We start from the raw sequence: 71,547 nt of genomic DNA, 5'->3' as shown, positions 1-71,547 counted from the left end.
AGTTTGCCGACTTCATGGTTAACTTCATGGTTTTGTCTAACAATGAGCTCAACAACAAAACATTTTTCTTAATTTTTTTTGACACATCCTTTTCGAAGCCTGTTTGACCGGCTAAATGAAATGGTTGAATCGTGGGTCAAGAAAGTGTTCAGCTCCTTGTTAGAGAACAGCGAGTTGTGCAAAAAAAAAACCTCAAACATATAATCCACCCGGGAACGTGTGTACCAAAGATGAGAGATGGTCAAATTAAGGTCATCCATCCATTTTCCGAGCCACTTTATCCTCACAAGGGTGGCAGGGGGTGCTGGAGCATATCCCAGCCGTCTTCGGGCAGTAGTCGGGAATGCAAACTCCACACAGGGAGGCCGGCGCTGGAATTGAACCCGGTACCTCTGCACAGTGAGGTCGACACGCTAACCACCGGACCACCCAGCCGCTCTCAAATTAAATGGTAAAATTTATAGTGCATCACAGGTTTATCCTGGAATATCACCCCTAAGCCAAATATCCCGTTTAAAAAAAATATGCAGTGAAAGATAATGCCATACTCATAGCTGCTGTCCCTGGTTATGGCACCCAGAGGCCCCACTGAAATTTCATATGAGGAGGTCATTCTATTCTCATAGATGATTTTATCAGCATCCTCCTGCAAGAGACGTTGTGAGAAGAGAAGAATATAATCATGCCTTGTCTTGTTGTTGTATGTTTTGAAAAATGAAGTAAGGGTCTAACCATAATGACAGAACCGCAGGCAGACACAGGAAACTGGTAAATGGAAAAAGCAGAATTGGAGTCAATCTGTGTGCAGCCAGGACCATCCTCCAACAGTGAAATAGTGTTGATGTCTATATTGGGAAGGGTGGCATCTCTGGCCACCACCAAAATGAACTGAGCATCTTTGGTGCACTGGACAGTCACTAGAAAAACAACAAAAACATTCACCTTTGTGAGACACGTTGTTGTTCAAAAACAATCAAGTCAATATGTTCAAAATGGCAAATGATAAAGTAAACCATGTTCACCATTTGTATTGATTTTTTTTAGCGTTCAGAAGTCAAGTCAAGTCAAGTCAACAATATTTATATAGCACTTTCAAACAGCGATCGCTGCATACAAAGTGCTGTACATGGAGCAATTTAACATTCACAATAAACAGTAAGACGAAATGGTAATAAAGGCGGTAGAAAGCACCAAGCAGTAAAATCATGCTGACTCGAACGCCAATGAATACAAGTGAGTTTTGAGGAGGGCTTTAAAGAAGTACAGCAGGACTTTTTTTTTCACTCAAGCTAGTTGGGAAATACCACAAATAAGTAAACCGTTTTGAACCGGACTGAAACAGAAATAAGTCCTAGAAATATGTACTGATCACAATATTATTGGTGAACAAATAAAAAGTTAGGATGATTACGCACCACTTTTACCAAAGTAGCAATTTCGACCATCGTGGCAGCAGCTAATGGCTTCACATTCAGCGGCAGAAATATCCAGACTTCCACATCGGATCCTTTGGACTCCTGTCACGTCACAGTCCTGTAAATTAGGGTCTTTCACTATGGGATCGTAAGGGACCGGTGTCTGTTTCCCAGGTTGCTGTAACTCAGGATCCCTGAAATAAGCCTGATCAGAATATCCCCGAGGTAATGCGTTTTTTGGTTTTGAATCTTGATATTTCGGGCTCCTATTTATTGGTGGGGATGAAGGCAAACTGGGTCCAGATAATGAAGGTTTCTTCTGCGGCTGCTCGGGTGGAGAATTTTGGTTTGGATTGTGAAGTTTTAAAGGACCACTGGATACATGATAACTTGGGACCACTGGAACTCTTGGCAGTGAAGGATTCGGAAAATACTGCAGGTAATCGTAGTAAAGCAAAGGTCTTCTCATCTGATCGTTTGGTGGTTCGACGTTTGGGGGCTCTGGCACTGGAGGGTTGAATGGTGAATAAACAGGAACTGTTGGATTGTATGCGACGGGGTTAGGAGAATTAAACCAAGGAGGCTGCCCTAATTGGTCTGAAGGCTTCTCTCCAGGGTCTTGGGACGATGACGAATATGCCCATGATGGCGGCTTTGGATTCGGTGGCAGTGGCTCATACGGGGGTTTTAAGAAGATGTACGGGCCTGACCCGAGCGGATTGTGTGGGTCTCCAGAAGGAGGAAGTGTTGGCCTGTATGGGACGGGGTTAGGAGGACTAAACCAAGGAGGTTGCCCTAATTGGTCTGAAGGCTTCTCTCCAGAGTCTTGGGGCGATGAAGAATATGTCCATGATGGCGGCTTTGGATTGGGTGGCAGGGGCTCATATGGGGGTTTTAAGAAGACGTACGCTCCTGACCCGAGCGGATTGTGTGGGTCCCCAGATGTCGGCTTTTGTGGTGCTGGAGGATTTTGCGATGAAGGAAGTGGGAGAAACGGCCATGGATGGACATTTGGTGTCGCAAAAGGAAAATTCGACCCAACAGTTGCGTAAGGTGGAGAGACATGGTCGTGGAGATGAGGTGGTCCGGAGTGAAGAGGCTTGTTGTGTGCAGGTGGTTTGGGAAAAGAAGGCTTCGGATATGGATTTGGATTAGGCGGGTGTTGCGGGTAATACGGGCGAACGTAGGTCGGATCTGGAAGATTTGGTAGAAATCCAGAAGGCGGCGTCCAAGCGTCGACCTTTGTCCCAGTGTAGCACAATAGCAATGCTAGCGCCACAAATGAGGTAGCACTCCAGCGTTTGATCATGGCTTCACTGAAGTTTGATCCGGAGAAATCCCAAGTGCGCCATATACTCTATGTGTACCACCTTATTTATATTTGAACCAGTCAACCAGTCTTTTAAGCACCACCTCTCTTGATTAAAAAAAGAAAAAAAAAGAAAAGCAAAGGCTCTTTTCCCTGCAAAGTCTGTTTAAACTTCTGATTTTCTCTTGGCTGCCTTACAAGGCCAGGAATAGAAATTGTTGTGCATCTCCTGTGGGGAAAGGACAGCTTGACATTTGGGTCACTCAAACTTTTCAAAAAGCCTTTGTGACCTCAAATTGTTTGACACCAAATATTTATTTGGAACACAATACAGAGAGAGCAAATACAGAGTTAAATGTTTATCTTGCGCCAGTCAGCACCAAGCCGTTCAAGGTTTCGATGACACTGACGCAAAACGGTGGAGGGGTGGGGGGTACTTGCGATTTACTTTTACAAATTAGGCACTGTAGATCATATTCATAATTATTCAAGCTGTACTTGTGCTGCATCAACAGTGTGGCCTGTAACCAACGTCGGGCTCACTCTGTATTCAACACCTTGTGAAGAGGAGTTCAATAAAGCAATCTGCTTTATCTCATTCTGTGAAGACACGTATGCCACTTCGGGGAATTCTTTGGCTAAAAAGGACCCCAAAAAACAGCAGTGGCTGGCCCAAAAAACAGCGGTGGCTGGATCTCTCTCGTCGATAGATGTGTGAGTGTGTGTGTGTGTGTGTGTGTGTGTGTGTGTCTTTGTGCCAAGGCAAAACAAGCTCAAGGGAAACAATTTACAGTCATGTTTTGTTTCCTGACTTGATAATAAACACAAGAAGAAAACGCTTTATTTGTCTCACAATGGAGAAATTCAAAACATAGAAGATCATATATAGCTTCGTTTTATGATATTTACAAAAATCTACGGGGACTTAAGTAGGAACTACAAATTTGTACTTGGTTATTTAGCACCGCTGCAGTTTGGTGTGCTGGCTCGCTTGCTCTTTTTATGGAGTCCCTCACCATCTGGGGTTTGTGTTTTTATTGTTTTCCATCTCTGGTATTTTATCGGGGTAACGATTCTCGCCATGGCTCCCGAGATCCCTGAGATTGTCAACATTCATTCAAGTTGATTTTAAGTTAAAGCCGTTGCCGCTTTGTCAGGCAGTGGGCTTCATGCTCTTGTTCAGCGACTTGCACCTTTCGATCAGGTATCTTCACAGTGTGATTCTGGTCAATTATATATAAATTAACTAGAGCTGTCAAACGATTAAAACATTTAATCTAATTAAAAATGCAACTGTCATAATTAACTCAAATGAACTAAAAAATTAATCGTGATTACTCACACATTTTTTATCGTTTCAGAATTTCCTTTTACATTTTTGTCCTATTTTTCCCCCATTTTAATGCTCTCATCAACTTGGAATCATGAATCAGTTTTCTATGTGCCAAATGCAAATATTTACTGAAATAACAATTTCGATTTTCAATTTTACATGAACATTTTTCACTTGGTGCAGTTATTCACACATAATCTCTCACACAATATTACTGTCCATCAATAACGGTGAAAAAATATTTTGTCACACAACAGCTGCTTTAACAGCTTTTTTTATGAAATCAAAACAGAGCAATATAACATTTTAAAGTGCACATATAAGGTACACTAGTACTCAGCCTATAGTGGATTTAAACCATGGTTGCATACTTCGTTTTTCTCAAGTTTGCTTTCAACGCAGCAGTCTGTTTCTGTATGTTTGTTGAAGAATAACGAGACACCGGACACCAGTGTTCATTATGTGACGCTGTATTCTACAAACAAGCACAAGCACTTCCCCCGTGCTGCAGGGGCAAACCATTCTGGAAGGGGGGGGGGGGGGGTTCACTCCCCCTAACACAGTCAGGCTATGTTGATTGTGTGTTGGTCCTTCTTGCGCGGAAGTCTCTCTACGGTTTTGTGTAGACCTCATTTCGAATGACTACACTTGGTTCGATGACAACACTGGAGACGTCTTACTTTCGCTAGGTCGCTACCACTGTCAGACGAACACAGAGAAGCTCCACCCGCTCTATTTATATGGACACAGAACACTGTAACCTTCCACACAAAATAGTTCCAAACAAGTAACAATCGCGTCAGTGGCATACATCGTATACCTGTATGATACACAGAGAGAAGAACAGGTAACTTTTGTCTTGTCAGTGGAGCAATATGGCAAGTATTTAAAAGGAAACTTTCCATTCATAAACTCTAAGTATCCGTTTACGGTGTCTCTCGCTGCCGTGGCTGGCAAAAAAAACATGGGCGCGGACTTCTGCAGCGCGCTTGTTTTGTTTCTGGTGTATTTATAGAGCAACGTCACATCCGTTTGTGACGTGGGCCGCGTTAATCTCGCGAGAAAAAAATTATTCCCGTTAAAATTCATTTTAAATTAATGCCAATAAAAACGCGCTAAACTGACAGCTCTACTTCAGAGACATCTGTGCTATCCATACATATATAGTTTTTATTAGTTGTTTGGGATTTTTTATTCTTTATATTTGCAAAAGAAAAAAAAATTGTGTCTGGAGGTCCCAAACAAGCCCTACTAACAATCCCGACCGGACGTGTTCATGTAAAATGCATTGGTTTGAAGCCTCCTACAAAAAGGCAAACTCATTTGCGATCCTCTGACGCCACCTAAAGTTGCAAAATTGGAATGACCTCAACCCAACAATGTGGCATGCTTACGTCTGTCCAAGCGAAAACAAAGCGATTGACGTAAAAATCGCGTGAAATGCATGTATACACATTGGGTTTACGATGCATTCAAAAATATGAATTATAATGGGTCTCTATGGTGCAAAATATGTAAATTGTGAAGATTACCGAATCAAAACCTTTTTTATTATTGCTGCAATGCCTGAGAATTATCAGCCGGTGACGTCATGAAATTTAGGCCATTTTAGAACCCCCCATACGTTTCAGCTCTCTCGTGTTTTTCCAAATGCCTTTGCCTTTGATTCAAAGACATAATTTTACATTTATCGCAAGCGGTGGACTACGAGGGTTAATAGTGAAGTATTTGAAAAATACGCGGATTTGTTTTAAACTCTGTGTGTCATAATAGCATGTGATATTTTAAAATGTTACGATATAAAATGATTGTGTGAAAATGTGGCAATACAACATCGCCATTTGGAAAAAGATGATCAGCCCGACTTTTATTGCACAACAGAAATTAGAACAATGTACATCATCCTTTTATTCGAGTCGACATTTATGTACAGTGCAGTGGCATGCCGACATGCAGGAGAGATCACGAACATCACAACTAGAAACATCTCTGACATGAGCAAGGCCTGCTTTGAACACTGAAGCAGACTGGCTTTATATTAACAAATGTAGGAAAGTGACAATGTGAAAAATAAAATTGTATTACCATGCTGAATGTGTTCAGAAGTTTCTATAAATGTGCTTTTCAAATTGTACCTTTTGACCAGTTATAAAAAGGAAAGTGTGTTCTATATTACACAGCAACATTTAGTTTAAAAAATAAAATTAAAAAACAAGCACACACAACATTGAGTCAACAACAGCACAGTGATTTTTAAATAACTTAGCTTAGAAGTGTAACCTGCACGCAACCAGCACTGTTGATCATAAAGAGGAATTTGAGCATTCAAAAGGCACCAGATGGAGGGGGAAAAAAGAAACACATAAAAAGTAAAAATAAAACATGAGGAGGCACTAAGAAAGTCACAGTGATGCCATAAAAAAAATCAATTAGAATAATCACAGTTGCATGTTACCCTCCAAAAATAAACTGCCTACTTTTGTCAGACAATTCCAAACTCTTGCATTTTGCTTCAACACAAAAATATGAACAAGATAAAATCGAGTGGAACAGTTTGACACCAAAATGGAGACACCAGTGTTTATCTCTTGAAAATGCAAATCGAACTTGGAGGCCATAAAATCACATACTTGCCCAGATTAAAAAAAATGCTCCAACAGTTGGAACAGATAACTTTATCCCAACACAGATGTATAAAATAAGACACATTTACAAAATGCGAAAGGAAATGGATCAGACTGAAAACCAGAAGGCAATCTTCAGAACCACAGTCAGTCGTTTTGTTGATTTTGTTTTTCTAACGGCGGTTTCTCCTCTGTCCAATCATGGAGCGGGTCCTAGGTCAGAAAACGACTTACTTGAGCCGCTGGATGAGGGTGTGTGGAAGTCCCAGGCTGAGCAGCTGCAATGTGGGCATCTGAGCTAAATGAGGCGCCGTCGTCAGTAATTTTTCCCAGGCCATCTCCAGCAGGCTGGGCACCACCAGCCACACCTTGTACAATGAGGCCGTACGACGATTCCCCGACATGTTCACCACACCGCCATGGACGTACATGCAGCCAGCCTGAGGAAAGATTTTTTTTTTTAAATTTTGAATTTATCGGAAAAAAACCCCCAACAACTTCATCTCATTTTGTTGTTCCCTGAATCTGAAATCAGGTTTAATTGTTTAGATCAGGAAAGTCATCGGTGGGGTCGGGTTGAACCACTTTGTCAGTGTACTGCAGTATGAGGTCCATCTCAGATCATACTCAACGATCAACACAAAGCCCACCTCCTGCATAGTAATGAGCATCTACCAAGCTGCATCCACACATTTGTAAAAGAAAAGAAGAAAACAAGAAACTAGACAGTTTGTGAGTTGCACAGCGCCCTCCTCAGTTCTGGTGTGGAATCACAACTCACATCGATTCTGAAAACCATGAATGAAAAGCGATGATAGCAACCAGCAGAATTAAGACACAGTTCTGGATTAAACAGAGTATGTGACTTAAACATTCTGATTAAAAACAAGGTTACCCACTTAACATGGGGAAAAGTGTAATCAGTTAAAAACATAGCAGCTTCCAGCCAACGCATCGAAAATGCAGGTGGCAACATATCATCTGTGAGGTACCTCTCAAAAGTCCTCCTGGTCACATAAACAAGGTCCTGATCCCACTCATCAGTGGATAAGATGAAAGCCCGACTGGCAACCAGCGCAAAATATAACCACTTTGCCTTATTATTATTTTTTACAATTATGCTGTGTCTATGTGCGTAAAAAACAAAACAAAAAACAAAACAGAGTCGTTGGCAATGTTAAAGAAGCCACAAAGTTACTTAAAACCTCTTGGATGCACTGGTGGGCTGGGAAAAGTGATTCAACAGCCACTATTGCTGTAAATTAGCCTCCTCCGAAGCCTGAGGTAGTTCGCAGCAGAGCTCTTTACTTGCATCACATAATGGAGAACAAGAAGAGGAAGGTACTCGACGACGACGCATATATTAGATCGGTGTCAAGTTTTTGTTCTTATTCTCGAAGTACTAATATGACTCACTGGCGTGACAGCAGCGCAGTGGAAGTAGGCGGGCTCCGGCATGACGGCAGGCAGCTTGGTCCACTGAAAGGTGCCAAGGTGGAGCTTCCAAAGGTCAGCCATGATCAGCTGACCGTCGTAGCCGCCGCATATAAACACCTCTGGAAGGGAGAACAACAAGTTGGTGGTAAAAAAAAAAGCAGAAGATATGTAGATGTAGGTAGAGAAATAACAATGTAAAAGAATAGGATAGGAGGAGGCAGAAAACAGCGATGTGACACTTGAGCCATAGAGGAGAACTCACCATTTTGGACCTGCACACAGCTGTGACAGCGACGGGCAGCGGGATATCCTGTCAGCAACATCAAATTAAGCAATGGCAATCATACGATGACTTTTGGAAAGAAAAAAAATAGATTCAAAGCATGAAGGTACCTACCTAGTTTTTCATGGGGTTTGGTGACTATTTCCTCCCAGTAATTTGTCTCCAGGTTATATGCGTGAATCTAGCAAAAGTTGCAAATTGACATTTCCAAATAGGGATTTTTAGCTCCAGGTTTTAAGATGTAAAAAATATGCTTACTCCCAAGTCAAGGCACCACTTTATATCCTTACCTTGTCCAGGCGATACGATGACCAGGAAGTCCCGCCGCCTAGAATGTATATCCTTCGTCCATCATGAGCTAGCTCATGTCGATACCTGACATCACACAGAATGGTGATGATGTCACATTTTTCAAATCAACTCATAGGTGCGCTCGTCTCACCTCTCCTCCGGTAGATCTGAGGGGACGTTGTTGGGCTTGAGGTGGCTCCACTCTTTGGTTGTCAGGTCCAGCCTGTGCAGGTCAGTGCTGTAAAGGTAGCCCGTCGTCCCTCCAAAAACGTACAGGCAGCCATTAATGATGACCATCGCCTGCAAAGTGGCAATGCTGCTTGTTTGCGGGCCGTCTACTAACCAAAGTCCCGTGATGACACCAGTGCGGTGGAGTTACCTGGCCGTAGATCTTGTTAGGCTTCGTTCCTCTGCAGCCCAGCAGGTTCCATTGTTTATATTTAACGTTGCAAACGTGGACGTCATTTCCATTGTTTTCACCAAACGGAATGCCGGTGCCGCCAAACACCAGCAGGTTGTTCCCATGAAAGACAGCTAAAGCGGGGTACAAACGTAGCGATCAAAATCAGGTCGAGTTTAAGATCCAATTCAACCTAACTACGGGAGCAAAATAATCCATAACACATGACACTTGGGAATTAACCACAACTGGAAGTTCTTTAAGTCGCGGCATCCAGGGAAGATGCATTTTTCGGCTTGTGGGCAAAGCTTGCTAGCGAACTGCACAAGGCAGTTGCCGGAATGGGCATTGTAAAAAGAAAGATAAATGTGCGAAACCGAGGACCCCTTTTACAACTTTTTTGCTTCAGCACGTGTATTATTCAATTGTGCCCAATGCAGTGGAGGAAAATATTTGCCCATCTCGCAATATCTGCCATGCAGTTCACTGCACTCATTCACTCCCAAAGACATATCTATATGTCTTTTCACACTCCACACGTTAAACACCAGATACTTTTTTCCCCCCAATTCTTCCAAGACTTAGGGTAAAAAGAGGGGTCTAGAATTGGCTGGTAACAGCCCTGACCTGACATGGAAGCGAGCTCTGTGGGAATGTAACCCTCAGTTTGAACCCGGTGCCAGGTGGCGGTTGCAAAATGAAACCTCCACAACTCCCTGAAGAGTGGAAAGTCTTCATTTTCTGCGCCACCCGCCTCCTCGAAGTCTGGGTTGTAGCCGCCAAACACATACAGGTGGGTGCTGTCTGCGACGCAGCGGTGTCCGCTACGGGCCGAAGGCACCCAGGGTCCTATGAACATTCATAACGCAAATGAGGATGTGCCTCGCGACTGGAGCGTGCCGACACACTACGACGCTTTACCTTCTCTCAGAAACCTGTTGGGGATGCGCAGGTTGGGAAATGCGGGGGATAAGAGTCGGCGAGCCTGGAGCCAGCGTGCCCGCATCTTGAAGCCTGCGCATTCGAAGACGGCTACTTTATCACAAATTCAGTCAAAAATCTTGCGTGTGAACCACAACGGAGCATCACTCTCTTTGAAATGTGTAGACAGCTCATGTATCCGGATGTCATTAAATGCAGTGCTGTGGTTAGCACATCTACCCCTAAATTCTGAGGTTCCGGGTTCTAATCTCATCTATGACCTTCCTGTGTGGAGTTTGCATGTTCCATTGTTTATGTGTGCTTTCTCCACATACTCTGGCTTCCAGACCACGTTCCAAACGCATACACATAATGTCAACTGAAGACTCAAAATTGTCCACGGGTGTGAATGTGAGTGTGTATAACGGTTTTTCTAAAGTCTACTCGCGAAAAGTTAAGGTTATTCGGCTTTGGGGTGATATTTCAGGATGACCCTAAAAACACATATGAGATGGGCCAATACACATTTTGAGTTGGTCAATATGTGAATCATCAAATTCGGAGCTAAAATAAAAAGAGATAGAACAGCCGTAGAAATAAAACCACCGTCTTGTGTATTACTGCTCAGGTCAATGTCCTTGTTAGAGAACAGGAAGTAGTGCAAAACTACCGAAATATTGAACAGCTGGACACGTGCATTCAAGTGTTTAGACAAGGTCAAATTAAGTGCACACGTTAAGGTTGTAGTGCATTTAATGTTCGTCCTGGTATTTCACCGGAATCACAATATATCCCGAATTTGTGTTGAGTAGTGTAATGCGTCCCCCGATTGATACACACCGCTTCTCATGTACAAATGAAGCAATATTTTATCGATCAGTTTGGAGATAGCAACAATAGAGCGACTACAGTATTTGGTTAGCTTCACTGTACAAGCAAACGTAACTAGCTTTAGCTTGAGTGCATGTTTCATACACTGAGACGATCATTATGTTACTTCAAACAGGTAATAACAACAACAATAATAATAATAATCATAATAGAAGGCGTGCCAGTTCCCGCTTGGTGCTTTGCGGCAATTGTGTATCGTTAACACACCTGAATCTCGACTTGAGGGCCTCCACGACAGTTTCTCGAACTTATTGATCTGATTGGAGCTTTCATCCCGCACCGGCGTAAACATGTTAATGACGCAGCGGCACCGAGGGGTTTCACTTGCGGATGCGGATAGCGAGCCGCCACAACGTCGCTTTGACGAGGAAAACCATTCAAGAGGAAGCGTATTGAGAAATAATACAGTTTGAGTTTGCACGCCAGCGGCTGCTGTTGTTAGTGGTGCGTTGCAGTCAGGTGATCCGTTCTGACCAATCAGAGGAGACAAGACGCTATGGGTTTATGTTCAAGGGAAGCAAACTCTTGTGTACTGTTAAAAAAAAGACGCGTCATTCCTTTTATTCTACGCACCAGCGTAAAAAGAGGATTTATTTTTAATATTTGTTGTATTATCAAGAAACGGGAAATAAAGCGACTTAAAATTTACACTTTTCATGAGAGATTCTATTTGTCATCATATATTTTGCTGTTTAGTGCAAGTTTATTACAAATATTCAGGGACTGAAAATCATTAATACTTATTTGCTAGCCGTGTTAGCTGCTTTGCAAAATGAAAACAACACTATTGTTTTCATTTTCAATCGGAATAGAGTGTTACAACACTCTATTCCGATTGAAAACATTTAAGAAATATGAAAAAAAGAAGGGATGTCCCTTAGGTTGGCCCAATTAACTCAACAGTGTCGTTTTCACAAATGGGTTGCATCTATGCTGTGAGACACCAGTTTAGAGGCCAATTACTATAAATGTATGTATATAAATGTATAAAATATGTCTGTGATCAAATTTAATGGTTTAACAATGACAAGGAAGATACAAACACAGACTTAAGAAGAGTATTATTTTATCTGTTTTTCTCAACAATTATCACGTCCACGTGCATGCCCACTAGATGGGGTTGTCAAGCCACCCATTCTCAACTGTGGGATTTATATCCACGGGCCTCATTATTAGCACCTGATGAGGCTGCATTTCTCCAAAACGCAAACACAGGCTGCTAGGTGAATATTTAAGAAAGATGGAGGAAACGGAGACCAGCAGAAATCCAAGGTCGCTGTAAAGAAGAAAAAGAGGTCCTATAACTATTTTAAGGTACTGATGAATACACTTTAGAATCGTTGTAAAGAACACAGTTCTGGTTTTGTAAAAAGAAACACATACTGTACACCTATCCATTGTCTAATCTACAGTTGTGTCACAGATCAGCTGGAGTCCATCGAGACCTCAAATCTGCTGATGTTAATTCAACACTTCTATGTGATTGTGTGTATATGATTCCACACCACCCAGTGTTAAAATAAGATTTAACAAAGTTTTAAATAGTGTTGACGGTGCAGTGATAATGACACTTCTGAGTGTTTAGATTAACACTGATGAGTGTCAATGTCAATGCTATTCAGTTTGGGGGGAAATTCCCCAAACCACACTACCTTAAATAAAATACATAACAAGATTTCAATTCAAAACAAATGTCCTGTTGTATTAAATCCATTTCAGACATTTGCGATTGTCAGCCCTGACCCGTTTAAGCCACTATTATCAGGACAAATCTACTCCTAACACTCTTCAATTTAAGAATAGTCTCATAGGACAATTTTATGAGACATAAAAAAATCGGGTGTTTGATATTCTTTGTCGGAAGGGAGGAAAATAGGGGCAAAAATAGCTGTCGTTAGCTATTTCCCAGTAGGTGTTAGCATTAAGCTAGCAGACCCTTAGACAAAGTTTTCTAGATGCAAATACTCAACAATAATGCAAAGAACAATAAACAACTGGATGTTTTTAAAAATAATATTTGATTACTATGCTAAGCTGCTGCATGTTGTGAAGTAAACTCACTGCTACCATACCAGAATCAGAATAGATTTCATTGCCAGTATCAGTGGAAAAGACATTACAAGTAAGATTCTTTTTTTTCCGTCTGATGCTTTAACATGGAACATAAATAGCAATAATAAAAACACCCTGTGTCTCAAATTTGTGCATGTACGTCATATCAAAAAATTGTCTGAACAATGGCTCGTATTTTGAAAAACTCATGAGTCAGGTCACTCGCATCTCGAGGCATCACTGTCCATATAAATAACAAAATCTGAGAAAGTCATCCTTTTCCAGAGGTCTCTTTGTTGTATCCAGAGCTAAATATAATGAAAGCCCTGCGGGCGAACATACCCCAAAAGTCACACTTGATTTAACAGAGCACACACAATGTGAGAGGATCTGTTTGTCGGTTTCAAATAGATTTTTTTTAAATGGAGCTCAAGGTCTCAACAGTTTTCCTCTTCCGGACCTCTTGATTACTGCTCATTTGATCAGTGTAATTGCGATTGTAGATTCAAATCATGTGAACAGAAAGCCACGTTATTGTTAGACAAGAAACACACATTTCTGTCAAAGACTGCGGTAAAAAAAAGGGAGGGAAAAGGGGGTATTAAAGATCACAACCTCAAATATCAACTCTGCACACTGTTGCCAAGTCCTGTTGCTATGGAGATTGCATCCTACTGCAGGTGTGAGTAACGACAGAGGAAGTCAACTGTGCTTCCCTTTCTGGCTCTTAATGCTCGACTGTATGCTACATGGGCTCAGTATGCATGTGGGAGCATGTGGGAGCACATGTGAGCGCGCTTCCGTCGTGGACATGCTCGCAAACAGCCCCGAGGTTGAAACATGGAGCTTCTGTTTGAAGTCTCCCTCCATATATGCCCTCTTTCTCTATTACCCAGATCGCCCTCTCACTAATAGGCGCGTATTGTCTTTACGTGCATCGTATTTTTACATTCTGCTTGGGAGGTCTGTCCGAAGGCGACAACCGAGGACCTTCTGAACTGTGCAAATGTAATTAAGCCTCAGGCAGGGTGTGCAAATAAATATCTGCATGAGTCCAAATCGTGCTAGCAGACATGCAGTGAACTGAGATGGGTTAGTTATTTCAAGGAATCCACTGTAGCAGACTGGCTGGATACAGTATGTTATTCATTGTGAGCAGAAAGGCCTGCCATAATTTGTTGTCTGTATACCTTCGGTGGAGTTCTTAATCTCTCGGGATTTACATTTATGTAAAGACACTGATCATGTTAATGATTTCTCACAATAATTAGGAAATAGATCAATATCGATAGGCAACACTTTTTTCTTCTCTGCCAGTTCATGTTTTCAAATAATGACTTGTACAACGTTTCTGTACATGACCACAATGCCCCATCGGTGGTGAGGTATTTTTGGAACTCAAATGGTCCTTGAGGTCTACTTGGCACCCACGGGAGCCATGGTGGTGGTCTCTGGTCTATTAGTGATGCATATGAATTGCCCTGCGATTGGCTAGTAACAATCAAAAAATAATTTGTCATTTGTTCAATAATTATGGATTAATCATGATCATTGCCACCTGCAATCTGCTATTTTTTTTTCAACAGTTTTCTTCAGTTGTAATTTATTGTGGTGTGCAAGTTGCTTCTTTGCCAAAACTGAATGCAAACTACAACTACAATATTTAGGACATCGCCAAGTCAAGTCAATGTTATTTAAATATCCCTCAAAAGAGTCTCAAAAATCATACCACCCAACTTTATTTAAACCACCGAATTGTCAACATATCAGCAAGTATGTCCGTATTCTTGTCTGCATTTCATGTTTCATGTACATTATTGATTTAGTCTCGAAATTTTCAACAAGCATGATGACGATGTATAAATAACCAGTGATATAATCACGCTATATATCAAAGGTAGAATGCACAGACATCCCGAATGGAAAGGGAGGGGCCCATATTTTTGCACAAGCATTACACCCTCGCATTGACTTGTCCAAGTGGATCAGATTTGGAGCTGTTGTTGCGCACTGCAGGCGGCTGCTACTCGCCCTTTGAGTCTAACCGAGGCAGACTGAGGGAGGCTTATTAAACCGTGGGCTGCAGCCTTATTCTGAGGACCACAAAAGTGCACTGCGCAACACAAATAGCTCGCTATAATCTTCACCATAATCTAAATATACAGTACAAACTGCACATGTTAAGATGTAGCAGGCTCTGTGCACAAGTGTTATTAATAGAGGTTAACATTTTCACAGTTCATGGCTGAATCACTCTTTGCAAGCTTTGGTGAGCCTGCACATTTGTAACATGATGCATAAAAGATCACCCAAGGCTCTGAATGTGCTCATAATTGCATTCAGATAGAAAAGACAAAAGATTACCAACTGCAGCGAAAGTGCAATGGGACTTATTTTTCCCCCCGCCACTTCATTTACTTCATTTTCTGCGGTTTTAAAGCCGGCGAAGCAGAAAGAAAAACAGGAAGGAGGGGGGGGGGGGGGGAACCCCAAGGTTTAAACAGAGCAAATTATTTCAATAATTGTCAAGTTTTGCATCATCCAGTTCCGGTCAAGTACAAGTCCGCCTGAGTGAAGTTTGCATGTTCTCCGAGTGCTTTCTTGAGCCCCCCCGGCCCCTCCTACTTCCTTCCACACTCATAAAAACATGTCTGTTAGGTTCAGGTGACCAGTCCAGGGTTTACCTCACCTGTCATTCAAAGTCAGCTCGCATTGTTTCAGGTTCAACCCCAATAAGGACAACAACTACAGTAAACGCCCCTCCATCACAAGGGTAAAATTCACGTTAATAGAAATATCCTATCTACAATTGTAAATAGCACTGCGATTTATCCATTTTGTATGTATATTGCACTTAATTGAACGGTGTTTGTTTGTTTTTTCTTCTTTCTTCTTTCTAACCACATTCTTGCTGCTGGAGGCTGTAAATTTACTTACTGATAGATGTGCTTGCAGAAAAATAAGCCTTTTTTTCCAAACTGGTAAACTTTACTCATCAATAATCATGCCCAAAGGTGGGTAGATTATAAATAAAAAGTTTTCTGTAGCCATAAAATGCAGGATGATAGAGGATTGAGAAATTCAATCATCTCTAATCTCTTCTGTAAAAGAGGCAAATTTACAGTAAAACAATCTTGTACCGCCACAAATTAAATAACATTGAATTGTAACTGTACAAAAATAATAAGAATCCCAAATAGCAGGCCCGGGAACCTGGAACCGGCGATGGAGGATGCTTTACTATATAGGAAATGCTTGTAGGCATGTCAGTGGCATGCAAAGAACCGTTGTTGCCCAGAGGTGAGCACACACAGCTGATGCCCATTCAAAAACTATCCTTGATGGGGTGTGGGGGTGTAGATGGAATATTTTGCCATTCACTGTTAATACACATCTGTCATCTGATGCACTTAATGCTCATCCGTCCAAGATGAATGCCCCTTCCAACGGTTTTATGTCCCTTGAGAAATGCAAAATGATGTGTGCGGGGTGTCCCTGCCCCTTTCTGTACGCCTGATGTTATATAAAAAAGTCCAAACAGGTAAGTCATTTGGTCAATTTTGCTGACTCCAACAGTGAACGTCAGAAAACGACTGTCATAAAACTGCAGACTGAAAGCTCAAGACAAAAAAAAAAGCCAGGATGATGATTCTGGATATGTTATTGACAGAATGCCGTTTTGTTGAAAGGACCCGCCAATAATGCTACCACCTAACGTGGCCCTGGTGAGTGAAAGCCCTCTGCCAAGGTAGGACGGTCAAGGCTCATTAGTCCCAATTGATGATCTTGATGATTGGGCCTGCCCGAGCAAGAAGAAAGCCCAAAGAAAAGGTCAGCGTATGGATCTTAATCTGACATCACTAACCCGCCTTGTACAGTCGCCACCTGTCATGCTCCCATTTTATCTAGACATTGACTGAGTAGTGGGGGAGCCCTTGTTGGTGATACTTCCTGCAGTGCGTCCCTCCACTCCACTGTTTGATTTCTAATTGAATGCAGTGCACATGGCGCAAGCATCTCACGTTGCTGCCGAACACCATGAACAATAACACCAGGTCGACAGTCACCTTAATTTGGTGGCGATGTACCGGTACTCACTAAAATGATTACTTGCAAACCAATGGCAAGTTTTGTGGGTGAACTTAATTTGATTATAAAACTAGATGGGTGTGCCAAATATTTCGGATGTACGGAGCCCTTCGGATGAAAAAAAAGGGGGAAAAATTCCAGGTCGAAAAGCTGAGTTAAGTTGACAGAAAATGGGAGGGTCCACAAAAAAAGTGATGCTTCCAGTAGGAAGACGGCAGTTATGTAATAGAGGGGGGCTTGTTTACGTGTCCCCTCTGAGTTCATGTTAGCTGATAGAAGACACCCTGCCTTCGCTGCTCTTCTTGGCTTCTGCCACATTGCATTTGTGTCTTGATTCAGAGTGACTGGTAATTGGCCTACTTTCAGGCCAGTGTTTGTCTCCTATGTGCATTGTACAGTAGAGAGAGGACACAAATTTGGAAGTACAACGGTGCTTTTCAAAACCCTGTAAAATAAATTGACAGATTTGCTTCTAAATTATATACTGTATTTTTAAAGGTTGCTGAAAACATTTGCAAAGATGTCAAATTCTGTGAAAAACGACGGAATCATCTAGATGCTGAATATACATAATACCAAAAATCTCCATTATACAAGTAGATTTTTCCAATTTATGTTTTTGGGGGCGGCCAGAACGCTATTGCGTCACATGTGCGGCGCTGTTGCGCGCGCTTTGAAGTCATTGCAGCTCCATTGTGTAAGAATTTGAGATTATCGAATATCATATAATCATAATATCATAGCTAGCTATGTCGAAGTGCATCTTCTCTTGGAATAGTATGCTGTTATGGCCTCATATTTGCAGCGAGGAAAATGCCAGTGGTGTATTCCATCCACCGGATACTTTCAGCAGATCGTTTGTCACGGTTAAAACATGAACAGCAGTTATAGTAGGCATCAGAAAGATGCTAGATGGAGGCACATTTTTCTTGGTCAAATAAGTGGTAATTCCTGGTTAGAGTTGACAATAGATTGGCTTGTGGTTTCAGCGGACACGCTGTTTGAGATCGGAGCGATTTTGAAGCTATTTACTCATACATACTCACCCATTTTTGAGTCATTCAACTATTTATTTTTCCCTTAACAGGGCGCTTTTAGGAGACCTTTTTTGTCCTTCCTGTGCAAAAAAACATAATTCTCATTAAATAATTTGAAACACTGACTCAGGAATTCATTTTCAAAAGAGGAATCATACGTGTGCACCTCTATTACAACACAACAAACTCCACCACTAGTCACACTGCATGCATGGTAACTATTAAGTCCAATAAAATATTTTGTTGTTGGATGTCAAATGCTTGGTCAAATGCTTTTTGGGGGGCAAATGGCAACACAGTACATCTAAACATAGTACAAATGTTCTTCTGTGTATCGTGTATCAGTAACTAACTGTACTGTATGTATCTTTTTATGGAGCGATGATGGCTTTGCATCCACACCCACTGTTGGCCGCATCATTTAAATGAATGGGGCCAACACTAAAACTCTCGCAGATCGAAACTGTAAAGTCAACAGTATGAGGCATTTTACTTTCAAGGTGAAGCTGACCCCAAACTCACAAGTTGAAAAGTTGACAAAGCTCAGCAAAGGACAGCTGGTAATGTTTAATCACAGGAGGAGTTTTCCCTGTGAGGCATGCAGATCTTCCTTTCACTTTGTGACAGTCACAGCCGGCCTGCTCCACCTGGACTCACACAACCCTGAACCTCAGGCCAAAGGCACAACTTTTCACCCTCTAATGAACTATAAATTAATAAGGGGTAGGATAAGATATTGGATGAAGCAAAACGTCTGTTACTGAGATGGAGTGTTGAAGGTGAGATGAGAGATCTAAACATTTAAAACAATAACATACAGGCAGTTAGGTCCGCTGCATGCGCCACATGCATCCACATAGTCGTGCTACGTCCGTGAGAGAAAATAGAACGTTAAAATGCCTTTACATCTTTTGAGATTATATTTGTACATTGTCCCATTTTCAAATATCCTACATATACTAATTTAAGTAGAAAAAAATAACAACCTTGTGCAAAAATGCGCACCCATCGTACAGTGCAGTACATTGAATATTGCATATCAAATACTTATTAAAATGCAAAATAATATCTGATGCATATAGTGATGTGAAAATTTAGTATTGTGATGCTAAATGATAAAACTATGACAAAAGTGGATAGACGAAAGAAAGACATCAAGGTCCAGGAAATTGTTCCATGAAACCCAGCAATCTATTTTACGCATTTCTCTTTGCTCCTGCTACATGTGTATGGATGTCGATGTTTATTTAATTTGTTTGCGTCCCATCAGATTTCAAGCCTCTGTATTGCCATGTCAATCTATCTGTCTAAATATAGACTTACATTTAGGCACTTATTGTGCATAATGGTGGCTTTTCTTTCTGTTGTTCAGCTGCACGCACTCATCCTCAATCATGCACTTGTTCTTTTGTTTCCTTTTTGGAGGCGCCACTGAGTGTTACATTCAATTACAGACCTGCTGTGGCTGCACGAGCTCCAACCTGGCGAGATGGCGATAGCACACATCGCAATGGTTTGGGCCGCAGCCAAGAGCTGGGATCTTGCCACAGCCTGGCTCGGTCCGGCTCGACCTGGATCGGCAGCGCTCCAAGATGGGCCCATCGCAGACACTCTTCCACGTGTCTCTACATTCCCTTGGCACACTCAGGTCAGCAGAAAGGGAATGTAACACACATTGTTGGCCCCGGCGCTCTATTATTCATGTCCTGCTCCCAGAATAGCGTACTCAAACAGTACGCAGTGTTTCATATGACATAGAAAAAAAAAAACATATACAGCGAAAAGCTGAACATTTCCAGACCAAAAAGGTGGCTTTTGTTAACAGCAAAGAAATAGCATTGATTGGAACTTTTATGAGATGATGGATATTCTTTTCAAAATGCCCCACCTGGCAGGTTATGTGCCCCGCTTGTGTGCTATCCTGTGTGCCTGCAGTGTGTGCCTTACTTAAAAAAAGGTGGCAATTCCCTCTTGTTGGTGAATACTCACACATCCAGCAATGAACTCTGCATGTGCACCAAGCCAGACATCCCGCCTGCATGTGACTAAAACTCGGCGGTCTCTGGGGAACATGGAACATCTCGGCACTGTTATACAACCAACACGTGGGTGCATTTGTCTACAACAGGGGTGTCCAAACTTTTTGCCAAGGGGGCCAGATTTTATGTGGTAAAATGTCGGGGGGCCGACCTTAGCTGACATTCTTTACATTGAACAACAATATTGTTCAACAAATTTTAGTAAGCCAGTCTGTTTCACATTTCCATTTTTATTTTAATTTCAACAATCTTAAGAATTTCTTTTGGTTCATTTGAAACAGGTATATCACATGCAACTGCTTATTCACTTGACTTTTTCTTAAACAGAAGTCTCCTGAGTGCAAATTGATTGATTTGAAACATAAAATGTATCACCATGACTTTTCAATAGTCACAAAACCTTTGACTCGAACAACAGGGAAATGAACAAGCAATACACATATCCACAACTGCAAGGATCATTTGAAATATGACATATCAGTCAATATAAACACGGAGTGATGTCTTGTTAACTCGTGAGTGATGCCCTCTAGTGTCTAAATGCTATTACTCATTTAGTGAATGCTATTACTCATTTAGCCACTAGAGGGAAGCAGTACTCTATGAAACATCACTCACCAGTCTACGAGACCTCAGTCAATGCAACACGTGTTCCATTGCGCCCAACCTGCGGGCCAGACGGCACTGATTTTATGACAGGGGCCGAGGGCCGGATGAAATTCGACCGCGGGCCGGATTTGGCCCGCGGGCCGGACTTTGGACATGCCTGGTCTACAATATAATATTGCAGAGATGTGAGTATCGTAGCTCCCTTTACAGTTTGGCTCGACATGCACTTTGGAACAGTAGCTGTACAGGCAGAGAAGTTGCATCGACACGTACTCGTCGGGTATTTGGTTTACGATGGAGGTCCTAGTAGGGGTGACATAACCTGAACTCGAAACCTTCATTTGTACAATACAGTACTGTTGAGTACAATTTTTCATGTGGACAAAACACACACACATATAGAATTTGGATGTTTTTGTTGTTGAAGGGACGGGAATGAATTAATGGCACAATCTGAAGGCAACATTGTATTTTCACGAAAAAAAAAAAATCTATGCCATAAATACAATAAAAAAGGAAAAACAGTCCCAAGTTGGACTGTGGCACCTTTATAATCGTGATTCTGTGACCAAACTGAATTGAACCACAAGCGGGAAAAACTGTCTTACCAATCAAACTAAATTGTTCAGTCAAAATTAAGCATTTTGGATCAGATCGGCGCGGCAGTACAGTCACAGTCCAGTCAGAACATCATGTCTGGTGTGTCCACTACAGCCCCCCCCCCCCAAAAAACGCCCCCCCCCCAAAACCTTGTGAGCTGTGATTGACAGGTGGGCTAAACAGTCTTGACAGCGGAGAATGAGGCCGGGTTGAGAGGGAGCAGCAGTGCGAGCATGTCTGCCTGCCATATCGGAGATGACACGGCAAACCCCTGTTCCTTATTTACAAACTCCAAACTAGTTTGTACTGTAACTCAGACCATCAGCTCCTGCCAGGCTACTCTACCCCCCTTGTGTGATTATTCTGACCACAACACCAAACACTCTTCCCTGCAGTTGCTCTCATTAGTTCAGAATGAATATCCATGAATTTTGTGTCAGCTGCACACTAGAGGAAGACTTAAGGGGCCAGAGAGCCCCCAAGTGCACCGCTGGTTTGTTCAAGTGCCACGCCTTCACATCTCTTGACACATCGGGAGCGTGATTGAAGAATATCCCAGCATGCAACCATCAGATGAAAAAAAATGGCACGAGACAGCTTTACAGGAGACATATAGAGAACCCCCGTTTGTCATGAGGAACACGTTCCTGAATGCTTGGAACACATTTCAAAGACATTTTTCACCTTGGCATGCCCTGTGATTGGTTGGCAACTGATTCAGGGTGTCCCCCGCCTACTGCCCGGAGACAGCTGGGATGGCTCCAGCACCCGCCATGACCCTAGTGAGGATCAAGCGGTTCGGAAGATGAATGAATGAATGAATGTTGTCACTATGATATACAATTAACTTGATCAAATTGACCAATAGGGAAGGGATAATGTATGTAGAGCCCTTGCAATATGGAGAGGTCGTTTAATAATTACACTGTTGCAATTACAAAAAGCCCAACGTAGACATAAGCAATCGCAGGCCGATTGTATAATTAAACGTAGCGACAATGGAGATGCCGGTTAGCCCCACGACATCCATGAGTCATGTGATGTGGATTCAGACAATGACAGAACATTATAGTCACTTCAATGACTTTTTTTTCTGTCTAGGCTTTGATTTTGTCGAGTCGCTGCGTCTGGACGTGAGCCGTGGGCACCGCAGCGCTAGCATGACTCTGCTCATTTTGTTTGTGTTTTCCTGTTCTCGCAGTGAGCAATAAACAGTTGCAAAGAACATTTGCAATGGTATTGAACGGGTTGGGAGTCACAGTTCATGGTATATGTAATAATAATAATAATATATGTAATAATTTTCTTATTTCAATTCGCAAGTTTTCCACGGTTGACTTGTTTAAAAAAATACTTTCGAATTATGGGGGGGATTTTTTATCGTCGTTACATGCAGAAAAATTCTAAGAGTTTTTTTTTACAAAAAAATTCATGTTTGAATACATTTATTTTTCCCACAATGCAATTTAATGGCCATCTATTATACAAAGATTCTTCGCTCTTCGCTATGACCCGTGAATAGCGGGTGCAGACTGTACAGCTATTTTTCAAGAAAGCGATTTGTCTCACGGAGCAAAGATAAAATTGTGGAAAATGAAAGGAACAGCGCATCATGATCCACCAGGTCACGTGTTAATAAACGTAGTAGCAGTCGCAATGTTGCTTATGTAACATCCTCACCGATGTGTAACAATGCAGTTGGTGCTGCTGACAGGAAAAAAAAAAGATGGATCCTTTTCCTGTGACGTCATACACCGCCATGTTGACGCAGCGGGTTAGCGTGTAAAAGCAAAAAACCCTCAATGTGTAGGTTTGTCATGTAGAAAATGTTGTTTCGCTTATTTCTTCAATGACATCACATACTGCCTGGCTACTGTCTTCATTCAACTGCCAAGAGGCCAATGAAACATTGGCAGATGCCAACTTGAATCAAGCACACTTTGATTTTCTTCAACTCTGCTTTTTGTCCCAACTTTACTGCATTGCAGAGCCGCTCCCGACCCAACCCAACCACTCACATACACGCGCACGCACACGCACGCACACACACACACGCACACACACACACACCCACACACCCACACACACACACACGTACGCATGCACATCACTCCATTCCTCTGAAGTAAAACTAATCCAGATTGTTAAACACGGCATCATGCTTTAAAAGGATTTAAGATGCCTGTTTAGGTTTGCTCTTCCACTAGGCTGTGACTGCCACAACTTATTTTGTCTCTACACGACAACGGGCATGATGGAGCCCCGCACATATAAATATAAAACCAAGTCGTGTGGTTCTAAAAAAATGGAAGGAAGGAGTAATTAGTAAATGTCATTTGAGAAGGGTATGGCGAATTAAAAGCGTGCTGGATCATGTAATTAGGACCTCTGCCTTCTCATGGGCGACGATGGGAAGGACACCACAGCAGGCAGCATCCTCTGTGACAGCAGCGGAAAACACCAGATGACACACACGTGCACGCGCACACACACACACTCACACACACATACACAACTGTGACAGAAAGACATTCCCGCTGGCTTATATACACACATGCACACGATCAGGGACAGATCACACGGTGTCCAACAAGACTGACAGTGATGCCTGACTGTTTTGGCGTGCATTTTTTTTCCCCCCTAGCCATGTTCCACGTATCTGACCACATATCTTGAACGTCCCATTTGAAAAGCAGCATGTGGAGCTGAAGCAATGAACAATCTAATTTCTGCATGAAAACAAATTCCCAATAATGTTTTTGTTTGTTTGTTTATTGTTTATTGAACATAAAACATATACAGTAATAATTTGACAGAAAATAAGGTAGATAAAATAGTAAAAAGAAAGAAATCAGTCATCATTCAACACAGTCATTATATTCAAGGGAGTAGGAAGAAGTAAAAAACCTATCTAGTCCTACCCCGTTATGTGTTTATATCTAATAAATCATTTTTATATCAATCAGAGAAGAAAAAAGTAAGAAGAAAGAAGTCTCCATTAAGGCTCATACTTTACCCTTAACCGTGATATTTTTACAACTTTTGGTTTGTATCGGGATTATATACATCCACACCCTGGCACTCTTGTGTCAATTTTCTCTTGTATTCATAATGGATATTTCAATACCTTTCTCTATTTATCAACTTAGTTCTGATTTATAATTATATTTAATGTTTATAATTTATCATTTTAACTCTGATTGATGTAGGTTGTTTGTACTATTTTTTTGAATTTGTTTTTGAACTCAGCAAGCGATTTACTCATTTTCAGGTCCGTTTTGAGATTATTCCACAGATTAACACCTTTGATAGATACACTTCTTTGCTTGATGTTTGCTCTTGTTTTGAGTTGTTTGAATAAGTTGGTACCTCTTAAATCATAGCTGCTTTCTCGAATTTCGAAAAACTTCTGAATGTTTTGGCAGAGCAGGTTATTATGTGCTTTGTACATTAATTGGGCGATTTTAAAGTCAACCAGGTCATAAAATTTAATCATATTTAATTTGATAAATAGTGGATTTGTGGGTTCCGTATATTTTGATCTATTAATAATTCGAATTGCTTTTTTTTGTAGTTTTAGAATAGGGAGTGTGCTTGTTTTGCAGGCATTTCCCCATATTTCCACACAGTAGGTCATTTTTGGTAATAATAATGAAGTGTATGATGTGTACAAAGATCTCTTATTAAGCACTTCCTTGGTTTTGTAGAGGATCCCTACGGTTTTGGCTATTTTTCTTTTTACGTTATCGATATGTGGCTTCCAACATAGCTTTGAGTCTATTACTAATCCGAGAAATTTGGTTTCATACGCTCTTTCTATCTCAATTGAGTTTACCATAATTTTAGCTTGGTGTTTGATTGGTCTTGTGCCAAAAACAATTAACTTCGATTTTTTTCAGGTTAAGTGACAATTTATTTCTGTCGAACCAGTTTTTTAATTTGTTCATTTAGTTTTCTACGGTTGTCAGGAGCGGTTTCACATTTATTCCAGAACAGTAGAAATGTGTATCATCAGCAAATAGGACACATTTAAATAGTTTTGAGACCTTGCAGATATCATTTATATATAAGATGAATAGTTTTGGACCAAGCACTGACACCTGAGGAACTCCGTGAGTGATTTTCAGTTGATTCGTTTTTTTTATTGTTGAGCTGCACGTATTGATATCTGTTTTCTAAATAACTTTTTATCCATTTATAAACTACACCTCTAATGCCATATCTTTCTAGTTTTTGCAATAATATACTGTGATCTATTGTGTCAAAAGCTTTTTTAGATCTAGGAAAACCCCAACAGTAAATTCTTTGTTGTCTATTTTAGTGGCTATTGCTTCCACAAACTCCATAACTGCCATTGAGGTGGTCCGTTTTTCCCTGAAGCCATATTGATTCTCACTTAACAGCGTATGCTTTTGTATAAGCAATGTCAACAAAGATTTCAATTTTCTTCAATTCGGTGTGGATTTTTAAACTTCAACTAATTTCAGCAAACTTTGCAATTAGGAATGGAAAATAGTCAACTATTCGTCATAAAAGAGGCTTCACACTGTTTAATGCCAGTCCCAGTTGAATTTACTCTCAAAGTTAACATAAAATTAAGAGAATTACCTCATATTTCAAAATAAACCACATACTGTGTAGTCTTACCCTAGGAAAGTCGACTTAGCTTAATGCTAATGGAACAATGCATACTAGCCCTGTTAGCGTTAGCATCGATAGTCCCAGTTTCAGACATCTTCAAGGAATGGAAATCTGAAGTTACAGTACTTAGTTTTTATCATATGTGTGTAGTCAATGTACAGTTATTCTCAAGCCTTACGTTTCCACCCTGTCAAAGTAAAATATCAATTCATATAAAAGCCTTTCACTAAATGGATAAAGGATTTATTAGACCGAAAACAGTTAGCATGCTAACTGAATCCTATTACAAAGTCAAGTTATCGTTGTTGTCAGCTTCACTTATTCTCTCCTTGGAAACGACACTCACTTATTCGTAAACTAACACTGAAGACAGTTCAGTCATTTTCTTCACTGATTGCCGGCATCGTCTTGACACGTTTGATTCTAAAGCACAGGGAGCTACTAACTAAATGGAAAAAAAACAGACTTATCAGCAAAGACTCAGCAGAACTTGCAGGGGGCGGAGGAGGGAGGTTGGATTTATGGTGAAATAGATTGGAGACAGAAAGGATAACAATGGGGATGCGGTAATAAATAAATCTCTATAAGAAGTCGCCCAAGGACTGATGGCAGCAGATTAGAGACTGTGCCTTTTAAACAAATTAGATGATCAGGGAGGCAGATCGACTGTTTTGCTTGTTCATGTTTTTTTTAAATCATGAAGCTACTACTCAGCCCAAAAATATTGATATATTTCCCATCCTACGTGATGTCATTGTGCTAACGCGGCACATTCCATCGTTTTTTCAAGTATATCTCGCTCCTAATTATTTTCAGTGTAAAATTTGGGGAAACGATATTTACTATGTATACTGCTTGTTGGATCAAAATTTTGACCGTGCTGGGTCAAATGCTCAACTCAATGCACTGGATATAAATATCCCAGCATCGGTTCGGTCCCTTTTGGACCCGGCACTGGGTTCGCTGTTTCACCCAATTTTGGTTACTTTTATTTGTTCATATTTATAACTTTATGTAATTTTATGCAGTTCAGGTTGCTGCCATTATTTGTAGCTGTGTGTGTGTCTCAATTCACTACGTTTGCACTGTGGTTGAGAGAGGAAAGTCATTTCATCTGTGTTATATGTTGCACATAGGGCATATTTGACAATACAAACTGACTTGACTTAACCCAGCAGTTTTATGAGCGCTCTCTTTAATATTTATGCAAGCGCATAAAGAATTTCAACGTCATCCTTTGATGCTGGCGAAACTGAGCGCTTGTTATCTCGAGCGATGTTACACACGATGATAACCAGATTTTGTGCATATTTTGAGACATATTTTCACATGCACTGGTCAAATTCTGTAATCTGAATGTGAATCGTTGCTCGACAGTAAATGTGCCCTGTAAAAGACTGGCGACCAGTCCAAGGTGTACCCTGCCTCCCACCCACAACCCAAATGAGGACAAATTCTCTTCACACCCCCCTCCCTAAAAAAGACAGAAGGAGTTTCCATCATCACTAATGTATGATTTCTATAGTTCCATTTGGCCTATTGCGTTTCTCTTGATCTACATTTGCAATGGTTCTGAGAAGTATCAGACTGATACAATCAATATTTCCAGATTGATATCCTCAGATACGACAGAGTTAACATCGGATCGCAGTTTGACTTCTTTGATCCCATTCTAACTGCATCTGCTATCGACTGCAGCCTGATTTACACTTTGGACAGTTTTAGCTCCACAATGCAGCAAATGTGGTTTGCCCACCTCAAAAAGAAGCTCTGTTGCTTTTACAGGTTTGATTCTTCTTTAAGTTGACTTCAAATAGTAGAAAACACTGCTTTCTTTCCATTCACATAAGGGGACGAGGGGGGGAGGCAGCTTAACATTTTTAACGGTAATACTTGGAGGTGACCAGTGCATCTCGTTTAATTGGTGTGATGAAGCAACTCTGACAACATGAATCAACGCATGGCTATGTTCCTGCATCTCAAATTTTTGCTCGCAATGAAAAAATAAATAAATAAAATAAATCTGCCGAATGATGGCTCGTATTTGGAAACACTATCAAAGCACACCTGCATAAGCAACATAATGTATTCTTCTGGAGATTTAGTAGCGCAAAAGTGGTTTCCAAAAAGCCATTCCGGTCAAATAATTGCACCGATTGGGTCTAATTCTCTGACAGAAGTACAACAAATGTGTCTTTTGGGGGAGGTTGGGTGGTGGGGTGGGTGAGTGGTGGGAGGACTTGGTGCAGCATGTTGTGGTGTGGTCCCTTTCCGAGGTTCTGAAATCTGCTTCCACAAGCATGCGTCATGTGACCTGAGCCAGCTCTGCCTCGCTCAGCAGCCAGCCAGCCAGCCAGCCAGCCTGCTGCTTTCTGGAGATTTTTTTTTCTCCTCTTTCTTTCTTTCCATGGGGGGAGAGCGCACAACCTCCCGCTTTCATTCCCCCTTCCTCATCATCTTGTCTCTCTGTCACCCGAGGACAATGTGGACCAGCGAGGGGTCCTTTTCACAATGCAGCTCTTGCTTTTTCACTTAAAAGTCTTCTCTTTGCGGCTACCCTCTTTTTCCCTTCGCGGGGCTATTGGAGAGATGATGTAAGGACGGTGTAAGCGCGCACGCTGAAGTCAGCCTCTCCACCAAAAATGCAGAAGGGAATACGGCTGAATGACGGGCATGTCACCTACCTGGGGCTTTTGGCGAAGAAGGACGGAACAAGACGCGGGTGCTTGAGCAAGAAGAGCTCGGACAACACCAAATGGCACACCAAGTGGTTCGCGCTTTTGCAAAACATGCTCTTTTATTTCGAGAATGAGTCCAGCTCTCGTCCCTCGGGATTGTACCTGTTGGAGGGATGCATATGCGACAGAGCGCCTTCGCCCAAACCTTCGCTCTCTGCCAAGGAGTGTTTGGAAAAGCAGGTGTGCGCGCAAACACTGGCACATGCACACACATGCGCGCGCGCGCCACACGCTTGCGTTGTTTTAAAGGCTGATTGGTATCTTTTAAGCATGTGTTTTCCTTTTCATTTAACGCATGCACGTGTTTTTGTCTTGTGAGATACAAGATGACCTCAATATAGCTCGGGGGTGGAGGGGGGGGGGCGGCAGCACGAGGTTGCAGGTTGCTGTCTTGCGCGTTATGTAATCCATGCATAGCATTAATGATGAGGTAACAATATTATCACCTCATGCCAATGCCTGCTGCAGTGTTCAGTTTTTTTTTTATGCGTGCAGCAAAACAGCAGTTAATCTATTAAAAAAATACATATAATATATTGTACAGTGTTTGGTAATACATATGAAAAATGTGTGAATGTGTCGTGTGATGGTTTTTGCATTGTTCGTTCACTTTTTTTTTTCGATTAAAAAAGTGTTATATTTTCGGGATTTAAAAAAAAGTTGTGGTTGAAACAGTGTCATCGTGTGGTGAAAATGTTTATTGGAGACAAAAAAAAAAAGACACAGCAGGGGTTCCACTGATCAGTCAACTCTGATTTAAGAGCCCTGAATAGATTTCCTTTCAATAAAATGGGTCACGAAAACCAACATAAACAAAGAGCAGCACAAAAGCGCCCCAAATGTACAACGATGATGTGATATGATGATATAATGGTGTATGCATTTGTGTTTTAACTAACCCAGCAGGCCAGGCATCACTTAACATTGTGGAGCACACATGCTTTGACTTTACAAATTAACAAGGCCGGGTGGATGCATTGAAGTCATCTCGTTGCAAAATTAGAAAGATAAATATGAAAATGATCCGCCTGGCCTGTGAATAAACGTGTTGCGAACATTGACGTCAACGGCAGGATGAGGCTGAGATCCAAAGTGAGTTCTGGCTCTTGCTGAGAACATCTGTCTGGTGCTGATCCAGCACAATGCAGCACATCTCACGAATATCAATTTTGCAATAAACATTATGAAGACATACAATTTAAACAAGCAAAGTCACCCGCTCTTGTTTTCTTACATTTTTCATCCACTTATCTTCTACTCCATAGTGCCTACATGATTTATTCCAGCGGAATAGGCATTGAAGCCCAGGGTTTCTATGGTGACGCTTATTTTGCATCCTAAAGAACGACACGGCGGGAAGGGCTGCGATCAACTGGAAGGCACAAGTTGACTTGTCACACGTCGGTGCTGTAATCAGTATTTGATTGATGGGTCCAATTCGATAGCCGCACTTCTCAGGCGGCTCACAGAACACAACAGAACTTGATCACACAGCGCAAAGTGATCCAGCTACATTTTTTGGAGGGGTGGGGGGGGGGTAGATGGAGAGCTAGAATAAAATAAAACTTAACTTAATTTGCTGCGGCAAATTGTACACTCGTGCAACAAGAAATAGATGTATAGTACAAAAATATACTTGTTTTTTTTTTTTTGTTAAATGCTTCTGATATTCAGAAATATTTTGTACTCTCAAGTTGAGTGCCATTAAAATGAAAAGCAATATGTTTTGCTGGAGCAGTCATATTTTCTTTGAAGAATAGTACACATCTTATGCCAGGGGCATATATAATCATCCATATGTCAAAGTGAAAATATCATTATGAGTCATAGTATATGTAGTGATAACAATAGGAATGTACATATAATATGAATATTAATGCCGATGCATTGACACGACAATAGATTATGTTTATTGCTTGAGACTGAAGTAGGACTGACTGCAAGAAGACTCACTCGCAGAAGTGGGTAAGGTACTACATTTAGTGTTACATTTACTTGAGCAACCTTTTGGCTAAGATGTGCTTGTTTAACTCATTTTAATGCAACATGAGTGTTTTTGTAAAGAAGAAATGCTACTTTTAGTCTGTTACATTGAGCTGTGCGTCCTATTCGTTATTTGTATTTTTGTGTGATTGATTACGGCTTGCTGAACTTATTTTTTTTAATTACTTTGAGAGATTTTATTCTCCATTTCAGCAATCACAGATCCAGGCAGAATATGCTGAAAAAAGGTGGTGTGTTCAATATACACAATTTTATTTCACCGTGTGAAATAAAATCATCTGAAGCCAGATTTTATTCTTTTAAGTAGACTCTACATTTACTGATATTATGTATGAGTAAATTCAACAACCTTTTTGCAGTGTGGATAGAAACGAAGCGACAGAAATCTATACCTTGCATTCCACACAAAAAAAGAAAAAAAAAACTTGTTGCCATGTGCTGTGGTTTATGCCACCTTAAAAATGTCCACATTTCAGCCCACAAGCACTCCTGTTAAAATCTGAGAAATATACGACAGGCTGTTCCCTATTTATTAGGCCCTTTAGGCCCTCAGAGGGACATCATAAATAAGGCTTAGGCGCCGGTCACCACTGGGATGTTATTGTTGAGAGGCTGTCTCGGTCTGCGTTTGGGAAACATGATTTCTGTGAACTACAACTGTAGAGGAGGTGAGTGGTCCTCTGACCCAATCAGACCCGTTGGAGATCTCTGAGCCTCACTGGAGAAAGGGTTGTGTGCTCTCAAAAGAAGCAGTGGGGAAAAACAATCTGCTCTGTACTTGAATCATTCTTTCATTCAATATTTAGGCCGATTCAAGTAATTATTTGGTGTGCTGCTTTTAACTTTTGGCGGTCGCATATAAAGTAACTGTATTCTTATCTGTGTAAAATTTTTGGCTGCTCTTGCCACCTCTGCTCACTAGACACCTCATTAGGTACGCCTACACAATCTAACGGGAGCTGCCTTCCAAAGATAACAATCGACTGCTTTAGCAGCTATCAATTTCACATTATGTTAATTGCAGTTGAGGTTGTGGTTGTTAGAAACAACTCCCACCACGATGTAGCAGGGTTTTACAGTGAAAACAAATCAAATACCTGTTGAAATGGAGAATTTGTAAAAGCAGAGTTTTGAAGATGATTCTTGTATTGAATATGATCATCCATCCATCCATTTTCCGATCCGTTTTATCCTCACGGGGTGCTGGAGCCTATCCCAGCCGTCTTCGGGCAGTAGGCGGGGGACACCCTGAACTGAGTTCCAGCCAATCACAGGGCACACGGAGACGAACAAGCATCCACGCTCACACTCACACAATTTAGAGTTCCTACTTGACCCTTTTTTCTCCGCCATCAATTCCAGATCATTTCATATTTGTTGCCGAACCCCTTTCAAAATCAAAATGCCAATGATTGTTTACTATGTGTCCATTTCTCTTCGTTTTATGCTATGAAATAAGAGGTACCAACTTATTCAAAAAACTCAAAACAAGAACAAACATCAAGCAAAGAAGTGTATCTGTCAAAGGTGTCAATCTGTGGAATAATTTCGAAACGGACCTGAAAATGAGTAAATCGCTTGCTGAGTTCCAAAACAAATTCAAAAAAAGAGTACAAACAACCTACATCAATCAGAGTTAAGGTGATAAATTATAAACATTAATTAAAGATAATAATAAATCAGAATTAAGTTGATCAATAGAGACTATCAATCAATAGAGAGGTACTGCAATAGAGAAAATTGACACAAGAGTGCCAGGGTGTGTATGTACAAAATCCCGATACAAACCAAAAGTTGTAAAAATATCACAGTTAAGGGTAAAGTATGAGCCTTAATGGAGACTTCTTTCTTCTTACTTTCTTTCTTTTCTGATTGATATAAAAATGATCTATTTATACATAAACACATAACGGGGTAGGACTAGATAGGTTTTTTTACTTCTTCCTACTCCCTTGAACATAATAATTGTGTTGAATGATGACTGATTCTCTTTCTTTTTTACTATTTGACTTTCCTTACTTTCTGTCAAATTATTACTTTATTTGTTTTATGTTCAATAAACAAACGAAACGAATCAAAGTTTTCCATCAATCGGTTGGTCAATAAAATGCAAACACTCCAACGCTAGGGTGGGTATGCCATTATATTATGAGGTGATGACACATTTCTATGGTTTCACAGCTATCACTGGCACTCCGAGGGCAACCATAAACGTAGTGTGGCCCAACCAAAATGACCACTAGCATTCAACTTCAAAATTATCTCCTTTCACACATCCCCGACTCTTGAGGACCTGTAATGATTTTAAAGCCGTATGAACTCAACCATAAATGGGTATCAAGTAGCAGACAGCATGTTTGGCATTGCCTCTCGCCAGACACTTTGGAAGGTGGACCAGCAGTGGGGAGGAAAAATACAGCAACATGCGTGACTCTCTGCCAGAAATAGATTATCTTTGACACTAGGATGGATATCTTAATGAAAGTCAAGATGGAGGAGCAGTCAGCCATAAATAATGATCAGTTGCAGATTGATAGGCGCCTGTTGAACATGTGCGGGCCAAAGGTTAGAATAGATGCCACCTTCACTGTCAGAAACACGGCTAGCGATGGAAAGCTTCGGAAAGTTCTCAAAGAGTAAACAGAGGACGGTCCCTCCAGTTGAAAAAAAAGATGAAGTTGTTTCATGGAGATTGAAGGACGCGTACGTCGAAAACAGCTCAATTGGCAGAATATAACGGTTTCCAATTAGTTGCTGCTGCAGCGCGAGAAAGTCCCGCTCCTCAAAATTCGAGTGACACCACAAAACGCAAAAAACAGCCCGACCGTTCACGTCGAGCCGAGTTGCTAGGAAACAGGTACCGTACGGTTACATAATTGGCCGTGGTTCCAGCCTCCATGTCTTATGGCATTTCCTCCTAGGAACTAAGAAACATCCCAGGAATGGAGCTGGGGGAGGCTTCCCTCCCTGAGCTCTATCCATCCATTACACGGGTGGGCGATGATGAAGAAGATGTGGCTTCCCCGGGCTGCCGTGTTGCTTCTAAATCTGCTCCGTAACGCGTGCGGCAGCCAGAGCACCAAAGCAAATGCGAAGACATAAGCATCTTTATTCAAGCCGGTACTCGGGGAGCTTCAGCTACAGCACAGGCAGCAAACAAAAGGTCTGACGACCAGAACTGAGCCGCCACAACCTTTTTTGTGCCGTACTAAATCAAGTTAAGTTCGTCTGCTTCATGATTCTTGCTAAATCCATTCCCCAGGATGACAGAATTTGACCGGTATTGCATTTTTCTCTGCTTTTTAAAAAAATGCACACAAATTTTTCTAGTATGTTGTCTCGAAGCTGCTAGCAAGATTTGAAAGTAGTCTCATTTCATCCCCGCGCAAATCTATGTCCCAAAAAAATGACCGCAGCTCTATAACGCATATGGTGGATTGCCAAATACGAAATGTCACCAGTTTGATGATGCCATTTTCAGAAGGTACAATCAATGAAAACATGACACAGGTGATCAATTTACCTGATGACCCAACATTGCGCTTATGGTTGGAATGGGCCATACGTAGTCATTTGATGTCAGGCAAGTGGCTCTTGTAAAAAAAAAAAAAAAAAAAAGATGTTTCATGTACAATTCACCGAGGGTAATAGCAAAGAATGTGAATGTGAGGGAAAGCATTTTCAAATGGTACACATGAGCTGGGATCAGCCGAGTGTTACATTATATTGATGGCAGTGAAATCATCATTAATCCTCCTTTTTTACACCTACAGAAAACAGCAGCTGTAGGTTGATTTTAAGTTGATTTTGTTCATTTGGAACAGGATTGATTTATCCATCAGCATATACACATACATTTGGGTTCGAAAACAGCACTGTCAGGCTTTTAACCAGCCAACCCCTCTGTTCTTTTTACTGCAGTATTATTTCACTGTCAGCTTCACTCATGAAAACCAGAAAGCGCTGGAATTACGCACAGAAGATGTGAAGGACTGCGATGAATGGGTGGCTGCCATATCACACGCCAGGTAAAAAAGTAACCAAAAAAAAAGCACATTAGTGAAATGTACAATTAGAAAGTTCTCAGCAGAGGGTAACAAATATTTGACTGATGTGTTCAGTTTCTAGGGGGGTAGCATTGCCATGGTTGCATAGGGAAAGAGAGTTCACCAGAAATCAGTGATTGCTTTGATTTGAGCTGCAACACTCTGGATGTGACAGCCATTGCTAGAGTGACTGTACGTTCCTTCTGCCTGTGTGTGTTTGCGTGCACGTGTGTGTGTGTGTGTGTGTGTGTGTGTGTACGTGCATCTGACAGTTACAGAAACTTGGCCACTGAGCATGAGACCCTCATGCAGAAGTATCTTCATCTGCTTCAAATTGTGGAGACGGAGAAAACGGTTGCTAAGCAACTTCGACAACAGATAGAAGATGGGGAAATCGAGATTGAGAGGCTCAAGTCGGAGGTAAAAGTCAACTCATTTCTTTACTTTTAGGACTGTTTTTTGTGTCGACGGCAAGTCTAGGGCAAAGCGCAGTCTACGTGTGGGCATGAGATTATCTTTTGGTATTTTGCTAGACTATGCACAGGTAGAATTGGGCATAATGAAGCATTTGTGCGCCATCATGGGATGTAAGTAGAATTTCCCGTCTAGTCCTAGTTCCATCCCTTATTTGCATTAAAATTAGGGCAGTCGGAGAGCAGTACAACTGAGTGTGTCATTCTCACATGACGGAAACAGAAATAGACTTGCTGCGGTCACTGCCTGACACCGACAACTAAACTGCAAGATCTCCCCTGGCGGATGATTTGTCAGCTTAACTTCCCATTTTGGGAGAAGTTCTGGCTTTCCTGGTTCTTTCAATTTGAAGCAATCTCACTTGGCCAGTTAAGTAGAGGACGTGTTGGATTACTTCTAAAATGGCATACAATATTACCAATGCTTCATGTAGTGCATTGCTTCTCCTCCCAATTTCTCCCTGCTCTTGCCAGCACATGAAAAATAAATTCAATGATTAATAATCGAGAAAAAAAAAATTACATTGGATTATGCTGATGGTTGAATTTGCCGTCCAGTCTGAGACATACAGGCCGTTGCATGTCGGCCGGGGTGCTGTGCTCAGCTCCTCACTTTGCATGTCCTCTCAACAACAAAACCACCGACCGGGCTGCCTTTCCCATTCTTCGCATCAAATAGTCATTTTGCTTTCATGTGTTAATGTCACGCCTGTGAAATGGAATTAGGAGAAGGGAATATGCATGAACACTGTTTTATATTGCATCTCGTCAATTAAATGCAATGGCAATTAGCTCCCCTTTGCTGGGCTACAAAATAAGTGGAGACACTTAGCATCAAACACTTCACAGCATCTCCAGTCTGTGTTTTTACCACTTGGAACAAAATGCATTTAAATAGAGGTGGCCAAAGTACTCACACTCTGTCCATAGAAATACATACACTTGTGTAAAAGAATCTTGAATAGAATTACTTTTTCAAGGCCTTTACTTAATTAAAAGTAAAAAAAAAAAACAACCAAAAAAAAAACAATCAACTATGAAATGTACTCACACCGGCTAGAAAACATCTACACACAAATCCTTTTTTCAAATTGGGAGGTTTTTGTGACATATAAAATGAAACTGAGATGAATGATTTCAAATTAGAGGTTAGCAGACAACAATAGTAGTGGAGCTGATAACTTGGTTTTCTGCTGTCCTCATAGGCTTTTCTTGATACTTTCACTGTCGGTATAATGTTCATTTTGGTGATGAGCATTGTTGTATTTGTGCCAAACAATATATTTTGCAGGTCTCTGCTGGCCGAGAGACTAAAGTCACGGGTTTGTGAACTTGAGGTGCCATACATAGAATCCATTTCTCCAATGTGTCTTAAGGGCGGCATGGTGAATGACTGGTCGGCACATCCGCCTCACTGTGCCGATCTTCCCATGTGGAATTTGCATGTCCTCCCCATGCCTGCGTGGGTTTTCTCCGGGTACGCGGGTTTCCTCCCACATTCCAAAAACATGCATGGCAGGTTAATGGAACACTTTAAATTGTCCCTAGTTGTAATTGTGAGCGTGAATGGTTGTTCGTCTCTTGTGTACCCTGCGATTGGCCAGCAACCTGTTCAGGGTGCAACCCGCCCACTGCCCAAAGACGGATGGGATAGGCTCCAGCAACCCCCGCGACCCCGCATATTAGAGAATGGATGAACATCTTTTGCAATTATAGCTCAATAACTTTGGTTTGGTGGAACCATAACTCATTTTTCCACATGTTTAGGTGGGTGTGCATTATTTCAGTTGTTTGTTTTTACTTCTCTCAAAACAATGAAAGCAGTTGAGTCGTGCAGGTAATCGGATGCATGAATGGTGAATAACATGAGATAGAGGAGTTGTGTTCTTATTTTCTTTGCACAAAAACCTGGCAGACCAGTATCGATAACTTTGCACAATACCAAGAAACATCTCTTAAATTAACTTTCACAGAGAACATAAAGGAAAAAAGAAATCTAGCTTATAATGGTTCAGGTTTTTGTGCCATCTTAACCCTTGAAAACATAGTCGTAAAGTATTTTCACTTTATTATCTAAGCATTGCATTGAAATGATCATTGTGAATAAAGATGGAAGCCACGCTGCAAGTTGGTTGACCAAAGTTATGGCTCAGTTTCCCGATGTGATGATTATTCCTCCCCATTGTGTTAAACTATCGTAAATAAGAAATATGTAACTTTAAATGATTGGGCTTTGCCCTTGACAGATTGCAGGTCTGCTAAAAGACAACATAAAGATTCACGCCAGTCCTACAGCAGCCCCGACTGAGGATGACTCTGAAATCAAGAAAATCAAAAAGGTAAAGCTCTTTTTTTGCTCCCTCTTGGGTGGGGGGTTGTCATTTAAAAAGAAAAATGACCTTTTTCTGCTGCTGCAGGTCCAGAGCTTCCTGCGCGGCTGGATCTGCAGGAGGAAGTGGAAGACCATCATCCAGGATTACATCCGCTCGCCGCACGCTGAGAGCATGAGGAAGAGGAATCAGGTGGTCTTCAGCATGTTGGACTCGGAGGCCGAATACGTGCAGCAGCTCCACATCCTGGTCAACAACTTCCTGAGGCCGCTGCGCATGGCCGCCAGCTCCAAGAAGCCGCCCATCACCCACGACGACGTCAGCAGTATATTCCTCAACAGGTTGGAACTGCTTAAACAATAATTCAGTGCACCGCTGGTTTTCTTATGCCCTGGATTTTGTATGATTTGGTTTTAGATTTTTTCCCCCCGTTTTTTTCAGTTTACTATATGCAGGCAATAGGGACTGGGCTGACCTGCGAATAGCAAAAATCTATCGAAAAGCAAAATTTATTAATGCTAATGCTAATAATTATTATAATAATAATTATTATTATTATTAATTAAACCCCCCAAATTATATGCCTTTCCTATAAGTAAGTATTCCTAGAAGTAAGTGTTCTTTTTATCCTGAATCCTATCAAATATTTAGCTCTTCCTATCCCTTCAGAAAAACATTGGACACTCATCTTGCACGCTAATCTGCATGCACCCCTCATTGGCCTAATGGAAATCCACCCACACGCTCATCGGAGCACATTGATGCTCACAAGCAGCCCGTCTCAATCAGCTCCGCAGTACAACTTCAAAGGATGTTGGAAAACTGACGAAAATTGCTCGTGTGATGAGAATCTGATTTGATCAAATTTTTCCTGTATCCTTTTTTTTTCCCAGTGAAACTATCATGTTTCTACATCAAATCTTCTACCAGGGGTTAAAAGCCAGAATAGCCAGCTGGCCTACGTTGGTGCTGGGTAAGCAGAAGATTTCATTTTAACATGATGATATCGAGATAATGTGTGACGAGTACTAACCCAAACTACCTGGCCAGCCGACCTGTTCGACATCCTACTGCCTATGCTGAACATCTACCAGGAGTTTGTGAGGAATCACCAGTACAGCCTCCAGATCCTGGCCCATTGTAAGCAGAACCGAGACTTTGACAAGCTGCTGAAGCAGTACGAGGCCAAGCCCGACTGTGAGGAGAGAACTCTGGAGACCTTTCTCACCTACCCCATGTTCCAGGTGAGCACTGAAATGATATTTTTTTCAAATCAGGAATGTCATGTCATTTTTAGATATCATCTAGTTTAGCATAAATATCACCAAAATGTAATTGAAGCATTCATTTAGGCTTAAAGAGGGATTTTAACTTCACATAATCTCCCTGTAGGCCACTACATTAAGCCACTAATGTGATCTGATTGAAAAACAAAAAGTCAATTTTAGTATTGGATTACTCTTACTGTACAATCATGTACAGTACATTCATGTAATCATATACAGTGTGTGTGTGTGTGTGTGTGTGTGTGTGTGTGTATGTATATATATATATATATATATATATATATATATATATATATATATATATATATATATATATATATATATATATATATATACAGTATATATTGATGCATAATTGGGAATTCACTCATCTGGAGAAAAGTGAGAAAAAAACATACTGCTAATTTTAGTCACATGATGAAGGCAAAAGTTTCAATTTATTATCCATCCTTATCATTATTCCATCCATTATAATGATCCATCCATCCATCCATTCATTTTCTAATCCCCTCATCCTCACAAGGGTTTGCGGGTGTGCTGGTGAACTGGTTACCAGCCAATCTCAGGTCATGATCCCAGTGGGGATAAATATAATCCTCACATTATTAGTCAGCGGCAAAGAATCTGAATGAATGGAGGGATATCATTAATGATTTATTTTTGTTGTTATTTTGATTTGTGTTACCCAATCATCCAGACAGATTTAAGACAGGCCGCTTTGTTGTGGCACACATGCTCACCACCCTAAACAGTGGCACAACGTCTGTTTTGGCTCGCGGTGCCCCCGTGGTGTCGTTGGTGCCTATAAAAAGCTGTTGTTTTTGGAGCTCAGGCTTCAATAATAGCTCCTCACGATATGTACTTTCCCGACAGTCCACTCTGCTGGGTTCAGTGCTGCCGGCTGTGCTGCGTTGATAATAAATTTTTGCTGATGAGCGGAGATTGCACTCACCTCTGATCCGCCTCTCATTAGTGTGTGCGCACGTTTGCATCTGTGTGTTCTGCACGTTAGCTGTGATATCTGTGCTTGTTGTTGTGCCCAGATTCCTCGCTACATCCTTACGCTTCATGAACTTCTTGCCCACACGCCCCATGAACACATAGAGAGGAACAGCCTGGACTACGCCAAATCTAAGCTGGAAGAGCTCTCGAGGTAAAATAAAAGAGAAGAATGGTGATACTTTTTAGAGGACACACTTCCTCAATTTAAAAAATGAACTTTTATCGACGCAAATATTGATGAAAATATTTCAACAAGCCTCCTAATTTGGCAGCCCTTTATGGTAATTGGGACCATGCGGTATTTAATTACTTGAGCAGGTGTTGAAAGTTGACCTGGCATGCTTTACAACTACCTCATTTCTCACCGAGACCATTAAAAATATATAAATGAAATACAGATGAATCTCAATTAGTTTGAATATCGTAGAAAAACTCGTTGATTCCAGTCCAGTAAACTTCCTCTATCTGCAGGAGATGTGGATAGAGCCAGTAACAGCAAAACTGTGATCGCAAAACACTTAAATCACATTTCACATCATATAAGATTAGCCTTATAGTAAATGGTTGCCAGAGTATTCCAGAAGAAAAAAAAATCCACCGAAAAGTACCGTTCATTGTTCATGCAGCCAAGACAGCGTAACTTCCGCTAACAACCCAGGCTAAACATAGCTCCTCCTCGACACTTGAGTCAAAATGAAATACTTCAACGTACTTCCTTGATACCAGATATTACTTTCTTATTAACCAGGGCTTTTGTGCCATCTTGTGGCATGTTACAGTGCTATAAAAAATAAGCGTGAATAGAAAAAGGTTAACCGTAGCTCAATTCAAAGAATGAAACATATCTGAAACACATAAATAATGAAGCTCTACCAATCTAATATCCCTAACATTTGGATGTGCTGAATTTGAGGTTTTCGTTAGCTGTAACAAAAAATAATAATAATAATAATGATTGTGTGTAGTGAGTCGCTGTAACATATGAGTAGAGTTTCACCTTTTGAATTGAAGTATGAAAATAAATTAAAAGAGTAACCACAATATTTTGACATATTAAGATAGACGTGTAGGAAGCCCGCTCTATGGTCCAACATCAAACTTTTATTCTGAGTGAATGGACAAAAACTTACCGTAGACACTTTCACCATTTTATAGAATATGATTTGATGCAATACAAGTTGAAAACAAATGTTCTTTTGTTGTTTTGTTTTTTTCCCCAGAATCATGCATGACGAAGTGAGTGAGACAGAGAACATCCGGAAGAACCTGGCCATTGAGCGCATGATCGTGGAGGGCTGCGAGATCCTCCTGGACACCAGCCAGACGTTTGTAAGACAAGGTAACAGTCCCAACAAACTCGTTTCATGAGGTGAAAATAATGTGCACCTCAATGTCGCCGATTTTTAATTAGGTAGGACAACCCAAGTGAACTCATAATGAATCTGTTAAATATCAGATGTCCCAAAAAGGGAAAAAAAATACAAGCACCTCCAAATATGGACAAGCTTACACCACAATCTTTTCGCGCTGCCATGTGGCGAACTCCAAGAAAAGCAAGTGCAGTGCGAAAAGACATGAATGCTTAAGAATTTTAAGCTATTGGCAACTGTGGCTAATGTTATCAAATGCTAATGCTAGCTTGCAGAATTTGTCCACATTGTTCCTTGTACAATCGTTTTATTGTCGTGAAGTTGTTTTTTCACACCTGGGAATATTAAAAGCACACTTAAGAGATGAAAAATCTTAGGCTGTGTCATTAACCGCTGACATTCGCCCTTTGAGGAATGTTTTATTGTTTTAATATATTAATATTGTAGTGACATTTTTTTGTTCATTTTTACACTTGTTAAAACTGTATTAAAATATTTTTTACGATGATGACAAGTATGCATAAAAAATTGAAATCTAATCAAAATGGCGACATTTGTTCGACCTTTTAGCATCGCACTCCATACCACTTCATATTTAAATACATTGTACATTTCCCCAGTATGGGACAAATAAAAGATATCTTAATCTTATACACCATATGCATCTCCTGTTTCTTTTTGCGTCTCTATTGCACTGTCAGGCTCTCTCATCCAGGTGCCATTGAGCGAGAAGGGCAAGATCACCCGTGGGCGCCTGGGCTCTCTGTCTTTAAAGAAGGAAGGGGAGAGGCAGTGCTTTCTCTTCTCCAAGCATCTAATCATCTGTACCAGAGGGTCCGGGGGAAAGCTTCATCTCACTAAGGTGGGCCCGAGCTGCTGACCAAGCTTCTCTCAGTATCTTCAACTGGCCCTTGAGCTTGAATTGAGCGGATTACGGGACATCAGAGGGAAGGGACGAGAGTTGCGCAACGGTGTGGCTTTTATCGGCGCCCGTGACCTCTGGAGAGTCACGAGCGGCTCTGTCACGTGCTCACCGAGGCTCGTTGTTCATGTTTGAAGGCGTAGACGCTTGATAGCACTTTGATTTGGGCAGTGGAGTGGAAATGTCGTATTATTTCACATTGTTCAACATGAAAGAAGATGTTCGATGTTTGTGGGAGTAAAATGAGGCCAAAAAGTTTTTATGATGAATCCCGTAAATTCACACATTCATCAGCCACTTCTTTACATCTGCACAATCTAAGAAAACACAATCTACACGCTGGATCTAAAATTCCATCTTTAGAAACATAATGCTTACTAAGTTTTTACTAACACAATTTGTCTTTTTTCCCCCATTTTACTTACAGCAATTGTATTGGATAACGTTGTGCAAGTCTATGAGGACAGTATCTTTTGTGGCCAATACTGTAAACACTTGGAGCCCAAGCAAAATGTACATCGTACAGTACACAGTGTTTTTTTTTAATGCAGTCAATTATAAAAATGTAATTAAAGAATATATTTCTTCTTGTTGACTTGGATGGGCTCCAGCTCTCTATCTCTCTCTCTCTCTCTCTCTCTCTCTCTCTCTCTCTCTCTCTCTCTCTCTCTCTCTCTCTCTCTCTCTCTCTCTCTCTCTCTCTCCCTTTCCCTCTCTCTTTGTATACTGAAGCTGGTATAAAGAAAGATACTAAATGCGCATCATTGTGTGGTTGCAGAATGGTGTTGTCTCCCTTATAGACTGCACTCTTATGGAAGATCCTGAGGGGACTGATGATGAGTGTGAGTGTATTGTTCACATTGCACCTTGCAGGAATGTCATAATATAGCTGTATATAACCTCATGAAAAATAATTACCTATCTATTCCATCATTTTTTCTTAAATGGCTAAAAAGCAGATTTTTGTTTTATTATGATGATACAACCTAAATTATGTGTTTTTTTTCATCACATAAAATTATGATTCATTCATATTCTATTGCCGAGCAAAATGCAAGGGGGCTTTTTCTGTTGAATGACTTTATAGAGGATTTTCATGTCCCTCACCCCCCCAGCCAAATCAGACAAAGGTGGCCAGGACATGGAGCACTTGGACTTCAAGATTGTGGTGGAGCCAAAGGACAGTCAATCGTTTACAGTCATCTTGGTGGCTTCTTCCAGGCAGGAGAAGTCTGCATGGACAAGTGACATCAGCCAGGCACGTTCCCAGGCATCACTTTGTATCTTTATTCGTATATGAATTAATTTATTTAAGATATACAGCTATTTTTTTCTTGTAATATTCTTGTATGGCCTTGCCTTCTTTGTTGACTGCACCGCCCTGTGTGTCTCACAGTGCATTGACAACATCCGCTGCAATGGCCTCATGATGAACGCTTTTGAGGACAACTCCAAAGTCACCGTCCCACAGATGATCAAGTAAGCCATTCGAATGCCATAAACAAACAGTTTCTATCTCCAATACTGTGTATAGCACAGGTGTGAAACCACCACATCATTTTATGTAACCCCGCCACCCCTGAAAGAAAATCATGTGTGTCAACTTGCATGATCTTTGCTAAAAAAAAAAAGTACAGAAATGTCAAATTGTGATGTGTAATAAATGATTTTTGCAATCATTTTGTTACCCATAACGGCCCTCTGAGGGAAGGCGTAACTCAAAAGTGGCCCGCAGTTGCCAGCCAATCAATTTTATTTAGTTTGATTTTATTTGTGTTTTATTTCATTTGATTGGTTTTGTAAAATGTATAATTTTCCATTAATTTTTAAATTCTGAATTTGTTGTGATGGTCTTTACCAATTAACAAGCATGCAATCCACATGGCATTTTACGCTGTCTACCAATTTTTTTTAATTCACATTTATCAATAATTAAAGATCAAAATGACATTTTAACCCTTACTCCAACCTTAATGCCGACCCCCAAAACCCAGACTGAAATCTCAGTTATTGTTATAAACCCACATACGTAACAATCCGTCAAAGAATATTTAAAATGTAACATTCAGTTGACAATACAGGTTTGTCCCTCTCTCATAGCTTATAACTTTCTAAGTTACGTTTGTGATGCTTTTGTGGGGTTTCATTTCATTTTCTTTCCTTTGCTCCCGGATTTCTGGAGAATAATTATTTTCCTATAAAATCACGTCCATATTGTCTTCTTGGCACGCAGGTCCGACTCAAGTCTGTACTGCGACGACGTGGACATCCGCTTCAGCAAGATGATGAACTCGTGCAAGGTGCTGCAGATACGCTATGCCAGTGTGGAACGCCTGCTGGAGAGGCTGACCGACCTGCGCTTCCTCTCCATCGACTTCCTCAACACGTTCCTGCACTCCTATCGTGTGTTCACCACTGCTGATGTGGTGCTGGATAAACTCATCACCATCTACAAGAAGCCCATCAGCGCGATCCCTGCTCGGTGAGTCACACAACTTAAACTCGTTCGATTACTGAGAGCTCTGTTGAATCGCAAAACGAGTCATATTCATAATGTTTGACATTGTTCTAGATCTAATCAGCAATTGGAGTGGAGTGGGTGTAATGTGCCCCATGGGAGAAATTATTGGACTCTCGGGTAAACGATCATACTTTTTCCAAGAGGAAATATTAGTAATAAAAAAAAAAGAGTCAAGTGTAGAAAAGAAGAAACACGAAGCTTCACCTGACTCTCATGTTAGAATGAAGGATCTTTGCAGGACCCCAAAATGACTGAGAAGCTTTTTTTTCCTCCAAATTGTATGGGAAAGAATCCATCTCTTAATAAAATTCATGAATATTTTAAGCAAATTCTAAAATGTGAGCTATCCCACACATAGCAAGGAAAAAAATAAATTAAAAACAAGAAGTAAAAGAAGAAATGGAAGAAGTGAGACCAAGTTGTCTGCTGATGAAGAACGGGCGACTATTGTACATTGCGGTTGCAAACTCACCTTCTGTTCATTTTTGGTGTGGTGAATGAATTACTTTGGGAACAGAACTAGTTGCGATTTTTTAATTTTTTTGGATGATTCCGAGTCAGATGTTTGCCAGAAAGAATGCCTGATAATTCTGGTCCCTTAACGTTGAAAACAATAAAGACGTATTACAGGCAGACTGTTTTCCACGACCTTACAGGGCTCAACACTATCCTTAAATGATGGCATTTTGCTCCTTTAATTTAAGACCGTGCAAGTAAATTTTCACCCACTTGCACCAGTGTGACCAGGAAATTTGCTTTTTAAAAAAACCAAAAAACTATATTTTCATATTTTTTGTTGCTGAAAAACTTCTGCGCATAATTAATCCCATTTATCAGTAATACAGTGGAAAAAACTGGAGTGAATATGAAATTAAAATTAATATTAAATTTCATCTGGAGCCTTCCTTTAGGAATTGTTTAACTGTACAAGATGTAATGAGATGTTTTTTTTTCATTTGGGGATATTGGAATGTCATTATCTTTGTCTGAGCTCGCAATTTGTTAATTTGAAAACGGAAAACAAATCACAGCTAATACATCCATAGATTCTTTTGAAAAGAGCTCATATCATCTGATTAAATCAGACGGCCAATTTATTAATTGGCCGTCTGATTTATTCATTAATATAAAGGAACAAACGTATGTGCCCATCATTCAAAGGTATAAGGTAAAGTCTATCAAGCAAAACAAACACTCTGAGACGGCAGAGCGTGTGCAAATATGTGCCTGTTTTACGTGGTCAAAGACGGTAATTGGGCCCGCGCTCTCGGATGTCTGGAAGTGCCTCAACTGGTCTCCGTCGCGCTATGGCAACCAAACTCGCTGCTGCAGGACCCCACCCTCTGCTCCCTTCCCATCTCTCCTGATCGCAAAAAGCTCCATGGTGTGAAATATTGATGGAGCGTTGCGATAGGGCTAACTCCACTCTACGCAGGCCACAGGCAGACCACCCTCCACCGCTACGGGTGTCATAGTCAGCTGCAGCTCCCCCTTGCCTACGCCCTGCAGCATCGCCCGCCCCACGGCACTTGTCATGTCACTGTAAGACACCTACACTCAACTGCTTGTGTCAGCGGCGGCCATGCGCGCTATCAGTCGCTGTGCTATTTATGGGAACCCATGAGGTCGCCAGGAGGGTGGCAGAGAGTGGGAGGTTTGTTTTTTTTTCCCCTCCCTGCAACACTGCAGCCTGCACTGTATGTTGCTCTGAATTGACACGGACGCGGACTGGGTTTGCATATAGAATTTAGGTGGGGTGGTGGGTATATGTGTAATTAGCAAAGCTCCTCAGACATGTTCCTCAGTCCTGAATTTCAATGAAATGCATATGTGCGGCTGTCATGCAGGTCCCTGGAGTTGTTCTTTGCAAGCAGTCAGAATAACAAACTCCTGTACGGAGAGCCACCAAGCTCCCCAAGGGCCAGCAGGAAATTCTCCTCCCCTCCTCCCTTGGCCATTGCGAAGAACTCTTCTCCGAACCGACGGCGCAAGCTCTCCCTCAACATCCCCATCATCACCGGGGGCAAAGCTCTCGACTTGGCTGCCCTGAGCTGCTCCTCCAATGGCTATGCAAGCATGTACTCCTCCATGTCCCCATTCAGCAAGACCACCTTGGATATCAACAAACTCTACGTGTCCAGCCCGATTACCAGCAAAATACCCGATGAGGGAGAGGACAAGAAAGACAAGATGGAGGAGACCTCAGTGTGCAAACAAGGTAAGTTGGCCTCCTTTGAGCGGTGGCGGGCGACGAGGGTCGCTACAAACGTTATCATAATCACTGACCGACATTTTCAAACAAAATTCTAATATTTGTTTGTGAACCATATCAATTTATTGCCATTCACCTCATGTTATGGCGTTTCTCTGAATTGTAAAGGTTCCAGTATGACAATGTGGATACTGATTTGTCCAAATCTGGGTTGCCATGTCAATCGAAATCAATCGTGCATGCCAATGTAAGTTAAACTGTATCGCAAATTAGACTTTTTCATCACAATCACATTTTAAATTTGCCTCACAGGGCCACAATCATCCGTCTGATTGGTTGGGCAGAGCAAGCCGAGTTTGACAGGCAAAACACAACTGGAGCAAGATGCACACGTTAATTCCTTTTAATAATCATTGTCTACTGTGAGGAAGAAGATGTATTTTGTTTAAAGATTTGGTGTTTTGGTCGTATTAGATATTGTAAGTATTGATCCTGAACGGCTTCAGACGATGTACAGCGCATAGCACAGTTGTGTGCTGTTAAATGACATTTTTGTATGCATATTAACCAGTGGCGGATTCTGGTCTGTCAAGGAGGGGAAGCTCAATTTCAGCCTACATCATAAAACGTGTCCGTTTATTTTTACATGAATTCTACTCTCCGACTCTCCGTTCCTTTTCAAGAAAATGATCTGTGACCCTGTCATCCAACAAGGCGTCTTTTCCAGGGACTTAACTAGTGTCTTACAACTACAACAATTACAATAAAAACCCACCGGAAATAAAATATTAATTTGTCGCTAGTCATTTTCCACAAAGAGAGTGTCGCTAAGATGATTGGAAGAAGTCTCCAGTTCAACTCAGAACAGAATGAGAATTGGAAGATGCTCCCACAGATGCCGACAACAAAAGATGGGGGATTGGCTCATTTCACTGTCAATCAAAAACAGATTCAGCCTCAGATAGATCATCCAATCATCATGCAGAGAAGCTGAGCATCCGGGCCTGCCGATACACGCCCACTGTCCATAGACTCCCAGAGACGCTGAGCGTCCGGTGGGCGGGACAAAACCAGCATTTAGCCAATGACTCATCTCGTTTCAATGCATTGGGACAACCTACCCTGAACTCGCTCGAAGCCCAGCGTCCACACAGTTTAAAGCACAGTGAAGCTGCGGGAATGAATGAGAAGAGAGTAGCATCGTAACCAGTAAATAAGAAGCTGATTCCGAATAAAAGTTGAGCGCATTGTAGCGCAAATTTAGTCAATGACATGTACACACAATTGTATGTACATGCATCTACAGTATTTGATCACTTCTTTTTTGACATTTTAGGGGAAGCTGAGCTTCCCTTGCAGTCTTAGAGCAATCGCCTCTGATATTGACACTTTTTCCAATTGCAACACGATAGTGGCGATATGACGAGGTGGATTAAGTAAATCCGCATTGAAGTTCCAGGTAGCGAATGCACAGCCAGCAACTGCCTTTGAACCAAACCACCATGAAACTCTCCCTTAACTTCACTTTTTTTTCTCCTGACTTTATCACTCTGTGGCGCAGATCTCTCCGTGCGGGAAGAAAGTGACAATGATCAAAACCAGAGCGATGACGCCGACCCGGAAGCCTCGCCCACAAAGTCGCCAACCACCCCGAAAAACATCAAATGCAAAAACTCCTCAGGTACATTTTGTTCCAAGAGTGCTCTGGCGTCATTATGACAAGCCAGTGTGTTATGCAAACGCATGTACCCCCACCCCAACTCATCCTCAGCAACATCGAGCTTTCGGGATATAAATAGAACCCAAGGAGCCGCATACGGTTTGCTGTTTGGGATGGAGTAGTTTAACCGAATTTGATTAATCGTCTTTGCGCGAAAGCAAGCACAAAGGAGACGCGGCACTGTGTCGAAAGCTTAAGTAACAAGTCGACAGTTAGGAACATGCAGGGGAAGCCAGTGTTGGCTTGAGTAGGTGTCAGGGAAACTTGTGTCATAGCAACTACATCGAGAGCGTGTTTTCCCTTCCCACCCACGGATAATGAGGCTGTTTCACTGCAGCCAAGATTATCTGTGCCTCCTAAATCTCACCACCACATTGCAGGGGGAGGGGAAAAATGCCTTTAAAAGCAAAATCCCTCCCTGGAATCAAGTGCAATGGCGGAAGCGTGTGCCCCTCACGATGAAGGATTTCTCGCCTCTTGTGATGCGTCTATGTTCTCGCGATTGAAATAGCAGAGTGCAGAATCTGTTGATTCCTCTGTTCTGCTGATATTTGGTGGCTATATTTAGCTGTGACCATCTTGAATACCAAAGCCTGCTGTACAGGAGAGGCTGAAGGACGGTTGGGTCGGTCTATGGAGCCCCATAGTGGAGACTTTAGGAAGAACCGGCAGTCCATTCTGCAGCCGGAACATAGATACCTTCCATCCGACAAGTTTCTGTACCGCTTATCTTGTTCAGGGTCACGGGAAGCCACCTTTGAGTGAAATGCAGGATCGAACCCTGGACTGGTCAGCAGACGATCAGAGGGCATGCATAGGGACAGACTGTATCAACCTTTCGCAGTCATATTCACACCGCCGTTGAATCGGAAAGAAACTTTAGTTGTTCCGTTTTTATTTCTTTTTTTGAACTGGGCGTAATGCAGCAATGACTTTTACAATAATATCAAATAGACTGGACCTTTTTGGAATCGAATCTCTGCCTCGTTTTTTATGAACATGTGGACCTGCTTATAACGCCATTTTGAATACGGTGCTGTCAAAGTCTAGCACATACTGTAACTGGAGCATTGACACCTTGACACTGAAGCGTTTTAAATCCCATTTCAGAATTCTCTCTGTTCTCCTACAACAACGGGATGGTGATGTCCTCTTGTCGGGAGTTGGACAGCAACCGAAGTGCGCTGTCTGCTGCCTCCGCCTTTGCCATTGCTACCGCCGGAGCCAACGAAGGCACCCCCACCAAGGAAAAATATCGAAGGATGTCACTGGCCAGCACAGGTGCCCTTTCCCCATCCGTTCCAAGAACATCATATTGTATCTGGTGGTGTTTAAGAGTCAGCTGCTAGATTGGTCGTTTGGCACGATACACAGACCACAGTCGAAATACCCTGAAGAAAGTAAGCTCGCAGATCCTAACATAAAGGAATACCTGTTGCTTGTCTGTTCAAATGTTTCGAACAGGCTTCCCAACAGATCAAAGGAATGGCGACAAAGAGTTTGTGATCAGACGAGCGGCGACCAACAGGGTTCTGAATGTTCTCAGACACTGGGTGTCCAAACACTCGCCGGTAAATACAAGTTTTAAAGCTTCAATACACGAGGTCGAATGGGGCTCACTTTAGAGCCAGAATACAGACCCGGAGAGGTTCGTGTTTTCGAACAGCATCAATCCATTGTACAGCCGCGGTCCTGTTATGCTTGGCTCCAATCTTAACAACAGCAGTCACAATTAGAGGCACCCACTGGTGCATACGTTATAATATAATCATGTAAGTCAGGATTTCCCAAATATTTTCATCTCATGGTTCCAAAATGTTAAAAAAAGAGGATATTCTACGATTACTGGCAAAATATCAACACAATACAAAATAACTCCTGATAACTAACCTAACAAACAACAAAAAAAGCAATTAAAAAGCTCTTCCTTCATTATCAATACATTTTACTCTCACTATTCGCAACTATAGATAAAAACTGACCCAGGACTCTTTTAGGCTGCTGATTCTAATTTTGGGACCGCTGGTCCATGCTGTTATATATACAAAAAAAAAATTAAACATATAAATAATAAAGGTACATCTTAATCCTTTCATTGTGTTTGTTACCATCTTTGTCCTTCCAGGACTTTGAGAGTAACAATGAGTTGAAAACAAAGGTTATCGCCTTCCTAGAGGAAGTGATGCATGATCCTGAGCTCCTCACTCAAGAGAGAAAAGCAGCCGCCAATATCATCAGGTGTGTCATTGCAGTCCCATGCTGAAATTTCCTCTCGAAGCCCCACTCGCCATCGTTGACTATTTTAACTTCTGTCATTTTTTTTTTTCGCCGTCAGAACTCTGACTCAGGATGATCACGGTGACAATCAAATTGCTCTTGAGGATGTGACACAACTGGTGAGTCAGGTTAATAAAACACGCCCCTCCCCCACCCCCACCAAGCGGGATCTTGAGGATTCTTCTCCAATTGCACTTTTCTGTATTTTTGAATGTTATGGGTGTTACTTGATGTCATTCCAGTGATAAATCTCCTTGGCCTTAGCATTTTGTTGGGACAATAGAACACAATGGGCGCCATCTTGGACTCCAACAACCACTGTCATGAGTGCTTTTCTCCTTTCAGGTGGGTTCAGGGAAGGCTGACCCTTTCGAGAGCCACTCAGCCTTGGAGGTTGCAGAGCAGCTCACCGTGTTGGATCATCTGGTCTTCAAGGTCATCCCGTATGAGTGAGTGGAACTGCCTTTTCTTACTTCATTTTGTGTGAAAGGGGCGAAAAAAACAAAGTGTCCTAAAAGTCTTCCTTTTCTTGATAGGGAATTTTTTGGTCAAGGATGGATGAAGAATGACAAGAATGAGAAGACGCCCTATATTATGAGGACCACGAAGCACTTTAACGACGTATGCCACCTATCAGTTTTGAGAATATAGTGAAGTACGGTCATCTTTCGAAGTGAGGAAAGGACGGAATTGTACACGATGCGGGAGAGGTTCTGTGTGCTCCCACTTGTCGAAACAAAAATCATTTCAGAGTCGCTCAGATAGCCTTCATTCACGCGCAATGACAGCGTTGTTGTGTCTACCACTTTTTGATCGATCGATTTCTATTGATTGACTGAGAATATTCACAGGCATGTAAACGTAGATACGTTCCACAGCGCAAATCTGCAGTCTAAACAAACCGCAACGTAACACGGTTAGCCATTCTTTTCGGGTCCTCTCTTTCCGCCAGATAAGCAACCTTATCGCCACGGAGATCCTGCGCTCAGACGACGTGGTCACCCGAGTGGCGGTCATTGAGAAATGGGTGGCCGTGGCGGACATTTGCCGCTGTCTCCATAATTACAACGCCGTGCTTGAGATCACCTCCTCGCTCAACCGAAGTTCTGTCTTCCGTCTCAAAAAGACCTGGCTCAAAGTGTCCAAGCAGGTGCGTAACAACATGATATACTCGACCGTGTGTGTTTTGGTTAAATGGCAAATCCGATGCTGTCGCAGACAAAAGCACTGATTGACAAGCTGCAGAAGTTGGTATCTTCGGAGGGGAGGTTCAAAAACCTGAGAGAGGCTCTGAAGAAGTGAGTCAGGCTTTTTCGATTGCCCCCTTTTTTTTTTTACGTCTTTAAAAAGTGGCGTCACAAAGGGAATGATGTTTTTCTGCCCCCCTGTTCAGCTGTGACCCCCCCTGTGTGCCCTATCTGGGGATGTACCTCACAGACCTGGCCTTCATCGAGGAGGGAACGCCAAACTACACCGAAGATAATTTGGTCAACTTTTCAAAGATGAGGATGGTGTGATACCAAAGTTGCCGCGCATGTCTCCACTTCCTTTCTGCGTTAGCTTTTGTGTTAACTAATTCACATTTTGGTTCTACACATTTTCAGATTTCTCACATCATCCGAGAAATTCGACAGTTTCAGCAAACGGCATACAAGCTTGATCTTCAAACAAAGGTTTGACAAGTTGCTGTCAAGTCTTCCTTAGGGGAATTACCTAACGGAAATAAAATTTATTGGAGGCGGAACCTGACAAAAAGTCCCCTGTCTGAGATTTATTGACATTCTCAAAATGTTTACTGTGCTTTAAATGTATAATTGCTGACAATGTGCAGATCATGACGCTTTCAAATGAGGAAAAAGATGATACATATCTCTTTGATCCATTTAAAAGTCTCTCGCCACGTTCTTGTCAAATGAACTCGGTGCACTGTACTGTGCACGGTGACTCAGAACATATTGCATAGAACGATTCTGCCGTTGCTTTTTTATGGTCTTTGAATTCGTCCACTTTTGGTCTGCGCTACAGGTAGCCCAGTACCTACTCGACGGAAGCTGCGTTCTGGATGAAGAAAGCATGTACGAAGCGTCCCTCAGAATTGAGCCAAAAGCGTCCAACTGATGGGGGCGAATGGGCTATCTTCTCTTCTTTGTTAATATGACACGTCAGTTCACGTACTCATCCACTTTTGCCTTGTTGTACAATATATTTGCTCTTCTGTACAGTAGATGTTTAAGGTTGTTTGATGACAGAAGATATGTTGAATCTTTTGTTCATTTAGTTTTTTTTTTTTAAGCATAATAACAGAGGTTGCCTTGGTTAGTCACCTTCAAATCAACGTGACCTATGACATTATTTTGCTTTTGTGTAACCTTTGACACTTGCCATCTATCTTCACTTCAGTTGTATCGCTAAGTACAGTATTAGTTTGTCCACGACCAATGTAGCATTGTAAAAAGCGCATCAAATCAGGTAAAAGAGCACTGAGAACACGAGCGATTGTGTGCACGCAAAGGCAGACGTGGGAACCACATTCGGTGGTAAGCCAACCAACTCTATGCCTCCTAAACCAAAACTGAAAGAGGTTCGTCTCTTCATTTCTGCTTTGCAACAAATGTTCCCAAATGTTTTGCACCATAGACTATTTTTATACCGACAGCATCCGGGACAAAAATCACATTGAGACAGCAAGAAAGAGAAGCTATAGTGCCTGGTTTGGTCACATACAAAATTGTAATTTGGTGGTGAAGAAAAGTCGTGATGACAGACTGTTACCTTGTTGACTAATAACCATGTTGAGTTGCTCATTTCTAATACTATATTAAATTCTATCAATCATGGTTGGGTCTGTGGCAGGAACTGCAGATAAATAGCAAAAGTATTGGAAAGCGATGCTCATCAATATTTTCAGATCGCTAACAACTTTGTTTGTTTTTTTTGTTTGTTTGTATAAATTTTGATTCTTGGTCTCCTGTCCTGAATGTGCAAAATAACGTCATCACTCATACAAGACAGGTTTTGTTGTTTATTGTATAGAGTACACCAGTTCAGTATACTATGATTGTTTAAATTAAAAATGTTTTTTTTTCATTATTGTTTTTTTTTTCAGTACTTTAAAAAAAAACGTGTTCAGCGATACTTGTGTCGAGTAAAACGGTTGTTGCTCCTCTGTAATTAAAAGACAATCTGTCCATCTTGCTGTTCCAGTGGTTGTGGAACGTGACAGTATATCACTCTGTTATATGCATTGCTGTTTATTAACATTATGATAAAAACATAAGTGAATGACCTCTGCCTGCAGCATTCAAACACTATTTTTGTAGTAGTCTACGAGAGTGACCTGCTCTTTATATAAACATGAGAAAGTATTTTGTACCTTGTTGTTGATTCACTTCTCTGACACGTGCTGTACATTTTGTACATGCTAGCCCTGCATATCCCTCAATGTAGAACGGTGTGATCCTTTCATGTGTGTGTGAGCGTGTATCTGTGTGTGTGTGTGTATACACACACCCGCACACAAATAGCAAGCTTCAATACAAAAATACTACAACAGTGTGGTCTCGAAACCATGACTTTAGAGTAGGAATCAAAAAGTGTTTTGCATTTATACTGTAATCCTGTCTATAACCATTTCTGTTAGCAGGAATTATAGTATTGTAGTGCTTATTCTGTGAATATTTGTATGTATTTTTACTATGTATGTACAGAACACTTTTGAAGCTCACGTGGCAGGCATGCAACACAGACAAAATAATATGATGTACTTATACTGTAGACTCACTTATACATGCATATACGATACTCTTATAAGGTATATGAACAAATAAACATTTTTGCTGTTAGCAATACCCAGTGGTATGAAAATTATCTTTCAACCCCTCATGTTTCCACACCTTAATGAAATATTCCCCGTTTTTGTAAGAAAATTAAATAAATATAAAAATACATCTATTTAAAATCAAAGACCTTGATGATTTTAACAAACAATTATGTTTCCACGTTACTTCTTGCTAATAAATCCATTTTGTCTCAGGGGCATTTTGTCTCAAGTGTTTTTGTAGATCATCCATGCGATTTTTAAAATACACGGTTTCGGATTTATTTGGGGCTTAATCTCTTTAATAATAATCATCATCACCATTGTTAAACATAAAAATCAAACAGTTTCAGGAAGACAATCGTGATAATAGAAACAAACATTAAATGTTTGTGCATTTTACAGTCAACTGGTCATTATGGATAAGTGAGGGTTTTAGGTTAGGTGTTATTTTTTGTTACATATGGGTCATTCCAGAATTGGAGGACATTTTGTCTTCAAAATGATTGAAAAACAATCCTTATTTTTCATATTTTTCTGCCATATATTCATCAACAATAGGTAATAAACGATAAAAGGCTTGATTCGCTCAGCTTAGATCAATGGTACAATTTTTCATACATGATTTATTTGGTGTTTACAACATCTGTTTCTGTAATCACAGTAAGAGTGTCGCGGGTAACAGAGCTGCAAATCTGGGCGACTGTTCACTTTCTCTCAGGAGTAGAAGGTGGCTTTTTTCTAGCTGTTACTGCTGACCAAGAGACAAATATATTTATGTGAATGAGCAAAGAAATGTTAAAATAAATAATTGTCTTATTCTTTTCATATGCATACCAGGGTTGCGTGAGGTGGCGAGAGACATTCAATCATGGCTAACTATTTTATAAAAATGAGAAAAATAGAAGAGGGGATATGCCTTTGCCCTATCCATTCTTTTGGGAAACCTTTTTAAAAATTTCTTTACAAGTCCAGCGTCTCATATGAGTCGCCGCTTTCCTCTTCTGTGGGACACATGTTCCATGAATAATAATAACTATTGAAAATATTATTTTTATTCAATGTTCGCAGAGTTACAAAAGGGCAACAAAACAAATAATAAAAACAAAACAGCTTAAAATACAGTTTAAAATGGTCCCCCAATTCTGGAATGAATGACCCATACATTTGTAATTAAATAAAACAGGCCAATTAAACAACACAGCATTCAAGTATATGGTATATCTATTTTTAATGCTTGTACAAAGATAATGTTGCTGATTTTCGATTGACTCCTTCAGAGAGGCATTCATGTGACAGTATGAATGTACAGTACTGTATTTGTTTATTATTGTGGGTGAGTTGTACTGGACAGTGCTGCAGGGGGTCATATTGATAGAAAATCATTATGTAATACATTTCTACTTCAGTATAGACTAAAACCACAAAAATATGGCTGAATTAAAATAAAATAGATTTCCTTATGAAGGCACACCTGTAAAGCCCGAATGCGATTGATCGTGGCAGGGGCTGGTAACGTCTTATAAACAACGTATCCCACAATCCTCAGCGATGTAACATCTCGACCAATAGGGTAGCCGCGTTGATGAGGCGCCTTGTCTGACTTAATTTGCTTTCATTTTGCGTCTCTGACAAATTTAGCGAACTCAACTCGCTTCTATTTTCTAAATGTAAGTTGTCACAGTACGACACGGTCTCTCTCGTCGTGACCATGTGTCCTGTCATGTTCGGCACTGTGACAGAGTTCCGTACGAACGGCGAAGTTAGCGCGGACTAAGTTGGCTTGATAGCTAGCTAGCCGCTAGCCCAGCTCTTTTGCAACAATGTCCAATCTTCCTCAGAATAATTTGAAGGAGCAGCTGGCGAGACACAGCACCGGCGCCCAAAGCAAGATGTCTTTGGCTAAACCTAAATCGGGGTAAGTGGAAGAATTTGTCCCCGAGTGTGTCACTTGCTTATCGCACGATTTAGCCTCCAGCATTAATAATAATTGTCGGTGTGCAAACCGATCAAAAACTCCGACGTCAGAGGGAATGAATATCGTGTAACTTTTTCTTTTGATGATAATTAGAAAGCATCCACGTCAATATATGCTTAAAGTATGTTGTGCACACTGCTGTGCTCTTTGCCAATGTCTGCATAGGTGTGTGCATTCAAGCAGTGTTTCATGTAGATATTGTCACAGCTAGTGTCATTGTATTAATCGTTTGTTAATGCAATAATGACGTCATAAACTCTCTATTTGGTTCTGTGTTTGATATTTTCAATCAATTCAAATCGTCACTCAAGAATGCTAATTTGGCATGTATTTTTTTTTCTCCATGTTTTTCCCTCATTCCCAAAACATGCATGTAAGCTTCATTGAACACCCCGAACACCCATGAATTGTGTGTGTGTGAATGGTTGTTTATCTATATATGCCCCGTGATTCCACAATAATCTGATAGGTTTGAATTCAACAGTGAATTGAAATTGAAGTCTATTGAAATTCTACACTAAAGTCTAGCTACAATACAAAATGTTAATTTCTCTCCTCTTGATATTTCAGGCCATTTTCTTTTAAAAAGAAGTCGCCGTCAGGTACAAACTTGGTGGAAACCCTGAGCAAGGTAACGAGCCCAAATGTTTTGGCAAGCAGGAATGTCAATGTCCCCAAGACCAATTTGGTGACTCAGCCTGTTGTGATGTTTTCAAACAAGCCCGAGACTGCTCAAAAGTCCAAAATCAGCAACTTTTTCTCTGTACGTTCCAAAGACAAATCGGACATCAGCCTGTCGTCAGTGGCGTCTTCTGGCAATGTGTGTCTATCCGCACCCAAATTTGACAGACCGGGAATGAGTAACAATGTCAGCACTCCCGTAAATTTGGATGAATCACTTGGAATCCAGCTTGATGACTGGGATGATTTTGATGACTTTGAAACTCCAACCAAGGCAAAGAATACCTCCTTGAATGAAGACGTAAACAAGACTGACAGCAGGCCGGTCACAGCTAAAAGGAAAACAGACTCCATAGATGAAATTCAAGCAACGTCAGATCAGACTGAAGTCCAACAACCAGCAGAGAGTGAACCAGAAGATTCTCCGATAAACACACCAAGAAGACGCCGGCAGCCTTATCTGAAGTCTGTTGTTAGTGAAAGTGAAGAGGACAATGATGATGTGCCCATGACAGGTAACACACTTTTTCCTGCAGTTCGATTTTTTTCATTTGTGCGTCACAAATGGCAACAAATGGAGATCACGTGGCTTCTCTTTTGTCCCCAATTAGATGATAATAAAGAATGTGTCACTCCAGAGTCTATTAAACTGGATGTCACCTTGGAGCCTGAAGATGACCTCGATTACATACCGCCATCTCCAGAGAGCTATTACAGCAAATCTCCTTTGGAGTCCATGTGAGCATTTTTTTTTTCCTCCCCCAAGTTGTTTTTTGACTTCACGTTGGAGAGAGTTTTCATGGTGGAGTTTGTGTTGCTGTCAACATTAGGTGCACCTGCAGAATGTACTGAGTTCTATTCTTAAACTTTCATAATTGTCAGTGGGAATTGTGATTATTGTTCATAATCCTGACCAACAATTTTAGATTGTTTTCATTATATGCTAATGTAATTTGCCTTTTAACACCAGTATGTTTCACCAACATTCTCGTTACACCCTTTCCATGGTGCCATCAATATGTCGTGATTGATTTGATTTTCTTTTGAACAGATCCAAGCCATGTTATACTGAAAACAAGGACAATAATGTGCACTCCACTAGCTTAACCGTGACACCTCGTCAAGCCTCTGATGAGCATTCAACAGACAAGAAAAGTGAGCGCATCTCGTTGTCTGACATTGTTTGGCATCGTTCTTTGTTTTTCCTCGTGTAAAATTCCCTTATGCATTTTTTCCCCTCTCGCAGATGACGAACTCTACAGCATCATGGAGTGTATTTGTGCTCTGGTGGATAACATCCCTGAACACGAACTCATCGCTCTGTCATGTGGAAATGAGCTTCTGCTGAAGAGGGCTCAAAGGTGGGTGCGATTCCACTTTTCTTGATGACGTTCCATCACTGCGTGACTACACTACTGCGCCTCCTTCTCCCCTACCAGGAAGAGGATTCTCATTACCGGCGGTGCCGCCTTGCTGGGGACTCAGCAGCCTGACAGCACTGTGCTTTCTGAACCCAGCTTGAAAGACAAATCTTGCTCCGATTTCTCCAGCAGCTTTTTACCCGCCGTTTCAAAGAAGACCGCTCAGCTCAGGAGATCCTCCGTCATCTCTGTGGACTGTGACTCCGATCAATCTGACAGCCTCATTAAAGAACATTCATCAAGCTGCAACCATGGCTGGAAATCAGCTGTGGAAATTGAGAGCAACTGTAATTCTCCGTCAAGCCACGGCATCTCCAACACACCTCACAATAACTCGGGTGTCGAGAAGACCGTCATAGATTTGTACTGCGAAGATCATTCCTTCTTGCCAAAGAAGAAGACGAAGACTTCAGCGCAGATTCAATCCACTCCAAATGTCACGGCCGCGAACATCGTTGACCTCGATGACTTTTTCATCGATAACTTTGACATTGATGACTTGAACGACTCTGACATGCCCGACTACTTCGATGAACCGCCAAGTTCGGTGGCGCCGCTGAAGACGCCCATCGCCGCCCCAACGGCCGTAAAAGAAGGTGGGCCGAGGAAGTCTTTATGGGAGAAGAAACCTGCGATGCCTGCGCCTCCGCTCAACCCTGCAAAGATTTATTCTGCTGGTGAGTCACCGAGAAAGTTATAAAATTGTTGTTTTGGTAAAGTTGACAACGTTTTTTTCTAAATTCAATCCATTGCAGAACCCACGTTCCGAAACCCGGCACAAGACCGTTTCCGAGGTTTCAACTTCTCCCACTCGCAGGAAATGATGAAGATCTTCCACAAGCGCTTCGGTCTCCATCAGTTCCGGTTCAATCAGCTCGAAGCCATTAATGCCGCCATCCTCGGAGAGGACGAGTTTGTGCTCATGCCCACAGGTTTGCACCTCGCGGTATTAGGACGATGCAGATAGATGTGGATCGCCGTCAGATGGACATCCCTAATGGTGACGTGTGCTTGCAGGCGGCGGTAAAAGTCTGTGCTACCAGCTTCCTGCCTGTCTGTCACCGGGAGTCACTGTGGTCATCTCGCCACTCAAATCTCTCATTGTGGATCAAGTCCAGAAGCTCACTTCTTTGGATGTATGTTTACCTGTTAGCCATGTTATAACTGCGTACATTGGTTACTTCGACGTTCACATGAAAAGTGGTTGTAAAGACAAAGATGTGCATGGTGCGATCATAACAAGATTTTAAATGCAACGCTTGGTGAGCTTAGCTTGTTGAATTTTGCGTTTTGGAGGATATTTTTTAATTTTTTTTTGGGAGCTGTCTTTCACTGGCACCTGTGATCTACTGAGCGCTGTTGTTCTCGTTGCTGTTTTAGATCCCAGCGACAAGCCTTTCTGGTGATAAAAGTGATAGCGAAGCGGGGAGGATCTACATGCAGCTCTCCAGGAAGGAGCCCATCATTAAACTCCTCTACGTCACACCTGAGAAGGTGATGCTTTTATGTACAGCTGCAACTCACTAAGTTAGAATATAATTGAACTCAGTTCAGTTCTAAAAGCGAAGCTTCTACTGTCAATTTTTTAAATTCCATTAACATGGACTCAAATCGTATCGATTTTATAATTTCAATGCTTACCGTCTATCTTACATCAAATGAAAATCCAGAATTCACCATCTCAAAAAATGTAAATATATTTTTCAATACAAAAATAAAAAATATATATTTTGGGTTCAGTAATGAGTTAGGAATTTGCCTTCTGAAAAGTATTTTCTGCTTTTAATAAATCTGGACAGGTGAGGTCCACTTTTTGAACTGAACGACTGAAAGAAACCATCCTAGAATATTTTTTAAAAAGTGGATGTACTAGCACAGTACGTTTGTTGAAGCTCTGTCAAGTGTGTCGGCCGCTTTGACTTGACACGTGTTCTCTCTCCGTCGTCAAGGTCGGCGCCAGCAACAGGCTGATCTCAGCCCTTCAGAATCTATATGAGCGAGGGCTCCTGGCTCGCTTTGTCATCGATGAGGCTCACTGCGTCAGTCATGTGCGTAGCTCCTCTCAAACACACCAAACTGACCCCCGCCAGCTCCCTCGTTAACCAAGTGACCGTCAATGTTGCAGTGGGGACATGACTTCCGTCCGGACTACAAGAGGCTGAGCGAATTGCGTCATAAGTTCCCGAAAGTGCCCATGATGGCCCTGACTGCCACGGCAACTCCGCGCGTGCAGACGGATGTCTTGCACCAGCTCAGAATGACGAGCCCTCAGGTGTAGGTGTTTTTCCGACTTGACACTTTTGAGTTGTGCTTTTGGTGTCTCATTCCTCTTGTTTTGCGTTTCCAGCTTCACCATGAGCTTTAACCGAGCAAATCTTAAATACGCCGTGCTTCCCAAGAAACCCAAAAAGGTCGACGAGGACTGCGTCACCTGGATCAAGAAGCACTACCCACGTAAGTAATTGACAAGTCCAGGCAAGTTGTGTTTATCGCGCAGGATATGTTGCCGATCCACCTGCAGCCAATGAAAAGGCTCGATATACGGAGCTCATATCAAAAACATATTTTTGGATCTCGCTCTTTCGCCATGGGAGGCTATCATACCACGTGACTTTGAGTAAACGGGGAATAAAAAGACTCACTTGTGCAGTTGGCCAGAGAAGAGGCAAGAAATGCTAATCTGTTTATTTTTCACTGTAACAACGGTTCTATGAATCCCAGAGTGTCCAGTCACTCAGTGCTGTAAGCGCTGGCGGTCAGTAGGGATGAAAAAGAACGAAAATTCCACGTCCATGTGCACCAAAATGTTCAACGAAGCCATTTGATTTTGTACAGCAAAAGTAGACGAGCTTAACGCAATCAATACAAAATGACAGGTCAAGGGAATTGGCAAAGAGAATAAATCCGTAAAGTGCTACTTTGACACACACAGAGCAGCAACCACATCAACAGAGTATTTGACGATACATTTAACGTGACTGTGTACTGTGACAATCCATAAAACAGGGGTAGGGAACTCCAGTTCCTCGAGAGCCATATCCTGACTGTTTTAGGTCCTACTCCAACACACCTGATTCAGTTGTTCAGGCCTTGACAGAGCTTGCTGAGGAACTGATCGTTTGAATCAGGTGTGTTGGAGTAGGGAGGTACCTAAAACAAGCAGGATATGGCTCTCGAGGAACCGGAGTTCCCTACCCCTACCATAAAACATGATTGCAAACAAATTGGGATACCGGGGCGTGAAATATGAACTGCAACGTAGTGCTGGTTCACTGTCTGTCCTGACTGTGCTACTCCTGCAACGCCAAACTGTTTCCTCGCTGGTTTTGTTCTAACCTCGTCGTCTATCTTGCAGGTGATTCGGGCATCGTGTACTGTCTGTCCCGGAACGACTGTGACATCATGGCTGAGAGCCTACAGCGAGCCGGCTTGTTGGCGCTGTCCTATCATGCCGGTCTGAGCGACGGCGACAGAGAGTACGTGCAGTCCAAGTGGATCAACCAAGATGGCTGCCAGGTGAGCTTGCTTGTCGCTCACCGACGTCATCACAGAGCCCGTTTCCTTACAGTGTCATCAACGCGCATCCTCCCTTGCCAGGTCATTTGTGCCACCATTGCTTTCGGCATGGGCATCGACAAGCCTGACGTGCGCTACGTTATCCACGCCAGTCTGCCTAAATCCGTAGAGGGCTACTACCAAGAGTCGGGGAGGGCCGGCAGGGACGGGGAGATCTCTCACTGCATTCTGTTCTACACCTACGCCGACGTGCATCGCATCAAGAGGATCATCAACAGTACGTGACGTCAACAACATGAATTGTTTTGACTTGAGACCAAGTTGTTCCCTGTTCTGAAACTGCCGTTGCACCTTTTTTTCCCCATGACAGTGGACCGAGAGGGTGACAGAAACACCAAGGCCACTCACTTCAATAACCTGCACAGCATGGTGCAGTTCTGCGAGAACATGATGGACTGCAGGAGGATTCAGCTGCTTGCCTACTTTGGGGAGATGTCGTTCAACAGGGGCTTCTGTAAGGAAAACCCTGACGTCGCCTGTGACAACTGTAGCAGGCCAAATGTAAGACCATCCGCTTATTTGTATGATATTATTAACTAGGGCTGTTCATGTTAAAGGGCGACCTTGTGGGCCAGTGGTTAGCACTTCGACCTCACACTGCAGAGGTACCGGGTTCAATTCCAGCTCCGTCCTCCCTGTGTGGAGTTTGCATGTTTTCCCCGGGCCTGCGTGGGTTTTCTCCGGGTATTCCGGTTTCCTCCCACATTCCACAAACATGCATGGCAGGTTGATTGAACACACTAAATTGTCCCTAGGTGTGAGTGTGAGCCGGATGGTTTTTCGTTTCTGTGTGCCCTGCGATTGGCTGGCAGCCGGTTGTGCTACTGCCCAAAGACAGCTGGGATAGGCTCCAGCCCCCCGACCCTTGTGAGCATAAGCAGATCAGAAAATGGATGGATGTTCATTTTAAAACATAAATATATATATTAATAATATAATAATAATAATACATTTTATTTATAAGCACCTTTCAAGACACCCAAGGACACTTTACAATAACAAATTGTATTTTTCATCTTCATTGAACTTGTTCAGACATGCTGCTGACCCTTGGAGCTCCCTCACCATTTGACAGAGTTTAAAGTTAAAAGTTCATATTGTTTAAAAAGTTTTGACGGCAACATTTTCCCTTCCCCTGAAAACGGTCTGCTCCAAATATCGTTGATCAGCGCCATTGACCACTAATAATCCGTATCGGCCAAGAAAAAACAACAAAAACAGGCTATCGATCATTTCTTTTTAAATGTTAGAAAATCTGTGTTGCATAACTGCTTGGCGTTTGCTTGTCTGTATTAAATATACACAGGAATATAAAATGAGGAATGTCACTGATGAGGTGAAGAACATTGTGAGCTTCGTGCAGGAGAACTGTGAGAAGGTTGGCGCCAAGTTCGGACGGACTGCTAAACAGATCCGCCTGACACTCAACATGTTGGTGGACATCTTTGTCGGTACGACGTACTACTACCTCACCAACATGTCTGCCGGGTGCATTTTGTTGCACTAGACAATAATGCCCGACCGGGGGCGGGGGGGTAATTTGTCTCTCAGGATCCAAAGCTGCCAAGATCCAGACAGGCATGTTTGGGATGGGAGGATCTTATTCCAGGCACAATGCAGACCGCCTGTTCAAGAAACTCGTCCTGGACAACATCCTCATGGAGGACCTTTACATCACCAACGGCGGCCAAGCTGTGTCTTATATCTCCGCAGGACCAAAAGCTCTCAACCTCCTTTCTGGACACATGCAGGTCACGTGTCCTGCTTGGCGGGATCCGACAAATATGCCCTATTACGCGTAAAGACAAAACCTGACGATGCGGTCTCATTATAGGTCACCTTCTACGACACGGAAAGTGCTTCCAGCTTCAGGAAGAACAATGCGGTGGCCAAGAATGTCTCTCAGAGGGACCACAAGGTGCAGGAGTGCCTCAAGGAGCTGGTGGAGCTCTGCAAACAACTGGGGAAAACCTTCGGGATTCACTATTACAACATCTTCTCCACTGCCACTTTGAAAAAGTTATCTGGTAATATACAGTCACGTATGGAGTTTGGGATTTAATTGCAAAAAACGGACATTATTTGAACATAATTATGATATTATTAATTATACCCCACCAGGAGATAAAAGGGATTCAAAAGCAGCCATCTACAACTCACCCTTAGAGATTGCTAAATGAGCCACCTTTTTCAAGTTATTGCTGAGAGGCCAGCGGCTTTTTCCCCCTCCTTCTTGGCTGAGCATAGAGCGGTAGAGTGAGCAGTTACTCGCACAGGAATGAGAGAGGATAATTAGAGAGCAATGCTTTTTTGCTGTATCGATTCATGTGCATTATCCTTTTAAAAAAAATGAAATAAATAAACATGGTGCCAGCGGATACTAGTTAGCCCTAAGAACGACATGAGTAGGCTATGGGTCTTTTTTTAACAGTAGCAAACCAATGATGTCACAATGTGACTTCCTAAAAAGATGTAACACAGAAGATTATTATTTATGTTTAACATGATATGATAATGTTATAATGCACCAACTATTCTATAATATTTTAGGGAAAAAATGATTGTACTCACTTGTGGAAAATGCCGTTTTATTTACCAGAGCTCTGATTTTAATTAAAAAAAAAAAGAATCTATTCACTCATTCATCCCAAAGATGTATTTTATGTCTTTTCAGGCTTCACGCATTCGATCCCATGTACTTAGATTTTATTTTCTATTTTTTTTAATTTCCTATGAAATAGTCAAGTATTTACTAATTGTAATTTCATGAACATCATCCGCAGAGAGGCTGTCCTCCAACCCAGAAATCCTGCTGCAAATCGACGGTGTGACCGAGGACAAATTGGAGAAGTACGGCGGGGAGGTGATCCAGGTCCTGCAGAAATATTCCCAGTGGGAGAATCCAGGTAAAAGACTCCCGGCGCTAGTTCTCCGCGATGTGGCTTTGCTGCGAGTCATTCCTGACTGGTCTGTTGGGAAATTGGACAATTTCACTTCATTGTTCCTGAAATCTAAAATATCTATGCCAGTGACAAACAGAACAATGAGATGTTCTAACATCAAATGAGTTGAGCTTACCTAATAAGATCAAAACATTTATGTCTCATAAATCTATTATTCATTTGTTGTAATGGAGATGAATTTATTGTTATTGTTTGCTTAAAAAAATACATGGAAGACAACCATGGGAAAAAAAATTGCAAATTAAATTGCAATATTGAAGATTACAGTATTTCTTTAAATTGTTCAGCTGTAGTACCTTGGTGGGTTGGCATGTGACGTGTGAGTGTCTGGACGCGATCTGTGGGCAACATAAGCTCCTGCATGAGTGCGGTACTTGTTTGTTTGTTTTTTTTCCTTCGCGGTTCTCGGATTTAAGAAACCTCTCCATTCGCACAGTCTGCCGTTTAAAAAATAAAAGATAGAAATCAGTATGTAGGAGAAAGTTCCATGCCAGATAAATAGATAGATTCCACCAAAAACTTCTGTATTATAGTGGGAGAACACTGCATACCTCTTTATGACACTTTGATTTGGTTTTTGGGTGTGAGCTTTTCTTCTGTGCCTCAGCCCAAATTTTGGGGAAACAACAATTTTGCGCGTGTCATTCCCAGTGGAGCAGGCCGAGGGTGGTGGTGAAGACTGCTGGATCGACACAACTCGAGGCCGCTCGGGTGTCGACGGCGAGGACGGTGACGGCGACGACTCCTCTGCTTACTTCCGAAGCCAGAGCGCGCGTGGGCAGAAGAGGAAGAAAATGCCTTTCTTCAAATACAACAAAAAGAGAATAGGCTACGCAGGCGCGGGTTCCAATTCTCGAGGGTGCGTTGTGTAACTTCTCATCGGTTCCAAATCAACTTCATTGCCTTCAATTGTTTGTTTCTCCATCAGCCGAGGCAGCAATAAACCCTGGGCTTTCAGAGGGGGAGCCAGAGGTGGTTCTCAGTCTGCCGGCCGAGGGTCCAGAGGTGCGACAGGTGACTCGTCGTCAGGAAGGACGCCGGGTTTCATGGCAATGCCCACGCCTCAGAACCAGCGACCTTTTCTCAAGCCGTCCTTTTCTCACATATAGCGCCGTGGCATTTACACTACACCGTTTGTAATATATGATGTTCAAAGTGTACATTGTTGGGATTCTATTTTTTCTTACTCATCCTTATTGCCCCTGTAAATATATATTAAAGATCATGAAAAAAACCTAGCACTGCTTTATTCATGTAGTTTAAATGTTTAAAAAAAGATCTTTCTCTTGAGTCAAGGTTGTGTAATGAAGCAATTATTTCAACGATGCAGACTAAAGCCCATGTCTCACTGGGTATTGAGGTTTTGGCGAGTCTTTGCATGCTACCAGAATGACGAAAAAAAACAACCTTGTATAGAAAGGCGGTTTTAGCCGAAAAAACCCAACCATGTATAGTAAGGTGTTTTTGACCGAAAAAACCAACCATGTATAGTAAGGCGTTTTTAGACGAAAAAAAACGACCATGTATAGTAAAGCGTTTTTGCATGAAATTTTTAACCGAAAAAAACAACCATGTTTAGGAAGGCGTTTTTAGCCGAAATAAACGACAATGTATAGTAAGGCGTTTTTAGCCGAAAAAAACACACCATGTATATAGTAAGGCATTTTTGGACGAAATTTTTAGCCAAAAAAAACCCGACCATGTATAGTCAGGGGTTTTTAGCCGAAAAAAACGACCATGAATAATAAGGCGTTTTTAGACGAAAAAAATGACCATGTATAAGGCGTTTTTGGACGACATTTTTAGTTGGAAAAAACGACCATGTATAGTAAAGCGTATTTGACTGAAAAAAACAACCATGTATAGTAAGGCGTTTTTAGCTGAAAAAAACAACCATGTATATTAAGGCGTTTTTGACCGAAAAAAACAACCATGTATAAAAAAAATGTACCATGTAAGGCGTTTTTAGCCGAAAAAAACAACCATGTATAGTAAAGCGTTTTTAGCCGAAAAAAAAACGACCATGTATAGTAAGGCGTTTTTAGCCGAAAAAAACAACTATGTATAGTAAGGCGTTTTTAGCTGAAAAAAACGACTATGTATAGTACGGCGTTTTTGACGGAAAAAAACGACCATGTCTAAAAAAAATGTACCATGTAAGGCGTTTTTGGACGAAAAAAACGACCATGTATAGTAAGGCGATTTTAGCCGGAAAAAAAACAACCATGAAAGGCGTTTTTAGCCGAAAAAAAAAACGACCATGAATAGTAAGGCGTTTTCAGCCGAAAAAAACAACAATGTATAGTAAGGCGTTTTTAGCCGAAAAAAAAGACCATGCATAGTAAGGCGTTTTTAGACGAAAAAAACCAACTATAGTAGGGCGTTTTTGGATGAAAATTTTAACCGAAAAAAACTACCATGTTTAGTAAGGCGTTTTTAGACGAAAAAAAACGACCATGTATAGTAAGGCGTTTTTGGATGAAATTTTTAACTGAAAATAAACGACCATGTTTAGTAAGGCGTTTTTAGCCGAAACCCCCACACCATGTATACAGTAAGGGGTTTTTGCCTGAAAAAAACATGACCACGTACAGTAAGGCATTTTTGGACAAGATTTTAAACCGAAAAAAACGACCATGTATTATCAGGGGTTTTTAGCCGAAAAAAACCACCATGTATAGTAAGGCATTTTTAGCCGAAAAAAATGACCATGTATAGTCAGGCATTTTTAGCCGAAAAAAAATTGGCCGAAATTTTTAGTTGGAAAAAACGACCATGTACTGGAAGGCGTTTTTAGCCGAAAAAAGGACCATAAATAGTAAGCCGTTTTTAGCCGAAAACAACGACCATGTACAGTAAGGCGTTTTTTAGCCAAAAAAAACCCGACCATGAATAGTAAGGCGTTTTTGGATGAAATTTTTAACCGAAAAAAACGACCATATTTAGGAAAGCATTTTTAGCCGAAATACTGGGAAACGAACACCCAACCTCTGGTGTGGTATATTATAAGGCGTTTTTGGATGAATATTTTAGCCGAAAAAAACGACCATGGGTATAGTAAGGCCTTTTTGGACAAAATTTTTAGCCGAAAAAAACGACCATGGGTATAGTAAGGCGTTTTTAGCCGAAAAAAACGACCATGAATAATAAGGCGTTTTTAGCCGAAAAAAGGACCATGAATAGTAAGGCGTTTTCAGCCGAAAAAAACGACAATAAATAGTAAGGCATTTTTAGCCGAAAACAACGACCATGAATAGTAATGCGTTTTTAGACGAAAAAAACGACCATGTTTAGGAAGGGGTTTTTAGCCGAAAAAAACGACCGTGTATAGTAAGACATTTTTAGCCGAAATACTGGGAAACGAACACCCAACCTCTGGTGTGGCACTGCATCACTCTGCCACTGAGCCAAAGCACAGCAGTCGAGTTGCTTTTTTTTTTATAAATCATCATTTTCGTCCAAAAACTCCTTACTATATATGGTCGTTTTTTTTCGGCTAAAAATTTCGTCCAAAAACGCCTTACTATACATGGTCGTTTTTTTTGACTAAAAACGCCTTACTATATATACATGGTCATTTTTTTCTGCTAAAAACGCCTTATTATACATGGTCCTTTTTTTCGGCTGAAAATGCCTTACTATACATTGTCGTTTTTTTTCGGCTAAAAACACCTTACTATATACATGGTTGTTTTTTCGGCTAAAAATGCCTTACTGTACATTGTAATTATTTTTCGGCTAAAAATTTCGTCCAAAAACGCCTTACACATGGTCGTTTTGTTTTTTCCGGCTAAAAGCGCCTTACTATACACGGTCGTTTTTTTTCGGCTAAAAACGCCTTACTATATACATGGTCATTTTTTTCGGCTAAAAATTTCGTCCAAAAAAGCCTTACTATACATAGTCGTTTTTTCGGCAAAAAATTTCCTCCACAAATGCCTCACTATACATGGTGGGGTTTTTTTCGGCTAAAAACGCCTTACTATATATACATGGTCATTTTTTTCTACTAAAAATGCCTTATTATACGTGGTCCTTTTTTTTGGCTAAAAACGCCTTACTATACATTGTCGTTGTTTTCGGCTAAAAACGCCTTACTGTATGTACATTGTAATTTTTCTTCAGCTAAAAATTTCGTCCAAAACGCCTTACTATACATGGTCGTTTTTTTTTTTTTTCGGCTAAAAGCGCCTCACTATACATGGTCGGGTTTTTTTTCGGCTAAAAACGCCTTACTATATATACATGGTCATTTTTTTTCTGCTAAAAACGCCTTATTGTACATGGTCCTTTTTTTCGGCTAAAAACGCCTTACTTTATACATGGTCATTTTTTTCTGCTAAAAATGCCTTATTATACGTGGTCCTTTTTTTCGGCTAAAAACGCCTTACTATACATGGTCGTTTTTTTCGGCTAAAAACGCCTTACTGTATGTACATTGTAATTTTTTTTCAGCTAAAAATTTCGTCCAAAAACGCCTTATTACACATGGTCGTTTTTTTTTTTCCGGCTAAAAGCGCCTTACTATACATGGTCGTTTTTTTCGGCTAAAAACGCCTTACTATATACATGGTCGTTTTTTTCGGCTAAAAATGTCCTCCACAAATGCCTCACTATACATGTTTTTTTTTTCTCGGCTAAAAACGCCTTACTATATATACATGGTCATTTTTTTCTGCTAAAAATGCCTTATTATACATGGTCCTTTTTTTTCGGCTAAAAACGCCTTACTATACATTGTCGTTTTTTTCAGCTAAAAATGCCATACTGTACATTGTAATTTTTTTTCGGCAAAAATTTTCATCCAAAAACGCCTTACTACACATGGTAGGTTTTTTTTTTTTTTTTTTGTGGCTAAAAGCGCCTTACTATACATGGTCGTTTTTTTTCGGCTAAAAACGCCTTACTATATACATGGTCGTTTTTTTCAGCTAAACATTTCGTCCAAAAACGAAATGTTTAGCTGTTTTGGAAATGTTTATGGTCGTTTTTTTTTGGCTAAAAATTTCCTCCACAAATGCCTCACTATACATGGTCGTTTTTTTTCGGCCAAAAAAGCCTTACTATACATGGTCGTTTTTTTTCGGTTAAAAAGGCCTTAATATGCATGGTCGTTTTTTTCGTTGGCTAAAAACGCCTCACTATACATGGTCGGGTTTTTTTCGGCTAAAAACGCCTTACTATACATGGTCGTTTTTTTTCGGCTAAAAACGGCTTACTATACATGGTGAGGTTTTTTTCGGCTAAAAACGACTTACTATATATGCTCGGGGTGTTTTTCGGCTAAAAATTGATGTCACAATCAAAAGATGGCTACATCTGGTTCCTGATCGGGATGGTGACAGGAACGAGAGCATGAGAAGAAAAGAGGACACGCAACAGCGCAACAATTTGATGGACAGAAAAATACTGTTCAAGAGTAAGCTGCATTCCAATTTGGACTTTGTGTTCACTGTTAAATAAAGAAAAGTGCATTTTTCCAGTGTATGTGGAGTTATATGCGAGGTTCACAATTTATGACAATAAACATATTTTTATAACAGTCGTTTTTGAGACATTTTTTTAATGTGGGTCAGGTATGGCTCATGAAAGATGTGGCTTAGTTGAGGTTGAATTCAGGCTGATATCAGGGACCTGTTCTGGCCCAGCATCGGGTCGTAGTAGGGTCAGATATGGTTTTACAATGCGGCTCAGATCTGGGCCGAATGCGGGCCACATCATGGATGCCAGACGTGGGCCACTGAAGCACCGTCATTCATTGAGGTATGTGGGCCGAGTGTATGAGCCATGTCGGCCCCAGAGCTGGGCCAGATCAATTTTGCTGACTGGGAGGTTATCGGAATTTATTCCTTTCATAGTACCGCCCGTTTAATCTTAAAAATAAATACATAAATTAAAGGAGGAGAGAGAGATGAGTGAATTGCACGATGTTTTAAAATTCATGTTTTATTTCAAGTCAGAATATTTCCACTTCATGGCACCAGTTTACAAAGGAGAGAAACAAGATTTCTACTGACTTGTACATAAGGTTATCTAAGGTAAAAATATGACTTCAGAACGGGTCGACAACTGGATTTGGCACACGGATGTTACAATATATACAACTTGTGTATAACGTGTTTCACCTTCATGAGAAAACAGACGACGTACATGTGGCTCACCAGCTTTTTCTGAACGTGCAGCATCTGGAGGAGGGATTCACACGAACAGCTCACATGTACTGATGTCACATGATGTAA

At 41.3% G+C, this 71,547-nt stretch overlaps 4 protein-coding genes across 5 annotated transcripts in view; 2 read left to right on the top strand and 2 right to left on the bottom strand.

Annotated features, from left to right (window-relative positions):
• LOC127597383 (zona pellucida sperm-binding protein 4-like) overlaps positions 1-1,884 on the bottom strand; it is a 5,466-nt gene extending 3,582 nt beyond the window's left edge. The window contains exons 1-3 of the mRNA XM_052060373.1: positions 1,416-1,884; positions 733-917; positions 549-646 (exon numbers count right to left, since the gene is read on the bottom strand). Of these exons, the coding sequence (XP_051916333.1) occupies positions 549-646; positions 733-917; positions 1,416-1,884 (752 nt within the window). The remainder of the gene's footprint in view (positions 1-548; positions 647-732; positions 918-1,415) is intronic.
• A 4,013-nt stretch (positions 1,885-5,897) lies between these two features.
• LOC127598069 (kelch domain-containing protein 10-like) lies at positions 5,898-11,379 on the bottom strand. The gene is made up of 10 exons (XM_052061581.1): positions 11,112-11,379; positions 10,014-10,106; positions 9,720-9,941; positions 9,072-9,226; positions 8,844-8,992; positions 8,692-8,776; positions 8,516-8,582; positions 8,381-8,428; positions 8,098-8,237; positions 5,898-7,121 (listed from the first exon to the last, which is right to left on the bottom strand). Exons 1-10 carry the CDS (start codon positions 11,194-11,196, stop codon positions 6,912-6,914), a joined length of 1,254 nt encoding a protein of 417 aa, XP_051917541.1. The 5' UTR covers positions 11,197-11,379; the 3' UTR covers positions 5,898-6,911.
• Positions 11,380-28,219: 16,840 nt separating this feature from the next.
• On the top strand, positions 28,220-54,720 carry rasgrf1 (Ras protein specific guanine nucleotide releasing factor 1). Of its 2 annotated transcripts, none has more exons than XM_052061571.1 (27): positions 28,220-28,889; positions 34,635-34,741; positions 35,032-35,179; positions 37,479-37,571; positions 37,650-37,903; positions 38,456-38,535; positions 38,613-38,806; positions 39,892-40,001; positions 41,071-41,189; positions 41,922-42,082; positions 42,921-42,984; positions 43,258-43,400; positions 43,539-43,621; positions 44,376-44,624; positions 46,511-46,881; positions 48,437-48,556; positions 49,706-49,876; positions 50,060-50,166; positions 50,721-50,833; positions 50,931-50,991; positions 51,218-51,321; positions 51,409-51,493; positions 51,825-52,022; positions 52,091-52,170; positions 52,266-52,383; positions 52,477-52,545; positions 52,898-54,720. In XM_052061571.1, exons 1-27 carry the CDS (start codon positions 28,614-28,616, stop codon positions 52,988-52,990), a joined length of 3,771 nt encoding a protein of 1,256 aa, XP_051917531.1. In that variant the 5' UTR covers positions 28,220-28,613; the 3' UTR covers positions 52,991-54,720. The 2 variants fall into 2 exon arrangements, with proteins under 2 accessions (XP_051917531.1, XP_051917530.1); XM_052061570.1 differs by having other exon boundaries at positions 50,931-51,000.
• A 1,523-nt stretch (positions 54,721-56,243) lies between these two features.
• blm (BLM RecQ like helicase) lies at positions 56,244-66,546 on the top strand. The gene is made up of 21 exons (XM_052060160.1): positions 56,244-56,607; positions 57,238-57,863; positions 57,960-58,086; positions 58,400-58,503; positions 58,595-58,709; positions 58,788-59,446; positions 59,525-59,701; positions 59,787-59,905; positions 60,150-60,263; positions 60,719-60,817; positions 60,895-61,043; positions 61,117-61,223; positions 62,125-62,285; positions 62,367-62,562; positions 62,656-62,846; positions 63,652-63,796; positions 63,897-64,096; positions 64,180-64,372; positions 65,129-65,251; positions 65,960-66,167; positions 66,237-66,546. The coding sequence occupies exons 1-21, from the start codon at positions 56,513-56,515 to the stop codon at positions 66,415-66,417; spliced, it is 4,089 nt and encodes a 1,362-aa protein (XP_051916120.1). The 5' UTR covers positions 56,244-56,512; the 3' UTR covers positions 66,418-66,546.
• The last annotated feature ends 5,001 nt before the right edge of the window (positions 66,547-71,547 follow it).

The sequence above is a fragment of the Hippocampus zosterae genome, chromosome 3, assembly GCF_025434085.1.
Source record: "Hippocampus zosterae strain Florida chromosome 3, ASM2543408v3, whole genome shotgun sequence".
Classification (NCBI taxonomy): domain Eukaryota; kingdom Metazoa; phylum Chordata; class Actinopteri; order Syngnathiformes; family Syngnathidae; genus Hippocampus; species Hippocampus zosterae.
This window is presented reverse-complemented; position numbering and strand designations above follow the sequence as displayed.

Coding starts and splice junctions, on each gene's coding strand:
- LOC127598069 (XM_052061581.1), bottom strand. CDS start 11,196: ATGTTTACGCCGGTGCGGGATGAAAGCTCCAATCAGATCAATAAGTTC. Junction 10,107..11,111: donor GCCCTCAAGTCGAGATTCAG/GTGTGTTAACGA, acceptor TCGAATGCGCAG/GCTTCAAGATGCGGGCACGC. Junction 8,238..8,380: donor CTGTGTGCAGGTCCAAAATG/GTGAGTTCTCCT, acceptor TCTCCCTTCCAG/AGGTGTTTATATGCGGCGGC.
- rasgrf1 (XM_052061570.1), top strand. CDS start 28,614: ATGCAGAAGGGAATACGGCTGAATGACGGGCATGTCACCTACCTGGGG. Junction 40,002..41,070: donor AAGCTGGAAGAGCTCTCGAG/GTAAAATAAAAG, acceptor TTTTTTCCCCAG/AATCATGCATGACGAAGTGA. Junction 43,622..44,375: donor ACCGTCCCACAGATGATCAA/GTAAGCCATTCG, acceptor CTTGGCACGCAG/GTCCGACTCAAGTCTGTACT.
- blm (XM_052060160.1), top strand. CDS start 56,513: ATGTCCAATCTTCCTCAGAATAATTTGAAGGAGCAGCTGGCGAGACAC. Junction 58,087..58,399: donor AAATCTCCTTTGGAGTCCAT/GTGAGCATTTTT, acceptor TCTTTTGAACAG/ATCCAAGCCATGTTATACTG. Junction 62,286..62,366: donor TCAACCAAGATGGCTGCCAG/GTGAGCTTGCTT, acceptor CTCCCTTGCCAG/GTCATTTGTGCCACCATTGC.